The 72,089-nt window shown below is 39.6% G+C and overlaps 2 protein-coding genes across 2 annotated transcripts; one reads left to right on the top strand and one right to left on the bottom strand.

Annotated features, from left to right (window-relative positions):
• Nucleotides 1-32,270: 32,270 nt before the first annotated feature.
• traip.L (TRAF interacting protein L homeolog) lies at nt 32,271-52,766 on the top strand (the record flags this gene model as incomplete). Its single annotated transcript, NM_001091369.1, is given in 15 exon segments — nt 32,271-32,445; nt 36,343-36,400; nt 37,350-37,433; nt 39,017-39,056; nt 39,243-39,370; nt 39,495-39,589; nt 39,801-39,914; nt 41,280-41,367; nt 41,508-41,597; nt 43,280-43,368; nt 44,572-44,727; nt 46,913-46,967; nt 47,059-47,187; nt 47,826-47,876; nt 49,385-52,766. Coding segments are annotated over 15 exon segments (1,395 nt in total). The 3' UTR covers nt 49,505-52,766.
• A 4,665-nt stretch (nt 52,767-57,431) lies between these two features.
• tlr9.L (toll like receptor 9 L homeolog) lies at nt 57,432-63,411 on the bottom strand. The gene is made up of 2 exons (XM_018258952.2): nt 63,275-63,411; nt 57,432-60,561 (listed from the first exon to the last, which is right to left on the bottom strand). Exons 1-2 carry the CDS (start codon nt 63,275-63,277, stop codon nt 57,487-57,489), a joined length of 3,078 nt encoding a protein of 1,025 aa, XP_018114441.2. The 5' UTR covers nt 63,278-63,411; the 3' UTR covers nt 57,432-57,486.
• Nucleotides 63,412-72,089: the final 8,678 nt, after the last annotated feature.

Genomic DNA, 72,089 nt, shown 5'->3' with positions numbered 1-72,089 from the left:
TTAGTCTCCCGAAGAAGAGGAGATTTGTCGCGGGCGACTAATCTCCCCGAATCTGACCATGTGTCTCTGCCCTAAGGGTAAATCCACACTGGTGACCAAATCTCCCCACAACGCCCAGTGTGGACTTAAGCTGGCCATAGATGTTGAGATTTTTAAAAGATCCGATACTCATCGTAAGACCACGATTTTCTCGGTACGAATTGTCCATCAACTAAAAAGACCAATTTGCCAGGAAAACAAAGGGGAGCTGCCTGCTTGGTCCTGCAAACATAGATAGATTGCACTGGGACCGACAAAGATTTTTTAACCTGGCCGATCAATTTCCTGACAGATGTTGGCCGAAAAATCGTAAGATGTACGATCATTCGAATCCCAATAACCGCAAGAAAATTTAGAAGGATTGGACGGACTTCACTAAAATCGTTCGGCAAGAAGAATCGTCAAGTCTATGGGGAGCTTTACCCTAAAGGTGCACATATACCTTCAGGGAATTCTCTCATTTGCTTACACTAAATTTACATAACATCAAAGATAAAGCTGAAGAATTGACTCCAATGTCCTGGCATGTGTCTCATATTTCTTTGCCCACTTGAGTCGTGGGTTTGACCGGCCTGTGTCAGACATCTGTTATCACTGCAGAAACCAATACGAGCCCAGGAGGTTATCACTGCTACTTGACTCTAGTGGTGAAAGGGATCAGTGTAATCCTTTTCAGCGAGTTGACCAACACACCTATAATATCACCCACCCCCTCCTGATAATCAGTAAGATGACCCTAGGGTCTCAGACAGAAGCTGGAGATGAGAATTATCACTAGCCCTAGCACCGTTGGAGTGGTACCTGAAAAGAACCAATGTGGAAGAAAGTGGTGCGTTGGTTTTGTGAACTCAGAGGGGTGAAATGTAATCTGCAGTCAGTATTGTCCCTAAGGAATAATACAGATTCATTGAATGACAGACTAGAAGAGTCTGCCAATAACCAGTGTTTGTAACAAAGCCCTTTGGCAACCTTTGGCCTGTGGAGTCTGCCATGCTGCTGTCACATAGTGGGCCAGACAGAAGGGACATAGTCTGCAAGTCTATAGGGACACAGCAGGGTAACAAAGAGCCCCTCTGACCCAAGATGCCTGATCTCTTTGCAGCAGCCCCATTGTGCCAGACGCTCTCTCTCGGCAGAGCAACACAATAGCCATCAGCTGCTCCAGGACCACTGCATCAGTTTATTCCACAGACACCTCTCTCATTAATGGGTTAATCAGCAGCATACGTGGCCAGCTGATATTAGGATTTGTAATTCTGCATTTCCTTATCATCAAAGCTCTTGCACCCATGCTAATGGGGACCAGCTGAAAGAGGGAGGGCAGCGGGGGAGATATTAATACCAGTTAGGACATGAAAGGCTTTAGATGACAGTCAGGATACCCTAACCCCTCCTCTTGCCTTTCTTAGGCTGCTCCAATATTATGACTCCTGTCACTTCATTTGATGCTATATAATTGTCCAGGAGTGCCCGCACTCATACTTTGAGTTGCTAGAGGTGCACGATCAAGGGTTATAATATAAACAAAAGAAGGATCGTCACTCTCTGTAATATATATATATATATATATATATATATATATATATATATATATATATATATATATATATATATATATGCAGCCTGATACAGAATGATGCACTACTAATATGGTTTTAATGTAAGTGAACAAACCACTGTGAATTTTGCCTCCCTATTTGTGTCTGCATATTATCCACCAACTTAGATTGTAAGTACCATGGGGCAGGGATTCCTTGCTAATGTGTCTTTTAATACATAGCACCTAATTACTCGATATTTATTTATTTATTATAATGTAAATCAATTTATATTATACATATTATTCATTATAATGTTGTCTTCCCCGTGATCAGTTTTCTCTATTGTAAAATAGTACACACCATGTATCCTAGTAGCCCTTTCTAAAGTTATACATAGTGGAGTCAGGTATACAGTGGTAAAGACTATCGTTTGAGTGAAAGCCATTTTATATCAGATAATAAAAAAACAATGATTACACCGCAAGAAAGAAACAAAAGCTGGCAACTGTCACAGTCCCAAATTTGAACAGCCGGAAAGAGGATAATGTATTAGAGTTAATGATGTAATCAGGTCCGGACCGAGAATTAAAATAGGCCCTGGCATTTCAGCTACACAGAGGCCCAATCAGCCCACATAGAGGCCCAAACAGCCTCCACCAGCCCACAAAATAATGACTTTCTATGGGGCCTTATAGCAGCCCCTCTGGCATTTGCCAGAACCCACAGATTGCCAGTCCGGGCCTGGATATAATCACAGCAAAGCAGTTAAGAAAATGATTCTTAAACTCAGATCCACCCCCCCCCCCCCGATAAATCCCATGGTGTGCCTTAGCCCCAACACATACATCAGTGCTATGTTTGGATTGGTGTATCTCCTCTGAATAAGGTAATGTTCATTATTTAATTACACAGAACAGTGGCAAAATACTCCAACAACATTTGACTGGGTTTAAATAAAATCATTTGATACTGGTGTTCGTTCTTGAAATAAAACATGTTAAGTGGGTTGCAATTTGTTACATGGTAATTTACAAAAGCAAATAGGGGCATAACTATGGGTGGGGAATTATGGTGGATTTAAAACAATAGGAGGGACAGGAGAACTGAAAAATTTCCATGGCAAACATAAACATTGCACCTCAGTATTACACCAACATTTCCATATTATCTATCCATTTATAAGCTGAACATTTCCCATCACTTCATCTGGGGCCTAAAGGTAGCCATACACATAACAAATATGATCTTTCCCGTGACCAATCGTTTGTTTTCTCTTCTATTGTTAAAAGCTGAAAGGTCAGATATGCAGGTAGAAACATAATTCTACCTCTATCCTCAAGTCAGCATTTATGCTTTGTCAATGTTCAGGTGCCTCCAAAGGTTCACAATAAAAATTTTCCATCCTGTCCAATTGACAAGATGACGGATATCACTTTGTCTCCCACAATACACGCACTGAATACTGTTTTGTTTCCTATGATACGCTTGGTGCGTGTTTGGGCACCTTAAGGGTGTCTATTGATAGCAATATGAACCCACCGTAAGGTCCAGTTTTAGCAGACCTCAGCAACTCCAACAGATCTTTGTTGGTTTTACCACATATAAAACATTGTGCTCTCACTGGCATTTGTAAGGGACATTGGTGGACCTGGAGGCAATAGGGAGACAGAAAGGCCACATTTCTGTTAAGATCAACTGAATGAGTGGATCAGTACAATTTAGGTATCTGTTAAGTGTAGTTTTCTAGTCTTCTGTTTAACCATGACCAGCAAGGCTGTTGGAGAACCAAGTTGTTCCATCTGGTTACATAGATGATATCCTTATGTACCCACTTCGGGGTGAAAATTCATAGTTTTTTGTGCTGAAATCATCTGCCCCATGTGCACATGGACTCCACCAGAGTATACTCAAGACGGGGGTAGATGGATGTAGTTTAACCGTGCAACAAAAAAGGACAACAAACAAAAAAGGACCACAGAACATGAACCCCTTCCACATTAGAAAGGTGGTGGGCCACAGAATGCTAGTCCAATAATTTGGCTCCAAGGCCAACGGTCAGATCACTCTAGAAGAGAGACCATATTGGTAACATGCATGGCCTTTCTCTATCCTCAGACAGTAATATATCACTATGTGCATATGCATGCTGTTCTTCTTACTCTAAAAAGTAATGGCAACTTAGTTCCCTGCATAATTTATATTTATTGCACTAAAACCTTTGATGTTCTGAAGACTTCCGGTCTGAAATAAGAATCATATGATGCTAATGATAAGGATCCCTACCCATATGTGACACATTACACTACGGCTGTCCACCCCTCCTCCCTTTCTGTAGTTGCCCTGTAGGTCAGTGCCCCATTAATTACTGAGCTGCTCCTCATCTTGTCTCAGGTCTGAAACATAAATCATAGCACTGCAACATTCACGGTGAGGTTACACAGGAAAGCTGTTATCCCAAGTGCTACTCTGGGGAAGCAGGCAGCCTGCCATCCACCCCATCTGCTTCTGATCAGGTTAACCCTGCAGTGTCATGCTCAAATCCCAACACCAGCAGAAATCTGCCACTGTATTTGGTTACATAGCATTTGGTGGGGAATGGGAAATCAACACCAAAGAAAAATATAAGCATCAATGGACACTTTGTGCTGCTGTATGGATATTTGGTTTAGATTCATAGGAGGAGCTTAGCAGAAATAACGGCATATAAACATAAAGAGGAGTTACTTCACTAAGTATGTGTGGTTTTTTTAATGTGGAAGCCAGTGGCACACTTCTACCCATTTAGGTACTAACTCCTCATTACTAGGGTATGTAATGTCCTTTCTGAAAACAAACAGAATTTTGTTGATATTATGGAAAATTAACTACAGTTCCAAATGAGGCTCCACCTCACATATGCAGGTTTCTGCTGGGGAACTGGGGATTAGGCGTGCATCCTTAGTGCTTCCAAAAAATTTAGGATGGGGCAAGGCAGCATGCCACTCCTAAAATCTAGCTGCCCTAACCCGGGCCTTTGTGGCCTTCCCACAAATCTAGGCCTGGGGCTCATTCACACACATGTACAAAAATATTATACAAAATGAAATCTAAAATGGTTATTGGTACGCATATGGGGGCTTCCTGATCCCATGCAATATCCATGAACTATGAATGTTGGTTGGCTTAGGAGTTGGACAGGTTTTAAAACTTGCCAATGAAAAAAAAACATTTGCCAATGCTCTATGTTGGCCAAAGTATAATGCATTGCCACAAGAAGAAGTGAAATGTTGTAGCCCCTCTTCACTTCTTGTTGTTCCCATCATTCATGCTCTTAGCATGCACTGGATCTCAGTCCAAATCATTGTGCAAATTAAGCACTTTCTGCACCATGTTCAGTTTTGTTTCCTTCATATGACGGTACAATAATTTTCCACCGCCAGAGGCTCATTTACTAACACTGGGACAATTTTAACTTAGGCAGTAACCTATAGCAACCAGTCAGTAATAAGCTTTGTTCAGACAGCTGTAGGAACAAGCTAACATTTGATTTGGTTGCCATGGTTTACTGCACTAGGGCAAATTTGCTTCATGTTAGTAAGTGTATTACAAAGCTAGAAATATATATAGGTACCCTATTATTTACTGACTACAAAACAGGACTGCTAAATTATTGTATTATTTTAATATAAATTGCATTATACTGTTTGAAGTGGGGCTGGAAACTGAGCATTGTCTGGAGGTTAATCAGCCATGTTGAAAGAATTCACACGAGATATGTTATCAATGTCTCCTGCTTATGTGTATTTGAACTAGGGATGCACCAAATCTATACCCTAATTTCCATATTAACATAATGATTTTTTTTTATTTCCTTAAGCTGTCAATAAAAAAAATGTTCAGTTGTCCAGAGCTTTAAAGTCCCCCGATTGGTCCACTTCGGCTGATCACTTCAAATCTTGGATTCAGTGCATCCTTAATTGGAAACGTCGAAACAATGACATAATACACTTTTGATATATTTAATATAAGTCCAGAGTGCATTAAAAGTCAGCTTGCTTTTAGTATTAAACACTGAAGAAACATATATATATATATATATATATATATATATATATATATATTTTTTTTTTTTCACATTACTCATGGGAATAAAAGTTATTCATTGTGGCTGTCTGTCCAGATTTATTTTAATGTTAAATAATGGGCCCAATTGAACACTAAAAACATTTTACTTGAACATTTTTTCTATACAAATTATTATGTGGATTTGCTCTACATATTTTCTATGTTCTGATTCTATGAATTTAGTATTGCCAGAGATGTAACTGGATATCATGTTGTTGTTTCAATTAAAATCTCAGGAAGCTTAGTCTTTCAGCGGAAATCAAAAAGACTTTGCTATAAGGCTAGTGACATATTATGTGTTTTTTCTGCCTTTCTCTGTCTGGCGTGGATTTCAGTGTGCAAAACTGCATCTGGTTTGGTGCATCTGGTCATTCAAATTTCAGGTAAACAGTCAGTACATACGAAGGTTCTGATGGGCCTTTTGCCGAGGACCTCATCCAGGTCTAATGTTTTCCTCAACAAGTTTTTTTTTTCATGGCCTGATCAATATCTGAACATGCCCTTATATAATGGGATGAAAATAGACAGAAGTTTGCTGATATCCAGATATGAACAGTGTCAAAGTGGCCCACCAGGGTACCAGGAAAAAGTGTCAGTGGGCCCTCATGAGAACAAAGAATATAAATAGATGGAATAATAGATCATAGTATGTAAATAAAAGAGACTAGGGGACAAATTCACTAAGAGCCGAAGCGCCTAAAGCTATCGTGAATTCGCTAGCGTTGGGCATTTTCGTTACTCCGCCGATTCACTAATGGACGCTGGCGTAACTTTGCTAGTGTTACTTCGCACCCTTACGCCTGGCGAAGTTGCGCAACGGACGTAACTACGCAAATTCACTAACGCGCGCATTGTTCTGAACGCTACCTTTTACGCCAGACTTCCTTCACCACCTTAGACCAGGCGAAGCGCAATAGTGTAGATAGGGATTGCTTCAAAAAAAGTTAAAATTTTTTCTAAGTCCCAAAAAACGCTGGCGATTTTTCTTTATTATGGGTGATAGGCTGAAAAAGATCGAAAAAACTTTTGGGCTCCCCTCCTTCCCTCCTACATTTCCTAACTCATGGCAACTTAACTATACAGTGGGCACATGTGTAGGGCAAAATAAAAAATTGATTTGATGTTTTGAAGGTTTCCCAGGTTTGTGTAGTGCTGCTACGAATACTTCCATTGAAATTTGAATTTGGCGCCTTATGCAAATTAACCATCGCTTGCGTAACTTCGCTTTGCTTGGCAAATCAATGCTAGAGCAACTTCGCAACCTTATGCTACCCCTGAGCGCAACGTTTAGTGAATAGCGCAACTACGATTCTTAGTGAATGTCCCACATGGAGAATAGGGGTTGAGTGAGGAGAGGAGGAATAATAGCACTAAGGGTGGGCCCCTGGTCTAACATTAATTGGTGGGCCCCTGGTCAAAGGTTTTTGGGTGGGCCCGTGGTGTCCCAGTCCGACACTGGATATGAATATCCTAAATCTTCTATTCTAAAAGGTGAAGAAGAAAAGTATCAGATCCCTGAATGCAAATTCATGATTCCATTTAACCTGCAAAGCTATGAGTAGGAAATAATAAGAAGCAGTTGCATATAATCTTTCCATATAATCGTGTATGATACATGCATGCAGGCTAGGACATATCATCTGCAGCTCCACAGAAACAGAAGGCAGAACAGAACAATACAACCAAGAAATATAATAATGTATTAGAGAGCCTAAAAGCAATACTATTGTAACAGGATACCCCACTTTGCTGTATATACTGGTCCCCTCGGATCCAAACTGAGTTCGGATGTGCCCTTGTACATTTTTAATAGGAATTTCTATAAAAGGAGTGTGGAATTTTTAGCCTTGCTTAAAAATGACTCATTTAAAAACATTCTATTCTTTGAACTTGTTTCCATTCTTTTGAATACAAGGAAGTGAATTTACCCTGGCAGATGGTGAGTCCACCCTCCTTTGTCTGTGCAGGTGAGACTGGAGCTTCCAGGTAGGAAGTGGGTGGGTAAAGATTTAAAAGAAAGCAGCAGACATAAGTTATAATCAACAAATGATCTATTCCAACCCCCTCCCTTTGGCGCCAGATTCAAACAAGACAGTTACGTTATCTAAAACGCACAGCCTCACCCTGAAATGACAAGCCGAGCAAACACGGCAAATACACACACACAAATGTTACCCTATGTTTAAAAGCATGTGTGTGTGTGTGTACGTGTGAGTGAAAAGGAGAAAAAAAGCCTGAAAGGGAGGGGATGGAGGCTGCAGGATTAAGTGGGGTAACAATGAGAAGTGGAGAGAGTGACAGGACTCTGCTGTCGGTCGTCATGTTGCTGGAGAACTTGTTTTATGTCATTATGAGTGAAGCTATGTTATTTTAATTCACTCCCAAGTCTGGTGTGAGTGTCTGTGTTTGTAAAAGACTGGTCAAGGGGCTCAAAGCTGAAGTGAGTGTATGTGTGTGTGCCCGTGTGTGGTGTGTGTCTACTTGGCTTGGAGTTTATGTGACTTTGCTGAACCCACTCAGTAAATACACCTGTGCAACTGCATCTCTATCCTGCAGTTCTCTCTCTGCTGTTCCTTCACAGTACACTAAACATAATACACCAACATTAAGGGAGTTATTTACTAAAATCCAAATTTAATAAAATCTCATATTTTATTTTAAAAACCCCATGCTTGATTTGACCTTATTTATTAATAAAATAACCCAGATTAATCAGATCGCTTTTTTCCCAATTCGCTTGATTTTTTTGTGCTTTTTTTCCAGGATTGCTCAATATTTTTCGAGTTTGTGTCTGAAAACTCTGAAAAAGTTATCACAGACTACATAACTTCAAATTGAGATAGGTGCCTCTCCCATTGACTTATACAGGACCTTGATAGGTCTGAGATGGTAGATTTTCGGATTTGGGCTTTTTGCAGCATCGGGGTATAATATATCTTGAAATATTCAAGTTTTTTTTACAGGAAAAAATTTAGTTTTTGCCCCAAAAAGCCCAACCAAATAAATTTGAGGTTTAGTAAATAACCCAAATAACATTGTACAAGCTTTAAAAGCACATATCATTAAAATCATGTAAAATTGAGTATCATGCAATTCTTGGCACATGTATGTTGGCCAGAAGAAACAGAACCATATAGATGAACCTTGGATATCGGTTGGTTCAATGCTATGGGCAAATTACAATAAACAATACCATCAGTGCTATCACTGTTCTTAAGCGGGGAATGTTTTTCTATATAAAAAATCACCCTTTGGTAACCATAGGCTAGTTAGCTGCTCACCAATTACTTTAATTGGTTCGGGTGCATCAAGCCCCCAACCCTGCGTTTAGGAGATGAATCAGCCACCACTTCAATAGTGTAGTTCAACGACTCTCAAAAGACAAAACTCTTAAAAAATCGATGTTTTGACCCGGGTGCAGCCGCCCCGAGTCCGTCGCCAAGAAATTCACGGTAGTCACAGCAGTCGATCTTTTTGAGACAGCGCACTCCGGATCCCACACACAGACCGCCAAAGTCAGGCGTTATAGTTAAAAGGTATAAGCTTTATTTGAACATTAGATATATGTAAAAGCGTCCGAGGTCTGACGCGTTTCGTGTCTACGCACTTCCTCAGAGACCTCGAGGAAGTGCGTAGACACGAAATGCATCAGACCTCGGACGCTTTTACATATATCTAATGTTCAAATAAAGCTTATACCTTTTAACTATAACTCCTGACTTCGGCGGTCTGTGTGTAGGATCCGGAGTGCGCTGTCGCAAAAAGATTGACTCCAATGCTATGGGCAGGCTTGAAAATGTCATCTGTTGATTTACTTCGTCAGAATGTATGAGGATCTGCAGCTGCTCCTGAACCAATGGAGCAATATAATGGTGGCAAAACTGTGTATGATCACTTTTATGGTACCCATCCCTTTGGCCCATGTGCCAATTGGTTGCATGCCACATGGGATCAGCTCATATAAGGCCACCATATAATGTTTCGAGGGCGGACCCCTTCATCTGCCCCTGAAACACAAAATGGTTTGTAACTAAGTAAACACAAGAGAGCTTGCTGCATTGAATTGCCCTGTTGTGCCGGCTGAGAACTGGGCTGAACATTTAAGAGAGCAGGTTGAGCTGTGCTGAATAGCATTGTGGAATTTGTAATTTCTAACTAGGGAAATGGGGCAAAATATGTAGTCGCATTCTACTTTCTGTTGTTCCAAGCACAATCAAAACAAGTCAGCACAAGAACTAATGTTGAACAAGGGGGTATACTGCTACTAGGGTTGCCACCTGGCCGGTATTTTACCGGCCTGGCCAGTAAAAATGATGGCTGTTATTGTTATATTAACAGGTGAAAAAGATAAATATATAGGAAGGTCGGTATTTTTTTCCAGAAAAGGTGGCAAACCTAACTGCCACTTTAATCTTCGTTAAAATATTTTTCACGGATAGGGCTGCTTTTGTAAGTAATTGTTATTAGACATTCCTAAACCTGACTGTTTTTCCAACCCTTCTCTGGGTTCAACCACATACAGTATATATCAATCATCCCCAGCTACACCAAACCCACCTCCAAAATGTATTCAACCATTATGTATTATTCTATGGTCTGCCTTCAGACCCTCCTGCTCTGAGAAAGAAGCAGCATGCCGCCCTACCTGTCACTGTACCCACCGGTCTGTATAATTCTCAAGAATAAATATATAAGTGGCACCTTGGCAAGCCAGAAGTAGAACAATAAACTTCATAGAGATTCAAAGTGATATTTTAAGTGACAAAGAGCCAACAACAGAAACTATGAAGCAAAAAATGGTCAGTATAGGACATGATCGACTCTCTATCCCAGAGGCACTAATGTTACAACACTCATAGTGGTGATACACAAAAAAGACCAAAGTCCATCAAGTTCAACCCCTGCAAATGAAACCCAGGAGCCATACACATACTAAGACTCAAATACACTATATATATATATATATATATATATATATATATATATATATATATATATATATATATATATATATATATATACACTCACATAAATTATATATACTATTATCAATAATGTAGATTTTAGTATCACAATAGCTTTGGATATTATATTTGTCCAAGAAATCATCCTAGAAACATTAACAGAATCAGCATCACAACATCACCCGGCAGTGCATTCCACAACCTCACTGTCCTGACTGTGAAGAACCCGCTATGTTGCTTCAAATGAAAGTTCTTTTCTTCTATTCTAAAGGGGTGGCCTCTGGTACGGTGATCCACTTTATGGGTAAAAAGGTCCCCTGCTATTTGTCTATAATGTCCTCTAATGTACTTGTAAAGTGTAATCATGTCCCCTCACAAGCGCCTTTTTTCCAGAGAAAACAACCCCAACCTTGACAGTCTACCCTCATAATTTAAGTCTTCCATCCCTGTAACCAATTTAGTTGCACTTAGTCTCTGCACTCTCTCCAGCTCATTTATATCCCTCTTAAGGACTGGAGTCCAAAACTGCACTGCATACTCCAGATGAGGCCTCACCAGGGACCTATAAAGAGGCATAATTATGTTTTCATCCCTTGAGTTAATGCCCTTTTTTATGCAGGACAGAACTTTATTTGCTTTATTGGCTACATAATGGCACTGCCTGGAATTTGACAACTTGTTATCTACAAAACCCCCTAGATCCTTCTCAATTAAGGAAACCCCCAATGCACTGCCATTTAGTGCATAATTTAGATGGGACTTGTGTCATGGTTGTCTATGGAAAATGACTGCAAGCACTAAACTGAGTGTGTAAATGCAATACAATGTAGAGAAAGAAAGCTCTATCTAGCAAAAAGTTCACAAACTTCACTGTTATTTTAAAGGAAAATGAATGATAGATAAACCCAATCTACAAAACCCAGTGATAAAAATTTGAGTCTTGCCATGAAAGTCCTAAACCGTCTCCCAACATTCACTATTACATAGACCCTTCTGTTTGTAAAGTAGATCTATTGTAAAAGGAGAGTTTTTATAAAAGAGAACTAAAGCTCAACAAAGACTACAAGTCTACAAATGCAAACACCTTAAAGGTCATTTGAAAAGTAAAGGGCAGGGTGCAAAGTACAAAAAATGGGCTCAAACCACTACATTTGCCCTGCACTTTTCTAAATTACTACACTGCTATATAATGAAGTGCAAAGAACTGTGTGTGCCCCATGAATACAGCACTGCCAGCATTCTGCAGCACTGTATTTATGAGGGGCAGGCAGGTAGGCCCACCCATACATGTCTCAACAGAGCCCTGTACTAGAGATGTGCAGGTTGACCCAAAATCTGCAGTACCTGCGGGTTTACCCACAGGTCAAACGAGTTCAGGTTGAAATTTTGGTGACCATTGTGTGTTTGGGTTGGGTGCAGGTCAAACTGAGGAAGTACACACCTCCTATTATCCTGAAGATTCCCTGTTTTGGAACCAGAGGCACCTACAGAATAGCGTACAGAGAGGAAAAGGCAAATAAATGTGCATCCTGCAATGGCAGCATTTTGCTTGTTAGGGTTGAATGTGGGGTTAAGGTTTTGCAGGTTAAGATCGGGTGTGGGCTGCATACCTAAGGACAGGGCTGCCTTGCACCCTTGATCACAACAGCACTTTTCAGCAGCAGCCCCTGCCACACTGAGCATGTGCAGAGCCATTGGCACTCAAAAGATGGCCTACCAAGATCAGAAGATGGTGCTACGCTGTGAACAATTTAAAGGCATGGATCACAAGTCTCATCTGGCTGCTAAACTGCTGGTGCATTAAGTTCACTATAAAAAAAAAATGCAGCATTTCTAGCCATAATTTTTAGCCTTTGTTCTACTTTGAAAGATTATGTTTCCACAGTCACACTCTAGAGTTATAGCCAGCTGTGCTCAATTATCACCAGCTTGGCCAGTCCCGCACAGCAGGAGCCAGACATGATATGGGAGACTGTTGTGCAAGGAGACGTGACATTCCTCAATCTTATTTCATAAGCTTACTGTGCCAAGACTATCTGAGCGTCTCACTTCAAAGAACAGGGTCTTCCCTATAAGTCTCCCCATTCAACCTTATCTACTGCTCAGGAGATGGGGCATTATAAGGAAAAATATTTATGCCCTTCATAAACGCATGGCCTTTATCTGGAAAAACAACAATGCAGGGCTATTGTTGGTGCAAGTTTTTTAGAGGTTTTCACTTTTTAACCTGTTCAATGCTAGTGGTCTGCACCTCATTATTAAATGATGTAAAAGATGTGTAAGAACAACACTCTGACAGATCATTTACAAAGGCCCTGATAATCCTGAGCGCTGTTACTATTAGATATACACTATGATAAGTGTTTCATGGCAGCTGCTAATGTTGACAGGGAGTTAACTGATAATGTTGTTGAAGCTTTGAATCCTCGGACCCCCTCCCCACCCTGCCCCAGGTTCAGTACGACCCGCTCTGCAGGTGCTGTGTATTGGTTTAACTTATCAGCTAAATGAGAGTTAATGATAGGTTTATAATAAAGGCCACTCTAAGGGGAAGTAAGTGGAGGAGGGGAAGAGGAAGTTTGAAGCACCCCTCGGCCTCCCATCCACGCTTGCCTATAATACTCTATACATCCTTCATTGTTACCTAAACAATAATACCAGAGAAAAACAGATGAGAATATATTGCCTTAATCCTGTTTATTGTAAGTGCTGCTATGAAAACATTACATATTGAATTTAATCACAAGGCCTGTCAATAGGGTTGGCAACTTTTCTGGAAAATATACCATCCTTACTATATTTTTCCCCTAGTGAAGGGCACCTGTCATATCAAGATTATCAGAAGCCCACACTACGGGTGAGGGGAAACAATAGAATTTTCTCAAGAAAACCCCCATTACAAGTGGTCTGTACGACCAGGGCATGTGCATGTGGCAGTATATGCTGCAGAGCTGTACAATGTATGGGGAAACACTCAAAACAGAACAATTACAATTGAGGGAACAAGCAAATATTGCAACATGAGGTCAGAGGGCCCCAGAGGCACATTCAATGTACATATGTTCCTATAAATGTGTTAAATTGGCCATACATACAGGTGAGGTGAGCGATATCGGGCTGATACTAGGGCCCATTGAGCACTGCATCAACTAACCAATGTGGTCCTTAATCTGACGGGATTTTTAAATCTTTTGGCCAGATATTGATCAGGGAAACCTGTTGGAGGGCCCCATACAGTGCCCAATAAGATGTTTACCTAATCTGTCGGCAGTTTATATCTGCCATGTATGGGGGCATTTAAACCACATTTCATAAAACCAAAAATGGAAAAATATGCAGCATTTTGATGAATTTGTCCTAAACAAAATAAATCCCTTTCAAATGCATCATAGTAAAAGAGTGATCTCATCAACCTCCAGGTTAATCACTGAGCTCATGCATACAAACACTGACAGTCATCAGGCCAGATTGAGCTTAGACCAAGGATAGATAGAGCACTGGCTCTGCTGCTCTCAGCCTGCAAATTTTTTGGGGTAGATTTACTAAAGGACGAAGTGACTAACACCGGCAACGATTCGCCAGCGTTACCGCTTTCAGGCACTTCGCCGATTAACTAACGGGCGCAGGCGCAAGTTCGCTAGTGAAAGAGACAGACGCTAGCGATCATTCACACTCTATCGCCAGGCGAATTTTCACTCTGGCAAATGGACATTTCTCCGCAAATTCATTAGATGCGATTGTACTGAACTTTACCTCTTTCGTTAGACTTTCCTTCACCAGCTCTGACCAGGGGAAGTGCATTGGAGTGCATAGATCTTCCTCAATCTTCTGTTACTTACATCGTATTTTTAGTGGAAAAAGTTTCCAAGTCCCAAAAAACGCTGGCGTCTTTTCCTTTTTTCAAAGTGATAGCCTGCAAAAGTACTTAAAATTTTTTTTGGGTAACCGGGTTCCCCCATACATTTTCTAACATATGAAACATTAACTATACAGTGGGCATAACAACTCTATTGTCTTTATTAAGGTTCCCTGGACTTGTGTAATGTAATGTATTTGCTCCAACATATACGTCCATTCAACTTTATAATTTCCCGCAAATTAGCCATCGCTGGCGAATTTTCAGTAGTAAATTCATCTTAGTAAATTTACCCCTAAGAGAAGCTGATCCGCTCCATGCCCTATCACTACTCTGCAATGTTCCCTTAGGCCACAGGCAATGTTTCTCATGTGGAACTTGCTTATTGCTCAGGAAACCTTCTGTCACTGAATGATGAAATTTTTTGCTAAGTTTCGCTGTGAAAATGACACCCGTAGACTCCAAAGGGTGAAAAAATTGTTGTGTGTCAGAAAATTGTCGCCCATAAACTTCAATGCATTTCAGGGAATTTTCACCTTTTCATTAATTTTTGTCGAAGCAAAATGGGTCAGATTTGCCCATCACTAGCTCCCTGGCCTATGTTCAGCACTATGATTTAGTATTCACATTGCCCATAGTGAGCCTTCAGCTTACTGGCACTGACATTGTGAGGGCTTACAAGCCCCCAGCCAAGGAGACAAGCAGTGATGATGCCAAAACCTCACTGGAGCTTGCTATATCAAATAAGGTCACCCTGGTCAATCTTTGTGACTCTATACTAATAACATATTTAATGATAAAAAAGAGCTCTCTAGGGTTGATTCTCAACCCACCCCAAAATTAACACCACTTGTAGGGCCTGGATTTTGGAAAAGAATTCTGAAAGGACATGGAAAGTATAGATCAGTGGACACTGGCAACAACAGCAGGGAAACTGTTGACCAGAAATAGAAACTAGGAGAAGGGTAATGATTGACAAGCTGGTCACAGGAAGTTTACAGTCAGTCTGTCAGGGGAGGGGCAGAGGGGTTCCGCAGTATTTTTCCCAAAACAGAAAACACAGAGTAATTCATAAGTATGTGGGATCTCTTGCTTTGCCGAACACAGCTCTGATTCATACTGACATGGCACAGGATAAGAGTCATAGGGCAAAGCTTCCTTTGCCCCAGGCTTACTGTGCATAACTACCCCCATGTACAGGATGGGGATTGATGACATGATCTGTGTAAATCTACATTTAATCAAAGACTGTACAGAGTGTACATATATTCTCAACATTTCGTATGAGTGTATGTAATTATCTGCAATGTGTGTGCCTGTGTGTTATCCATGTCAGTATTTGAATGCGGGTACATAAATTGTGCTGGTGTATGGCTAATTGTGCCAGAGCCCTTGAGTTGTGCCACAACATGCAGTGAGGGTATGCTGTGGGCCATGCATTGCAATGTCTGTACTGCCTGTCCCTCTTTGTGCATGAGGTGCTCACAGGGGACTGTGTAAGAGCAGGGAAGTGCCGATTGCTGGAGTTATGTGGGACCATTCAGCCAGCAAGCAAATCTTCGCCACCTGGCTTTTATTTGACTCCCAGGAGGAGGGGGAGGGAGACACCAGGTGAGGGGCCGTTGAGAAACTTCAAAGAAACTTCCCTTTATAAAATGTTACTACCAGATTTTTTGTTTGTTTAGAATGATATTCAGCTGGCTGCACTTGCCAATTCTTCAAACTTCATGCCACATATAAGCCCTGCTGTAGTTATAGTGTACCACACCCACAGGACAAGCCATCCAGAATGGGCACAATCTTGAATTGTTAACCCCTTTTTGCTTAAAAGTGAACACAGCCAGAACAACTACATTTCTATTTTATTTGCATTCACTGGGCAATGCTACTGTTTTTCAGTTCTTCCATGATGGGCAATAAATAATAGGGCTGATTTATAAACACAAGCAGCGAGAGCAAAATAGCCATTCACAAAGGTAATTCTGTCTATACATGCTACTCACAACTTGCCCCTAGCGCAACCCCCTGTCACCCCTCTCAACTTTACCACCAAGTTGGTTCATATAAAGTATCTGCATTGCCCACAATGATGAGGCTGGTTAGCAAAACCCTCCACCTGCCCTCAAAACTAATGTACCTTCAGGAGGAGGCATCTCAGGGCTGACCTTCACTGTGTGTGCACACAGGCTGATTGAATACAAATCAATGGAGCAGGGGCTTCTCTCAGCACCTTCAGTCTGTGTGCCCATATAGCCTAAAGACACGCAGTACATGTGCTGAGATGTTGGTGCGGCAGTATCTAATCTGCTACACTGTTGTACCAAGCAACATAAACACTCTGAGCGCATGAGAGCTGCCAGGAGTTGTAGTCTATATCAGTGTAACGAATACTACACTTAAGATGTTTAAAGTAAAGTATCAAGATGGGTTGCCTTAATGTTGAACCTCTTGTGCAGTCCAATTACATGATGTCCTACAGCAAAGTAACATTAGAAGGTCAAAGAATCATTAAAATGCTGCATACTTTTAAAATATATTAATGTGGCATAAAATGTAACTAATCATTTGAGTTTTTATTGGGCTTCACAAGCAGCCTAAATAATACTAATAGGGATGCACCGAATCCTGGATTCGGTTCAGGATTCGGCCAGGATTCTGACTTTTTCAGCAGGATTCGGATTCGGCCCAATCCTTCTGCCCAGCCGAACTGAATCTGAATCCTAATTTGCATATGCAAATTAGGGGAGGGAAATCATGTGACTTTTTGTCACAAAACAAGGAAGTAAAAAAATGTTTTCCCCTTCCCACCCCTAATTTGCATATGCAAATTAGGATTCGGATTCAGTTTGGTATTCGGCCGAATCTTTCGCAAAGGATTTAGGGTTCGGCAAAATCCAAACTAGTGGATTCGGTGCATCCCTAAATACTAATGAGAGGGAACTAGGGATATTACTGGCTATGCATTATTTAGTCACTTATTGCAGGCGAGCAGGGTACAACCCATGTATTCTATCTGACTGGGGACCGGCAGGAGTGTGTGCAACTAATACATTTGTCTTGTGTGTTTTTGGCTCAGGGTACTTCTAACCTGCCTGCATTCTCTACATGTAACAGAAACAATAAGGTTAGAGAGGTGGTTCGCCTGGGAGCCATTTTCTTTGTCAATATTATTGACTGTCTTACTTAAACGCAACATTTGGCTATGCAAGGCAGTATTTCAGGACATCTGGAGTGACACCTGCCATGTAAGAATAAAAAAACCTCCATATGCTCCTTTGTATAGTACAGTTAACAATTAGGGTTTCCCTTTAAAGACAAATGTCTGTAAAACAATGAAAAGGCTGCTGGACCTACTCAATGGCTACAACACATAGGGAACTGTTTAATGGAAATTATACAATACCTGCCATGGATCAATTGAGCCACGATGCATAGGTGAGAAAGCACAGTTGTGTGTTTTTGGGCAGTGATCAGGCCAACCAACAGCTTGCTCATCAATGGGTAGCTTTCTTAGATGTGCTCAATCCTACATCTCAAACTTGCATCCAATACAGAAGAAGAAAAAACTGTGTATAAAATATCTAACTGTTCTGATCAATCGAATCAGTTGTGGTTGGTCATGGGTTCCTTCCAAACGGGATGCACGGTAACTAGGTAGGCAACAATGATAATCAACCATGAACCAATACTGTGCCATGAACCAGCAATCAAAATGCTGAATGATTTATAGTTAAATTGTGAAAATTAAAGTTTAATATAAGCTTCATCGAAATAAGAAATTTTCTAAACCAATTAAAAATTCTGTACCGTTTCTGAAATATTCAAGTTACTCTTCACTAACTCTTTGTCAACATCTGTTGGGAGTCTGATTTTGAATTATAGCAGAATCCAATATATCTTTTAGGGGGGCTTCTTTTGCCTAAAAGATTTCTCTATTAAAATCACCAGAAATCCTGTCTCTCTACATGCAGAATTTGTGCCAAAGTCAATTATTATGTTGGTTTAGTTTGTACTGGGATCAACTATATTACTAAGCTCTAATACATCTGCTAGGAAAGTAAACTACCTCCATAAAATATATTAGATCTGTCAATAAAAATATGACAACCAACTCCTTCATGAAGACAGAATGAAGAGAAACAGGGAGGGGGATAGTGGACATAAACTTTATTATTTCAGAAATGGTAAAGAATGTTTAATTGATTGTATTTAGAAAGTTCCTTATTTCAGTATGATGAAGCTTTGATTAATTTTTCATTTTCCTGATAATTCCACTTTAATATCCTGTATCTGATGAGCACTGATTAAAACAGTCTGTCCTGAATGGTTATACTACCGTAATTCTATTTTACACAGAGGCTTACATGCAGAACTAAAAAATGTCAGTTGACTTAAAAATTAAAAATGTCATCCAGCAACTATCAAAAATGTTTCCATGGCAATAACTTCTAAATTCATTCTATAACAAAAGTGCCCTTGTTTAAATCTGTTAGGAGAGTTCTATGACAAATTGGTATATTCATGCAATATTTGAGTCTGGGGACCCTGTTCTCATTGTCCCAAACACATGTGCCCCAATCACCTCTGTGTATCTATCCTTGTTTGCTGAATTGAACAATGAACCTCTACAAGCTGCAGCTCATTTTACCACCCCCTGCCTGGCGCATTGTCAGCGTGCATGTGCATGCTCGTTCCTTTGTGCACATGTGCATGCACCGGGGGTGTTGGAGATGAGGTGGACAGCTGGGGTGCCTAGGGTGCTTGGCTGTCTTGGGCCGGAACTGTCGAATTTAGCCTTTAATGTCTAAATTAAACCTACTTAAGGAAGCACTCACACGGTCCGCTTCTCTCATATAAAATGCAGGCAAAGGCAAGCAGACTGTTCGCCACATGTTACTGTGAGCTAACTGGTAGATAAAAGCTGACTTGTTTCCTCCAGACTGAGTCAGCAACTTATTGGCCAGTGTATGGCTTACCAACAGAGCTGCCTGACATATGTGTCTGAAAATTATCCAGATATTGAGGTTTGAAAATCCTTTTGGATGAGGAGCACATCAGCGTTTTTATGTGGTCCTAATCAGATGGGTCTCTGTAGTCCCCACTGGTGGCTAATGACTGACCAATGATCACCATTTTTACCAGCATATTGGCCTTCAGTGAGGCTTACAGAGACACATCGGATGAGGACCACATCAATGTGCTTCTTGCCCAACTGGTCTCCATAAGCTCCACTGGAAGCCAAGGATCATACCAAAGGCTGGATCAATAAACTTTCCCCAGCATTTGGGTGGCCAAATTGGGCACAGATCTGCTTGTTTAGTGACCTTGCCAAACAAGCACATCTGGCTGTGTATGGCCAGTTTTAGAGCAATGCCATCCAACAACCCGGTTTGAAGTAATAATCATTATGATTATCTTGGATCCTGGGAATTCATCTCAATGGAAGGCAATTTAATAATCACTAAAAGAAGAATGAATTAATATTCCAAATGCACCATAGAATGCCAAGTGATGATACTCTTTTTTTTGGGGGGGGGGGTTCTATGCAAGTTTCAGGTTGCTAACTTCTGCCTCACAAAAACAACCTGGGCCACACCTGCCACTATGCAATTGCCAGAATGCCTTTGTAACGAAAATCTATTAGATCTGGCTGCTGAACGATTAATGGTGCACCATTCTAGAGCATGTTTGGCCTTTATAACATGATGTTAATATGATGTCTTGTGTCCTTTGTTAGATGTCATCAGTGGCCTTTAGAAAAGGCTGATATTTTATGACTAAGTTTGCTGAAGGTAAAAGAGTGATACCAGCATGGGCAGCATATGTAAGCAGTGACGGTGAGGAACTCATTGCACAACGCAAGGCTTTGAAATAGCATGAAACTGAAACATCTTTGTGTAAAGACGATTGTTTCTCTTTCACGGACAGAGTCCCCTTTAACTGAAGGATTCCACTATTTCATTAGATAAAAACTTCCTAACCGAAAGCCCCCTTTCCCGTTTTTACTATTCAATACAATTTTAATTATTCACAAATGACATAACTATAGAAAACATACACATTTCAAAGTAGCCCACAAAGTTTACTGTTGAGGCATTTATTTACATTCACAAATAACTTACATTTTTAATCAATGTATACTGGGAAGTTAGAATGGCCTTTTCTTTCACTAGGCAAAATATTATACTTTAGTTTACATCTTTTAAGTTTTCTTAAAATCTGTGTGCAGTATTATTAGTTATGTCATTATATAGCTCCACTAATTAAATGCGGTACAGTAAAAGTGAAGAAACACTGGAGAACAAGGTAACAGTGTCTTGCAGTACCCACCTCACTGCACCTGACCTCAGTTTTCTGCAAGTCACAAGATAAAACGATTGATATATGGCTAAATGTATCAGTCTCTGGCTATTCTGATATCCTGGTTCTTATGGAAACATTTCTTAGGGAGCCTGCCTATCGCATAGACTTCTACACAGCCTGTCCCATTTTTTATTTTTATTCCTGTCCATTACAGAAAGTAACGGATAGTTGCCCTGTCGCCGTTTCTGAAGAGCAGAGAGTCGGTAAGTCATTTCTTAATAAAACTTTGCGAATTAAAAGTTAAAACTGCCTTGGTGGGTTTTTTTTTCCATTAAGTAGAAACACATTCCGTCCTGGTTGTTACTTTTTAAACAATGTTTCAAAAGACTTAAGGTGGCCATACATGAGCAGATTTAAGCTGCTATCAGTCCTTTAGGTTATCTGCCCATGTATGGGGCGTTCTGATGGGCCTTCCTGATAAATATATGGACAAAAACCAGCCAGATATCAATAGAGCTATTTAGATTTTACCATGTGATCAAGGACCGCATCCGCTAGTTGATGTGGTCCTCGACCCGTTTGCATCCATTGCCATCAACCTATGGCTGAACAATTGAATTAGCCAAATATTACCCTGCCTTTGGTGGGCATATTGAGGAAAGAACCACTCAGTTGGCGACCTCGCCAAATGACCAGATCTTAAGGTCCCCATAAACGCAAAGATTTCTCTTGCCGAACGACCGATTTTAGGGAAGTCCGACCAATCCTTTGAAATTATCGTGCGATTAGTGGGATTCGAACGATCGAACATCTTACAATTTTTCGGCCAACATCTGTCAGGAAATTGATCGGACAGGTTAAAAAATCTTTGTCGGTCCCAGTGCAATCTATCTATGTTTGCAGGGCCAAGCAGGCAGCTCCCCTTTGTTTTCCTGGCAAATTGTTCTTTTTAGTTGATGGACAATTCGTACGATTGTACGATCGTTCCGAGATAATCGTGGTCTCACGATGACGATCGGATCTCAACATCTATGGCCAGCTTTACAGTGTATAGCCACCATTAGTTCCCCAGCAAAGATAGGTCTGTTAATCAGTTGCCTTGTCTTACAGTGTATCATCAGTCTGAGCCATTAGGGCAGAGATAGAAAGGGACAGACAAACACTGCTTTCAATAACAATACATACACAAATAACATAAAATCCATAGAAAATTTGTAATGAATAGGCAAAAAATTATTATTTTTTGGTTGTCATTCCCTTTAAAGATGTAGATCCCACATGCTGGAGGGTCACCTATCTGACATCTCTGCATTTAACTGATCCCTAATCTGAAATTGCTGTGGATGTTTTAGTGAGACTGCGTGCATGTATAGACTAGTAGGCACTGAGTGTTTAAGCAACATGGCACAATTATTAGTTGCTATGGAGATGCACTAATTCTCCCCCCACACTGCTTACTGTGGCAATTGCCTGATAGCGAGCATGCTGGCACTTTTCATGCCATTGGTGCTTGGAAATACGGCATTCCACATTTGCCACATTACAGGGCCCTTTATAACAGACTAATGCAAGGGCCGGACCGGCCAAAATCTATCTGCTAAAATCTGCAGGCCGATTTCTGCCTCTAGCAGTATCCTCTTCTTGTTTCTTGTCTGGAAGCCTTGTGTTGGCTCTGGCCTGAACACATTTGGCGGATTTTGGTGTGGAATGCAAATTCCCAGGTTTCTTTGCTAAAATATGCCAAATGTGTTTGTGCTGGAGCCGACACAAGGCACAATGCGAGACAAGAAGAGGATACTGCAAGCAGAAAGGGACTGAAATCGGTCTGCAGATTTCAATAGACTGATTTCGGCCCCATCTGGCCCTAGCCTATGGGTGGCAACTTTGGGTGATTTGGCTCTGCAGCTCTTAAGATACTAAAAATTGTGGGTGCCTAAGCATTGAAAATCAACCTATGTGACACTACTGAGTGCAGGTCCTAGTAAACAAACAACAAATAGCCATTTAATTAGCAGCAGTTTATTTACAGAAGATATTTGCATGTAGTGCAGTTAGCAAACTGTGGCTGTGTGTGCATACTGTTACAGACAGATTTAGACCTTGTAGTTATCTATGTGTACAAGCAGACTTCATGTAGTTAAACAACTGTGTGTATTTCAGGCTGGTGGCACACATTAAGATGCGGGGGAGATTAGTCGCCCATCCACAAATCTCCTCTTCTTTGGGTGACTAATCTCTCCGAAATGCCTTCCCGCCAGAAAGAGTGTGAATCGCCAGCGGGATGACATACGGATCGATTTGGTTTTCTGAAGTCGCCCTGAAGTTTTCTTGTGAGTCAATTTTGGGCGACTTCGGAAATGTATGCCATCCCGCCGGCGATTTGTATTCAATTTGTGGAAAGGCATTTCGGGGAGATAAGTTGCCTGAAGAAGAGGAAATTCGTCTCTGGGCGACTAATCTCCCCCGAATCTTCAGGTGTGCCACCAGCCTTAAGGTCAATACTCAAGTATTGTATTCTATGAATTCTGACATTGCAGATCTTTTCCCGATATGGCCCAATAATCAGATCACAACTCTGAAAATACAGGTCAGCTCGGGAACCGATGCAGTACTTGATCCAATGGGATTTTTAAACTTGGCAGATCAACATCTGTCTGATTTTGGGAACAGATTACAATCGGGTATGCAAAGTCATACACTGCCCAATAAGCTGCCTACTTGGTCTGTTGGCAGCTTATATGGCCAGCTTTAGTCAATGATGAGCAGTAAGCACATTCTTGTCTAAACTGCTGAATGCAGACAAGATGCCACGTGCAGTGTGTGTGACCTGTGCCCTGTGAGTACATAGAAAATAATGGGCTCTATTGACTCCTGCATTACCATGGGGTGGAGTGCATTAAAAAGCCACCGCACAGGAACACATCCTGAAACACCTGTGTAAAGGGCCCTAACTTACTCATACTGCGTGATCACACTATAGCTTGTGATTGATGGCTGTGTGCAGACACTTTTGTCTGTAGCCAGAGATAAATTGATGCATGTGTGTACACACAGGGGTGAATGTATTGTAATCTGTGACAAGGAACAGGCTGTGTGTTACAATAATTTGTAGAAAGATGTGTGCCTTGCACTTGCTGACAGATAATGGCATGTGCTGGCTTGTGTATAGTAGTCAATTGCAGAAAGCTTTGTGCCTTGCAGTAACGCTGTTGTAGACAACTGCAGAGAGATGTGTGCTTGTAGATAGTGATTTATATTTGTAACTGCACAGCATGTTTTCCATTATTGTTTTGTCCAAGATGTTGCCCTGCCCCTCTCCCATCTTCAACTGATTAGCCACATGAAGGAGGTAGTTAACTGCTAGATGAAACGGAAACCTACAAATGCCCCTTTCTGTGAACTCGGTAGGGTTGAATTAGGTTCAGATGTAGCTTTTAGGGCAAGGGCACATTTTCTTCATGAACAGACTACATCTGTAATTACTAAAGAGGTCTAAATCTGGGAAATGGGCACAGAGACACCTTGTGGCCAGAAGATGTTACTGTTACACATCAGGACTGAAATTCTCCAGATAACTACAAATTGCATAGTAGTATGAAAGTAGTAAAAAGTCATTAGAGGAAATTTACTTTTAGGAAGGCAGTCTGCAAAGTGCAATCAGCCATTATTTTCACTTTGCACACTGCCCTGTGGCATCCTTGCAGCGGGACCTTGAAAACTGGCAATCTGACCAGCTAAGTGGCAAATTAGATTCAATGTTGATAAATAAAAAGTCATGCACTAGGCAAACCACATCCAAGCCACTTATACCCTTAATGGGACTGCACTAGGCAAATCCATAATGGAAAAGGACTTTGGAGTCCTTGTAGATAATAAACTTGGCTGTAGCTAGCAATGCCAGTCAGCAGCATCAAAGGCAAATAAGGTCTTGAGCTGTATTAAAAAAAGGTATAGATTCACAGGAGGAGGGGGTCATTCTTCCACTTTATAGAGAACTGGTAAGGCCATATCTAGAATATGCCGTACAGTTTTGTTCTCCAGTGTTTAAACAGGACATTACTGAATTAGAGAGGGCACAGAGAAGGGCAACTAAGCTGGGGTAAAAGGTATGGTATATCATAGTAATTATACTCCTTTACGTAATGCTTTACAACAAACCACGGACGGATGGAGGAAATTGAACTTGACATGGATGGGTAGAATTCAAGCAATAAAAATGACATTGATGCCTACAATGGCATATATTATACAGAATTTGCCAATAAAATTACATTCACTCTTTTTCACAAAAGTTAAAGCTTTGATAACTAAGTATGTTGGGTGGATAAACCCCATATATTGAAATATCAGCAAATGATCCTCCCAAGAGATAGAGGGTGACTATCATTACCTGACATTAAGGGGCCCATTTAAGGGTCAAAGTGAATTCGAAGTGAATTTCCGAATTCAAAAACTTTGAATTTCGAAGTAATTTTTGGGTACTTCGACCATCGAATAGGCCAAAATTAGATTTTGAATTGTAAAAACTTCGAATATTCAACCATTAGCCACTTCGCCACCTTAAACATGCCAAATTGCTATGTTAGCCTATGGTGACCTCCTAGAACCTATAGGCAGTATTTGGAAGTTTTTAGAAGTCAAAGTTTTTTTTTTGAAAATCGTTCGATCGATGAAACGATTTGAATTAGATAGAAAACAGCTAAATTCACTCAAAAAAAACTTTGACTATCGAACTTTTACAATTCGATGGTCCAATTTCGTAGTTTTACCACTTCGAAATTCAACCCTTAGTAAATGTGCTCCTAAGTGTTTTTATCTTTCGATCCATTTGGCACGTATTAATATATGGGCTCAACTGGGTAAAACTGGAAAACTTCAAACAGAAATACCTTTAATTCACTAATTAAGGGCTGAATCGGAGTCCTTACCAAATATATTAAAGACCCACCCATTAATAGGTTCAACATTCAAGTTCTGGTTTAAAAATAGAGAAACGAGGTTTCTAACACAAAACCCATATATTATTTAGCCACTGGTGGATAAGCCTCTTTTTAATACAGAACCAGGGATTTTTTGTAGATGGCATAAGTTAGATGGAAGACTGACTAAAATAGTAGACTTTATTAAAAATAACAAAGTGATTACACTGCCTGAAATACAAAAAAGATGGGGCTCGCACCCATGGGATATATGGAATTATAATCAATGACATTATTTTATACAAAAGATGCGGAGTGGACCAGATCCCCTACCTTTTGGGAAAGTCTAATAGTACAACCAGATAATGTGGTTAAGCCGATAACAAAATTGCATAAGCTTCTAATAGATAAAAGTAGGACCCCAAAACAAATTGCCCAGAAAGAGTTGGAAAAGGAGTTAAGTATTACAATTTCAGATGCTTTATGGGAAAAGACTTTGGCCACTATACATAAGACATCTAGAGCAGTAAGATTTAGAGAAATGAAATATAAATTGGCCATTAGATGGTACTATACTCTTAAAAAAACTAACATACTTATACAAGCTTAAAAAATTTTTACCCAAATAGTTCTGAAATTTGCTGAAGATGTGAACAAGATAAAAGAACGCATGTACATATATGGTATATGTGCTCAAAATTTAGTGATTTTTGGAGGGAAATTATAAAAGATATAGTGAAAGCAACAGCAATTACTATAAAAGATAGGGATTTGCCCATAATTTTGTTAGGCATCATAACAGAAAAGAATAGTTTAATATTAGATTCACTTACTTTACATCTACTTAATGTGGCCAAATCTTTGAAACCGAGATATTGAAAGAAGACCACACCTTCAACACATATTGAATGGAGAAGTCTGGTAGAGGAAATAAGGAAAATGGAAGAAATTACACATATGATTTATAATACAAGTGTTAGCTATTGGAAAATCTGGAATCTCTGGATTTTATTTTTAAAAACAACGTAGAGCCCAATTCCTTTATTTTTTGGAAGACAGGTATCTACAGGTACTTGAGTATTTCTGTAATATATGATAGAAAGTTTTTCAGGCCATATTACTGTTATTACTAGACTGAATTATATGGAACATGTTAATTTATTTCATTAAATGCTGAGATTTTTATGTTTATCTCACCTTATCCTATACCTTCCTCTTTTGCTTTTTGTATCCCTTTCCTTTGAAAATTTTGAAAATAAAGAATGTTTAAAAAAAAAAAAAAAAAAGTATGAAAAATCTTAGCTATGAGGAAAGACTGGTCAAATTGGGCTTGTATACGCTGGAGGTGATATGATAACTATGTATAAATATATAATGGGATCATATAATAACCTCTCTAATGATCATATCATATCATTTAATAACCTCTCTAGAGGAGGGGATTTCAATCGGTTATTATTTCAAAAGGAAACTATGTGGATTGACAGGCTGAATACCATGGCCCCTATGGGATTAAATGAGTACTTGAATTACTCATGCTTTTTTTTAGAAAAGTGATACTTTTTCTTTTAGTAACTTGGAAGTAAAGTGAAATTGGTGTGACCCCTAGTGGTGATTTTATAATTATATATATATTTTTATTTTTATCTTTTCACAGTTATAAGAAAGAAATTACTTAACACACACTGGGTGTTTATGAACATTGATACTATCGTTAATAAAGTAATAAGCACTTCTCGTCACTGCACAAGTAGTATAATTATATATACTGAGTCACAATAAGAAATATTTTAACGTTTTGTATAAAATTGTTGTAGTGATGTCACTTGTTGAAAGGGAGGAGTTTTTCCTCCAGTGCACATATATATACCTGTGTATCAATTTACTTGTTTGAGAGAACTTGAGAAAGGAGGCTGTGCCTCCGAAACGTTGTGGAGATCTCAATAAAACTACAATCTATTTAGCATGAAGCTTTTGTGTGTGCCATCTGATTTTCTATGAATATATGGACTAAGGATACCAAGGATTGCAGCAAGGATCCCAGATAGAGCACCACCCAACAAAGTGAGCAGATTCTGCAATATTATATACATTATTTAACCTCTCTAATGCTTTATTTACCAGTAGGTATTTCCAGCTGACATTAGGTCTACCATTCTGATTAGAAGAAAGGAGGTTCCGTCTAAATATTCGGAAGGGGTTTTTTACAGTGAGAGCTATGAAGATGTGGAATTCTCTCCCTGAATCAGTTGTACAGGCTGATACATTAGATAGCTTTAAGAAGGGGTTGGATGGCTTTTTAGAAAGTGAGGGAATACAGGGTTATGGAAGATAGCTCATAGTACAAGTTGATCCAGGGATACAAGTTGGTCCGATTGCCATTTTGGAGTCAGGAAGGATTTTTTTCCCTCCTCTGAGGCAAATTGGAGAGACTTCAGATTTGCTTTTTTGCCTTCCTCCTCCTTGATCAACTAGCAGTTAGACAGGTTAAAACAGAGTTAAAATGTTGAACTTGATGGACGTGTGTCTTTTTTCAATCTAACTTACTATGTTACTATGTTATGTTGCCCTCCTCTGGTCCTTTTGTGCCGAAATCTGCCAAATGTGTTTGTGGTGGACTACTCTGGTTACTTTGAACAACAGCTCTAATACATTGACTATGCAAATGTATTGAACTATTAATTAAAAATAATAACCGATGGGGGATAGTGAACAATAATTGGATTTTTTCAGAATTTTCATTTGATTTAGAAGGTTATTTATTTCCATGTCATGAAGCTCATTAAATATCACCATTGTTCCTCTTTAAATAAAATAGACCTTTGAAAGGTCACAAAGCATAAAACATTTATTTTATTTTACACATTTCTTCCTATTCAATGATGGACTGAGTAAATTTGATATGGCATGTGAATACTACTGATATTATTTTACTGGGAGACAATTATCATGTTGGTATGGCAATAAAGTATTTAAAGATGCCCGGCCTATAGCATACCTCCCAACATTTGCGAAACAGAAAGAGGGATAAAAAGATTTCCCTTGCAGCAAAAAAATTTTTGACCACACCCACACCCCCTAATTACCATGTCAATTTTACAAGATTTGGAAGGTTATGAAAGTTTGAACACATTTCTGTGGTTTTAATGTGTTATTACAGTTTTACTAATGAAGGTGATTTGATTTGTGAGTCTAAGTTCTCCCAAGAGACCTGTTTATCTTAGATTGTTACAAAAATATCTAAGTATCTATTCCAATTAAGTTAGAAACTTTGTATCTTTTTCTGGCTGTTGTGTTGAAGGAGAGTAAAGAAAAGTCGGGACATTTCAATAACAAATCCAGGACTGCGAGTTGAGCTGTCAAAATCGGGACTGTCCCGCAAAAACAGGACAGTTGGGAGGTATGCTATTGCAGATTACAAGATGCAGATCTAAGAGGCTCAAAACCAACCAAACACAAACAGAATAAACAAAAAAACAGAAAAGAATACAGAGAACATACACAAGCAAATAAAAACTGCCAACTTGGTCCCTTCAGACTGAGCTGGCAGCTTATTGATCTGTGTATGGGGCTCTACCTGATGGATGAAAAAGTTTACATTAATGGGAATGAAAGAACTTGAATGGCCCTCACTTCAATTTATGGGATGAATTGGAATGCTGACTGTAAGGCGGGCCTGATCCCCAATATCGGTGCCCAACCAACCTAATGCTCTTAAATATGAAAGGGAGCAAATGCACCAGCAATGTTGCTAACGTGAAATGGGAAGCCTTCCCAGGATAGAGGAGGTATAATAATACCCTTGTGGGACAGGCCGATGCTACATACTTATGGGTATATAGGGTACATTGAAGATCAACCAGTTGAACAGAATTTTAATAAATATATCCATTTGGATAGCCTTTACATTTCCAGTTGTATTCAGAATCTAAATTGTAATAAAAGTGTTTTTTAATATGTGTGTGTTTATATTAGGTATTTAGCATGGACTTTAATTAATGTGTGGGAATCATTGATTTCCAGAAAAGCGACTCTCTTTTTTTTGTGTTCAGGGCCCACCCCAGTCGTTAACGGATGCTGCAACGCCGCACATACCTTATGCTTCTATGCTGATGCCGTGATCTGGGAAAAGTTGGGGGAGCAACATTAGTTTTCAGTGTGGAGCAGGTTGGTGGGGTCCACCGGGTTTTATTTCTGCATGTCCCACTGGCCCAGTCCTGTGCTGAATATGTATATAAATGCAGGTGTATTTATTAACTTGAAAGTGTTGTTGTTCAGGTAATAGAGGAAACTACTCTAATTAGACAGTAGCAGATTGCTTTAAGTACAACAACAGCTGGTCCAGTATGTCCAGTATGATGAAAGAAAATGCATTTTAATTCAATCTGAGACCCTTAAATGGTATAGCAGTCTGTAATGGATCCCTTAGCATAGTATTCATAGATGTAGGTAGGGTTGTCACCCAGCTGGTATTTTACCCGCCAAGGCCAGTATTACTAATTTACCAGCAATATAGTTGCCGGTAAATTTGTAATATCCTTAAATTTGGCACCTGGCCCGCCCAACTAATGCCTGAACCTGCCCGAATTGTACCTTTTTTCCTTCCCTGATACTCCTTTGATCTGCCTCCAAGCTGCCAGTTGTGCAATGGCCCTGCCACTATGATGCGGTAGGCCCCCTTGCCACACCTATTGCATCATAACCCACCCCCTTTCGACACCACACCCAGTCAGCCGGTAAAAAAAATGTTTAAAAGGTGGCAACTGTAGATGTAGGGTGATTTTTTGTATTTGAGGAGGTTAATTAAAGACAGTAGATTCCATAGCATCCCAGGGCAACTTCCATTTACAATACCCTAGAACACATGTACAGTTTCATATATAATAGCCCAGAACATATAACAAGATAAATATAGTGACAATTTAATAAATCCCAGAACACATGACAGGATAAATACCCTCTAATTCCATATATAATAACCCCAAAACACAGCAGTACAAATATATAGGAAGGCCGGTATTTTTTTCCAGAAAAGGTGGCAACCCTAGTCCATCTACTAGGGTTGCCACCTGGCCAATATTTTACCGGCCTGACGGGTAAAAATGATGCTTGACCCCAATGTTATTAATAGGGTTGCCACCTTTTTTAAAAAAATTTACCGGCCAGTGATGGGGGCGGTAACGCTGTGATGTAAGAAGGGGCGGAGTCACAGGTAAATGGGCGGGCTGTAATGTAAAAAGGGTCAGAGCCGAGTGCGTCGTGGTGCGAAAGGAGGCGGGGCCCCTTCGCGACAGGGGCAGAAGACGAAGGAGAGGTAAGTTTCTGCGGGAGGGCCAAGGGCTTTTGTTATAGGTATTACAAATTACCGGCAGCTACATTGCCAGTAAATTTGTAATACCGGCCCCGGCCCTGGCAGGTATTTTACCGGCTAGGCCGGTAAAATACCGGCCGGGTGGCAACACTAGTAATTAATAGGGAAAACATCTAAATATATAGAAAGTAGGCTTGCCACCTGGCCGGTATTTTACTGGCTTGGCCGGTAAAATTATGCTTGATGCCAATGTTATTAATAGGAAAAAACGGCAAGAATATAGGAAGGCGAAGGCCGGTATTTTTTTCCATAAAAGGTGGCAACCCTAATGTCTACAAGCAGTTTGCCTCCTGATAACGTTTAACAGGTGTATCAGGCCTGGACTGGCAATCTGTAGATTGTGGCAAATGCCAGACAAATTTCCTGCAAGATGCTATAGTAGGGTTGCCACCTTTTCTAGAAAAAAATACCGGCCTTCCTATGTTTTTATGGTTTTTCCCTATACTTAACATTGCAATCATGCAACATTTTTACCTGCCAGGCCGGTAAAATACCGGCCAGGTGGCAACCCTATGCTATAGACAGTGACTGGGCTATTGGGCTGGTGGGGGCTGTTTGTACATGAAATGCAAGTAGGGTTGCCACCTGGCTGGTATTTTACCGGCCTGGCCAGTAAAAATTATGGTTGATCCCAATGTTATTAATAGGGGGGAAAAAATAATATATAGGAAGGCCGGTATTTTTTCCGGCAAGGGCCTCTTTTGAATCCCAATCCAGGCCTGAGGTGTATATTAAACTGATAAGGAACTTTTATTGTAGACTCCACTGGAAATGGAACAATGATTAATTAACCACAATCAAAGTAAGGTTCTGTGGAATTTATTGGCTCTATAAAAAAAAGAAATGATTTCTGGTTCTGAGGCCCCCTCAAAAGCTGCCAAACACCTTACAAAAGCCCATATAGATAAGACCATTGCTCTGTCTGGGTTGTGTGATACTGTTTTGAATGAATTAGTAATTGTTTTCACACAGCAGATAATGAAGGGCAGTAGGGCATAGGCGGATAATGGAATTTGTAGACACATTTACGTCCGTAAACGCAAAGTAACCCGTATTTCCGGGTTGGCAGCTTGACTTGGGTTAAACGTACATCATTTCCGCGGCTTTAGCGCTGGGCCAATGAGAGGAGACGTAGATCGCGCACATGACGTTGCTCTTGCAGCGTCGTTTAGCGGTAAAAACAAAAGTGGTCGTTCCGTCACGGTGTTCTCGGTTGGGGGGATGTTGATGTGACCGAGGCGGAGGCAGCCATGCCCATACGCGCCTACTGTACGATTTGCTCGGACTTCTTCGACAATGCGCGGGATGTGGCCGCGATTACCTGTGGGCACACGTTCCATCAGGAGTGGTGAGACAATCGTTCTGTTGTTGTGTAACACCAAGGAATTGCCATGATAACAGGGAACACGTGTGTTGGTGCCGCAGAGATGTTATACGTGCCCTCACGTCACACTGAGAAGCATATAGAATGACTGAGCTGACAGGTGTAATGAAAAGGGATTGTTTACCTTTGAGTCTACTTTTAATATGATCAGAGAGTGATATTCAGAGACATCTTGCAATTGGTCTTCATGTTTTATTATTTGTGGGTTTTGAGTTATTTCGCTTTTTATTCAGCAGCTCTTCAGTATGGCATTTCAGCAATCTGGTTGCTGGGGTCCATATTCTCCTAGCAACCATGCATTGATTTTCATAAGAGACTGGAATATGAATAGGGGAGGGTCTAAATAAAAAGATGAGTAATCAAAAGGAGCAATATCAACAAATGTGCAGCCTTACAGGGCATTTGTTTTTTTTTTAGATGGGGTCTGTGACCCCCATTTGAAAGCAGGGAAGTTTCATAAGGAGAAGGCAAAATAAAAACGATAACAGAAAAAAATAAAAGCCAATTTATTTAAAAAGTTGACTTAAAGGGGTGGTTCACCTTTAAGGTAAATTATTATGTTATAGAACGGCCAATTCTCAGCAACTTTTAAATTGGTTTTCATTATTTTTGTATAGTTTTATAGTTATTTGCCTTTTTCTTCTGACTCTTTGCAGCTTTCAAATGGGCTACCACTGACCCCTTCTAAAAAAACGAATGCTCTGTAAGGCTGCAATGGTATTGTGATTGCTACCTTTCTATTATTCATCTTCATTCAGCCCCTCTCCTGTTCATATGCTCTTATTTAATTAAGTGCATGGTTGCTAGGGGCTTTTGCACCCTAGCAAACAGATTGCCTAAAATTCAAATTAAAGAGCCGCTGAAAAAGCTAAATAACTCAATAACCTTAAATAATAAAACATGAAAACCAATTGCAAATTGTCTCAGAATATCACTCTCTACGTCATACTAAACGTTATCTCAAAGGTGAACAAACTTTGCCACGGGTAGGGATCTGCATTGTCTGAGCTAAAGATAAACAAGTACATTTTGCTGTAACTGTCGTCTGCAGTGCTTTCCATAGACACCGCAGGATCATGGATCAGCCTTCTATAAGGCATCTCCAACTTGAATCATATCCTAAAATAGTGAGTTGGGGTGACTCTGCTATTGAGAGTTTATGGTGATATGACATAAAGCCTTTACACTCTCCAGAGCAGTCTCACCCTTCTTGCCCTTTGTTTTAAAGGGGTTGTTCACCTTTTGGACAATAAAGCGAATTTAACAGTCCGTGTCATAAATTTTTTTTTTTTGTTATTTATCTTTATTACGTAAAATGTTTGCTTTCAGAGATACATAACCACATAAGCCAGTGTCCGACTAGCCCACAGGGATACCAGGAAAACTCCCAGTGGGCCCTCATGCTGTTAGACAAATACAAGAGTCCTCTGCACTCAACCCATTATCAATATAATTAAGTCGAAGAGATTTTGTGCATACAGCTACTGAAAAATGCCTTACTCTTTAAACAAAACAGGGATTGTTTAGCTTTTTGTTAAGCTGGCCAACTATGTCAAAGTCATCCCATATCTGGCCAGTCCTGCACTCAATTTTCATCTGATTCATTAAGAATTCTATTGCTTCATTATACATTTTACAAAGGGACTAAGTTTTGCCTGCAACTTACTCGCTGCTTTCAAAGTAAAACTCCCAAACTTGGCTGCCCTTTTATTAGACACCAGTGGGATCACCTGACTATAGCTGGGAAGGGTGGGAGCTACAACATGGAGCTGGTCACTAAACATGCTGCTAAACATTTGGCTTATCTCTTTGACATTCCCTACAAAGAGATGAAATAGATTAAATAATAGCTTATAATATGTAAAGAAAAGACACTAGGAGAATAGAGGTTGAGTGAGGAGAGGAAGAATAATAGTACTGAGAGCATCCCTCTGGTCTAAGGTTTCTGGGTGGCCCCTGGTGTCCCAGTCCGACACTGACATAAGCTATGGATCATCTCTGCAAACACTCTCTGTACTCTTCTGTTATGTGTTCGCCGACACACTCGAGTCAGAGATCAGTTAACTTTTAGTATGTTATAGAATGACCAGTTCTAAGCAACTTTTTAGTTGGTATTCATTATTTTTTATGGTTATTGAATTATTTGCTTTCTTCTTCTGATTCTCTCCAGCTTTCAAATGGGGGGTCACAGACCCCATCTAAATAGAAATGCTCTGTAAGGCTACAAATGTATCGTTATTTATACTTTTTATTACTTAACTTTCTATTCAGCCCCTCTCCTATTCATGTTCTGGCTTGTTATTCAAATCAATGCATGGTTGCTATGATAATTTGGACCTTAGCAACCAAATTGCTGAAATTGCATACCAGAGAGCTGAATAAAAAGCTAAATAACTCAAAAACTACAAATAATAAAAAATGAAAAACAATCCCAAATTGTCTCCGAATATCACTCTACATTATACTAAATACTAAAGATGAACAACCCCTTTAACAGAGAAGAGAACTGCATAGAAGTGGATCATCGGTTTTTGTACAGATGATCCACTTCTATGCTTTGTATCTCTGAAAGCAAAGATTTTAAGTAATAAAGATAAATTACAAAAACACGTGCTGTTAAATTAGCTTTATTGTCCAAAAGATTAAAAACCCCTTTAACTTTCACGCTGTTCACTCTGACCTGAACGTGTAGTAGAATGTCTTGTTCCTAGCAACTTTTCAGTTAGTCTTCATTTATTTACTTTTTGAATTATTGACCTGCCTCTTTACAGCTTCCAAATGGGGGTCACTGACACAGACAGCCAAAAAAACTACTGCAATGTGAGGCTACAATTGTATTGTTATTGTTCCTTTTTTTCCATTACTTACCTTTCTATTCTGGTCCTCTCCTATTCATATTTCAGTCTCTCATTCACACCACTGACTGGTTACTATGGTTATTGTAACCCTAGCAACAAGACATCTGTTGAAATTGCCTACTAGAAAAGCTACATATTTCTTTCTCATACTAAAATTCAATGGTAAAATGCCCTACTAATAACATATACTATTAGGGCATGTACTGTATTTGCCCCATTCTTAGTAGATTTTAATCAGAAGTTCAGAAGCTTTTTCTGGAAGATTTGTCCCATTTATTTACTGACTTCTAGCTTGTAATCACATCAGAGCCTGGCCGTTCCTACTATTTTTAAAGGAGAACTAAAGCCTGTTGAATATACTTCCACTTTTTAAGGATAAGAGATCTTTCCATAATTTGGATCTGAGTAGATCTTAGGGCCATAAACATTAGAAGCTCTACACTGGACATTATTCAGTTACCACCATAAAAAGCTGCCCAGCTCACTCTATAATAGGGGTCCCAAATGCTTCAAGCTCTAGTTATGTAATTATTTTTACTGCAGAAAGCAATATCTTATGTATCCCAGCATAAAGGGGCAATGGTATCAAACTGAGGTAAAATGGCAGTAACCAAATACAGGTATGGGCCTGTTATCCAGAATGCTCAGGACCTGGGGTTTTCCAGATAACGGATCTTTCTGTAATTTGTATCTTCATACCTTGTATACTAAAAAGTAATTTAACCATTAAATAAATCCAATAGGCTGGTTTTGCTTCCATTCAGGATTAATTATATCTTAGTTGGGATCAAGTACAAGGTAATGTTTAATTATTACAGAGAAAAAGAAAAAAAATTGAATAAAATGGACTCCATAGGAGATGTCCTTTCCGTAATTCAGCGCTCTCTGGATAACGGGTTTCCGGATAATGGATCCCCCACCTGTATAAGTTAGTCAATAAAATGATATGTAATGACCTCTGATGTTGTTTTGGGATAACAAATCTATTTTTTCCACCGCTTAGTTTGTTACAGTGGTTTCACTCGGCTCCACATCGTACCTGCCCACAGTGTCGAATCCAGGTAATGTAACATTCCATTTTTTTTATTCATTTTTATTATTAGGGAGAAATTTGTAAGTACTGTATTAAGATACCTATGGGAAATATAGGTTTAGGGTGCAGTTTCTAAGCTATGCCGGGGACTAGGCAAATCTTGGACCACAAGAGCCCAATAACAGAAAATACACATTATATATTGACATAATTACATTCGAAATGAAGTAACTGTTGAGAGACAAGTGGAAGATTACTGTCCTACAATGTTTACAATCTATTACATTAACAAGTGTTAAATTGGCTGTCTCTTCCAAGGGTTCCAATGCCAAATCTGCATGGTATTGAAACTCTCAGCAGTACACAACTGAGTTTTCAAAGCACCACTCCAGCAATCTGCATACTTTTGACTGCAATGACAAAAAGATTGACCCCAGGAAATACCCGATTTGGATTTGCCCAAATGTGTACTTCCTAAAATATAAATATATCTTTTTACTTCGAACTACCAATTAGTGTTTTTTCACATAAGAATTTCTGAAAAATCACTTTCAATTTAAAGCATTGTATTCCCAAATGGCATTCGGTGCCAAGATAAATATGAATTCTAGGCTTCGTATCTTCTGAACACTGTGAAGCCTGATATTCATCAGTATGTGGCTAGTAGAGAACCCAGTCATGGTGGTCACTTCAGCTCCTATAAAATCAGCACATTTATGTTTGAAATAAAATAAAATCCAATAAAACCAAAGCAATACAATTTCTTAGTGAATTGTGGTGGTATAAAGTCCCGTTTTATTCGTTCACGAAGCCCGTTGATTGAAGAGGCAATCAAATATAACAAGAAAAACTTTTTAAAGCATATGATAAAAATTCTGGTTCCAGGTAATTGTAATTTACTTGCTTCAGTCATTCAACCATGGATTACATTGCTGCTGTGTTTTAACCCCAGTGGTTACATTTTCTGCCATTTCCAGGTTAGCTCCAGGCAAATCATCAACAAACTCTTCTTTGATATTGGCGGAGAGGAGGAGACGGTACTTGATGCAGAGTCCTTGAAGGTCTGTAATGGTGTGTCTATAAACAAGTGAGCTGCAAGTTAGGGTGGCTGTACCACAGGAAATAATTGGATATCCCCATCTTATAGGTGTCGACATCCCTTTAAAATTTAACAGTGTTTATTCTCCCAGAACTTTTCCTGAAAAGGCTTTCAGGGTTAAAGTTTCCTCTTTAAAGGAGAAGTAAAGCTTAACTAAAGAATTAGGCTAGAAATGTTGTACATTATATTTTGGGCTTCTGCGACCAGCCCAAGGCAACCACAGCCCTTAAAGGGGTGGTTCACCTTCAAACAACTAGTTGGTTTCAGATAGATCACCAGAAATAACGACTTTTTCCAATGACTTTCTATTTTCTATGTGTGACAGTTTTTCTAATATTGAAGTGTAAAGTGTCATTTCTCTCCTTCTGTAGAGGGGGGGGTCGCCGATCCTGTAAACTGCTCTAAATTGATACATTTAGTTGATACATTTCTTATCTTTGTCCCTGCTGAGCAGAATCTCTGGGTTTTATTACAGGCAGCTGTTAGACTTGATACAATAGTTGCTAATACTCCAGAGATGCTGCTGAGAAATGTATCAACTAAATGTTGCAAAATTGTAACAGTTTAGACTCTGCACCTGAATTACTGAGCTGCCAGACCAGAGACACAAACATTTACCTTTAAACTTAGATTTTGGAAAAAATGTAAAAAATAAATAAAGGAAAGTAATTGAAAAAAGTCTTTATTTCTGGAGAACAATCTAAAAACAACTGGATTGAAAAAAGTGTTTGGAAGGTGAACAACCCCTTTAAGCAGTAAAGATCTGTGTCTCCAAAGATGCCCCAGTAGCCCCTCCTCATCTTTTCTGCTAATTCACTGCACATGCTCTGTGCTGCTGTCACTTACTGAGCTTAGGGACCAACTCACAATATACAGTACTCATAAATATAAATGTCAAAATATAAGGCTGATTAGTAATTAATACAGATAATTCCTATATGGCAGCACAAATACCAGTGTAATTAGCATCCAAATTTAATAATCAGCCCTGTAGCATCTGCTTATATTACACACAAACCTCATTTTCTGCTTGATAATTTGCGACGACCCCTAAGCTTAGCTTCTCAACAGCTGCTCAGAGCCCACTGAGCATGTGAGTGTCACAGACACTTTCCAAGATGGTGACCCCCTGTGACAAGTTTGATGTCCTGGATCATTGCTGCTATTGAGAAGCTGAAACTTTAGGTTGGTGCAATAAATTCAGTATATAAATTGACATTTTAAGCCAAATTCAGTTTAAGGGTTTAGTTCTCCTTTAAGCTATTTTATTAAAGTGGTCTTTTTAAAAGAAACTTTTGGCATGACATAGTGTAGTTTTGAGACCATTTACCATTGGATGTATTTGTCACAGGTTTGAATAATTTGCCTGACTAATGCCACACTGCTGCTGAAAAATTTTTAAATCCTGTTTGATTGCTGTGGTAATTGGCTGTGGCGGGTTATGTATTTCTTGCTATAATTTATCTCTGTGTAACCTGTTTTCTGTTCATGTCTGTCACTTGGATCACTGCCTGCATTCTAACTCCTTTCTGTTAAAACTTTCAGAATGAAGTTGACAGAATAAAAGCCAGTCTCCTCGTGAAAGGTTGGTGCTACTTGCTGTTCTTGTGTGATTTTTTTTTTCTTTGTGCCTTGTGTGAATTTCAAAGTTACTCACTGTGGCCCTCCTTGGGTAATTGTGGGGGGGTTTGTAGTAAATTTTGTTTCAAATCTGGGCGTGGTCCTGTGTGTGTTGCTGTGATAATGAATTCTGCATTATCTGTATTTACAGAGAAGGAGAAAAGAGAATGCCAGGGTCTTGTGGACTCTTTACGAGAGATGCTAGATGTCAGAAATGTCACTATACAATCCCAACAGAAGGAGTTGGGTGATATGGAAATGCTGTGTTCAACACTGAAGGTAATGGCTTTCTTTTCAATCTCTATGTCTTGCAAATCTGTATGTTTAACAAAACAGTAGACTTTAGTTTAATTTTAACTATGTAGCTGTGTGTTCTAATTTTGTAGTATTTATTCCCTCCTAGAAACAAATAAAGTTCTTGGATAAACAGCAGTCAGAGACCAAAGCTGCCAAGGATGAAGCTAGAAAACTGAGAAACAAGCTGAAAACTATGGAAAGGTCTGTTTTACTTTCTCTTTTTCTATATTACGCCATTTTATCAACATATTTTGTGGCAAGATGAATATCTGGCAGTTGATTTATACTTTAATAACTATAATCACGTTGTTGATCTATACTCGCAGATTGAAATCACTTAAAGACTTTTTTTTTTTTTTTTCTGGTGACCATGTAATAATTTCTTGATGTTGCCTTTCCTTCCCCTTTGCAGCATTGAAGTCTTGTTGCAGTCTCAGCGATCAGAAGTGGAGGAGATGATCAGAGATATGGGATCAGGACAGGCTGCTGTAGAACAACTTGCAATATACTGTGTATCATTAAAAAAGTAAGTACTTTTTTATACGGTACATGATATAGGTAACGTGTTTATGAATTTTCAGCCTATGTCTGAGGAGACCCTAAATAAAGGTTGCTGAAATCTGCATAGTCTGATTCAGAGGCAGACCAATAGGTACATTTATTAAATAGATTCTGTCATGATTTTAATGGTGTAGTTTTTAATTCTAATTTACACTGCAAATAATTCACTCTACCATGTAAAATGTAATTTGTAACCCAACATGTGTATTCTTTTAGTATTAATATTGGTGTGTAGGCAGCCATTTCTGATCATGTGCTTTCAGAAAGAGCCAGCACTTTAGGATGGAACTGCTTTCTGGCAGGCTGTTTCTTCTACTCAATGTAATTGAATGTGTCGCAGTGGGACCTGGATTTTACTATTGAGTGCTGTTCTTTTATCTACCAGGGAGCTGTTATCTGGTTACCTTCCTATAGTTCTACTGAGGGGGGAGGCTGATATCAATCCAACTTGCAGTGCAGCAGTAAAGAGTGTCTGAAGTTTGAGAGCACAAGTCAAATGACTGGGGTCACCTGAGAAACTGACAATATGTCTAGCCCCATGTCAGATTTCAAAATTAAAAATAAAAAATTCATTTGCTCTTTTGAGAAACGAACTTCAGTGTAGAAGTCTGCTGGAGCAGCACTATTAACTGATGCATTTTTTTTATAAAAATAAAAACATGTTTTCCATTGATGGTATCCCTTTAAAACTCACACAGAGATCTGAGCTCACAAGATGAAACTTCTAATCATGTCAGTTTTGTATTATAAATCTTGAAAATCACCAACAGGCAATAACATCTCTGACTCTGAGCATAGTTCACTGTTTTCTTTTTATTTTGGTGCACTATAACCCCGTATAAAAAAAAAAATAGATGTATGTAGATATCATTAAACTAATGCTTGCTTACAATATAACAAAATATTTTCGGCATGAATGTCTCCCTTTTAATGTTGGTTAGTACAAAATATCCACTCTGTAGGTGGCCCAAATGGTCTGACTCGTCCGCCAAGGCCGTTTTCTGTAAATCCACAAAAAAATGTCTGGGGCTCTGTTTTATAAGTAGGATTTATATAAACAGTTTATGTTTCCTTTTCATTGACCTCTGGAAACCTACTCGTGCCTGACACTTTGGAGGTCACACAAGGGCACCAGAGACTTGTTTAAACAAATAATATATTAGAGCTCTAAATGCATATTCTTTACAAATACCATATTATTTGTATGTATGTGACTTGAGAGTGAAAGCACCCTGAGCCATGGAAGGAAGATTCAGTTGCAAACTGCAGTTATGAGGTACTGCTACAGTCATACATTGCATTTTACTTTCTAACACCTTTTCTCTTACAGAGAATATGAGAATTTAAAAGAAGTCCGAAAATCTTCTGCAGAGATGACCGAGAAGCTAAGAAAGGAATTATTTTCTTCTAACCACAAGGTTGGGATTACTTAAATACTTAAAGAATTTGAAAATGTTCCATATATTACATATTTTTTTTATATTGTGTATTATATTTACATATGATGTGAAATATATATATATATTCATAACTGAGAAGCTAACGTTGGTATTTGTAGGCACAAAAGGCTGAGCTGGAGTTAACTAAAGTACGGGAAGAGCTCAGTGCCAGTCAGAAGGAGCTTCACAGTGCAGATAAGGAAATCATGGTGAGAAGATCTTCAGCCCTGCGCGCGTGCGTGTGTGTTGGGGTGACACAACCGTAACATGCATGCATTCCTTTGTTTATTCATGTGTGTGGGCAGCTATGTGTGTTCTATTAAGTGTACGTCACCAGTTAACACTGTTCGCTACCAATGCCAGAAATGTACCCATGTTTTTTAAAACATTGTCTTTGCATGCTATTAATAATTTTGCCATAAAATTATTTGATAGATACAAATTACTTGATCCCACATGTTCCTCTCTAAGTAGGCTGCCCTATTTGTGCAGCTAGCATTAGACACTCTGACATGTGGAAAAGGGTTGGCAAAACAGTCAGGTTTAGCAACTTCAAGTAACACTTACAAAAGCAGTCCTATCTGTGAAAAACAATAAACATGACCTATAGGTAACTTTTAAAGGGCACCTGTTCGGTAAAAATGTTATCCCCAGCCAAAAGTGCGGACTAATAGAGCCCGCATTCCGGTTGGGGATAACAGTAGTTTTTTTTTTTTTTGTTTTTAAATGCCCCTTGCCAGTGCTAGGCTGCCTGCACCAGAAAGGGAGCTCCCGGTGCCAGCAGCCATGTCCGTTCACTCGCATGAGCATAATGAGCAATTTGGGGCAGCTTTTCATTACTCCCGGTGCAGGTAGTCTAGCGCTGGCAGGGGGCATTTTTTTTTTTTTTTAAACTACTGTTATCCCCAACCGGAATGCTGGCTCGATTAGCCCGCACTTTTGGTTGGGGATAACATTTTTACCCAACAGGTGTCCTTTAATGTACATCAAGTAGTTTCATCAGAGTAGTTTCTTGGTGTCTGTATCACTGGTAGAATGTTTGCTTGCCTTTTATTACACAAAATGTTAACAGATGTGGGAGTAGAGCAAATATATCCATACTAAATTATTTTATAAATCCAAAAGTGGGGAATATTATGTCTCTTAAAGCTGGTCACATGTGGGACATTAAAGGGATACTGTCATGGGAAAAAAAACAATTTTTCAAAATGAATTCGTTAATAGTGCTGCTCCAGCAGAATTCTGCACTGAAATCCATTTCTCAAAAGAGCAAACAGATTTTTTTATATTCAATTTTGAAATCCGACTTGGGGCTAGACATATTGTCAATTTCCCAGCTGCCCCAAGTCAGTTGACTTGTGCTCTGATAAACTTCAATCACTCTTTACTGCTTTACTGCAAGTTGGAGTGATATCACCCCCTCCCTTTCCCCCCCCCCCCCCCAGCAGCCAAACAAAAGAACAATGGGAAGGTAACCAGATAGCAGCTCCCTAACACAAGATAACAGCTGCCTGGTAGATCTAAGAACAACACTCAATAGTAAAACCCATGTACCACTGAGACACATTCAGTTACATTGAGAAGGAAAAACAGCAGCCTGCCAGAAAGCATTTCTCTCCGAAAGTGCAGGCACAAGTCACATGACTGGCGGCAGCTGGGAAACTGACAATATGTCTAGCCCCATGTCAGATTTCAAAATTGAATATAAAAAAATCTGTTTGCTCTTTTGAGAAATGGATTTCAGTGCAGAATTCTGCTGGAGTAGCACTATTAACTGATGCGTTTTGAAAAAAACATGTTTTCCGATGACAATATCCCTTTAATGATTATTGTTAATTTCTTGACCATTGCACCAAGTGTGGCCTGCTTAAATTTATTTCCTTTTTTGCAGAGTTTAAAGAAAAAGGTTGAGTTTTTGCAGAAGACCCTTACCACACCAACGGCATCTAATGAAGCAATTAGTCGTTTGATCTTTGAGAGGTTTGTGCTACTTCAGCACTTAATAAATGTTTTCTCTGTTGTCGGGTTGGGGCACACAGGAACAGTGGGGTATAACAGGTAGCACTAGGTTGCAGGACACAACAATATGTAGGTTCATACGGGGGTAGATTTTGCTATCTTTCTTCCAACTATTCAGTTTACCTATAAAGATGTATTCAGAAGATATTTTATTATCTTGTGTTTTGGTCTATATTTGGCAGTGACTCAAGTCCGATATCTGTTCGAAAGAGAAGCATGCATGTATTCTTAGTCTCCTGTAGGCAAAAATAGTCTTACTCAAAAAATGCCTTCTCTTTACATCCAATGTAAGCACACCTCAGTCACTCAGATGTGATCAAATATTTTGTCTGATGGGATTATATTTATATTGATAGTTGTTTAAGGTACGTACTATAACATACTAATTTGTCCTAAATTTTCCCCGGGGGAGTAGTTAGCCTGGGGGGAGGAGGAAGGGGGGGGGGTCTATGGGGTTTTTTTGCAAAAGGGTTTCCTTCTCCTTTAAACTCTAACAGTATGCTGCTGGTAATTATGATTCTACAGTGTATGGCCCATTTAGCAGACAGGGGTCTTCCAGCATAGCACCTTGCACCACAAAAAGTTTGTTTAAAGCTCTCCACTCTTCAGTTTTTACAACCCTTTAGCTTAAAGCTGGGCCTTCAAGTAACGGTTCAGTGTAAAAATACCAACTTGTTAAATAGATTGACTGTGCAAAATCAAAATTCTTCCAATATAGTTAGCCAAAATTCTGTTCGGTTCAAATTACCCTAGCAAACATGCACTGATTTGAATAAGAGACTGGAATATGAATAGGAGAGGCCTGAATAGAAAGATGAGTAATAAAAAAATACATAATATATAAAAAATAATATGATGTACAACATTTCTAGCCTGCTTCTTTAGTTAAGCTTTAGTTCTCCTTTAAGCATTAACTAAACCCTAGGCTTGTTTTGCCACGGTTATGTATTCAAGCAGCATAGTTAGGATATGTTTTATTATTACAGTGAAAAATGGATCAACTTTAAAAATTCAAAATTGTTATAATGAAATTGAGGCTATGGGAAATGTCCTTCCTGTGATTTGGAGCTTTCTGTATAACACTGGTTTCTGACAAGGGATCACATACCTGTTATGTAGAACAGCTGCTTATTAATGACTTTTTAATTTTTCTTCTGCTTTTAGTCCTGCACCCATTGGTTTGGAAAGACCGAAGCTCCGACCACCAATGATGGGGAATGATATCAACCTTGATGTCACCTTCGACATTGATACACCTGAACACAACACACAAAAATCTGTTGTTGCTCCATTCAAGAAGATGAAATTTGATAATAAAGAGTAAGATTCGGTGGAGTAATGTAATAAAAGATGTAAAGTTTGCTGCGAGCTTAGTTTTCCATAGCAACCAATTAGTAGGTCTTTCATTTGCTTATACACCTGTTTAATAGCAAACGGCTAGTGTTATTGGTTACTTCACCTGGGTAAACTGTGCCTTTTATTACATATGGGGGTATTTCTGTACTGCTCAACAGTTTTGGAATACCTTTGTAAGCCTGTCAAACCTTAACTGGCACACATTCATTATTACTGTAAGATATGTGCCATAAACATTTGAGAAATCTGTTTCGCTAATATCCAGTGTACCAAATGTAATACATCATGGTAATATTTCTAAATTACTACAGGTATGGGACCTATTATCCAGAATGCTCGGGGTTTGCAGGATAACTGATTTTTCTGTAATTTGGATGTTCATACCTTGTCTACTAGAAAAGTATGTAAACATTAAATAAACCCAATAGGCTTTTTGCGCTTCCAATAAGGATTAATTATATCTTAGTTGGGATGAAGTACAAGGTATTGTTTTATTATTACAGAGAAATAGGAAATCATTTTTTAAAAATATGGCTTATTTGGATAAAATGGAGTCAATGGGAGACGGCCTTTCCGTTATTCTGAGCTTTTTGGATAACAGGTTTCAAGATAATGAACCCCATGCCTGTACTATAATTGATTTACAGCCTGTATAACAAATGTGCATGAGCACTTTCATTACATTTACTGTATTCTTCACATGGTATGGAACATGGCCAGTTTCTTTAACCTGGGTTCTTAACCTATGGGCTGGAATCTAAAAATGTTCCATAAATGCTGTGGAGTGATCACTTTTAATACATAATAGAAAAGCATTTGTAAATATATCCTGCAAAAATACAGTTAAATTTGTACCCAGTTGTAATTAAAAAAAAAAACAAAAAAAACAAGAGAGAAATCTGTAATTGTAAACCAAAAGCTGAAACCTGTCCAAAGAGTTTGCAAAAACCCTTGATTAGGTCCGAGGGTTCCTAGTACATGATTACAGCTAGATCCTGTGCCTTTGGCAGGCAATGGTGTAGGCAGGTGGTGACTGCTAAAGCGAATGTTGCCAAGAAATCTCCACCTGTCCCAGAGCATTTTCTAGTCTTTTAAATAAGAAGCAGACAGTGAAGTGACATTAGGAATTTAATGGTGGGAGTGAGTATTTTATATTGTACTGTTGTAGTAGAACTTGAATCCCAGGGGTGCAGTCCATGCAGAGTGCTCAAATCTCAGTTTTCTGTAAATGATTAAAGGAAAACTATACCCCTCAAACAATGTAGGTATCTATAAAATTATTCCTATACAACTCACGTGTCCGTTCTCCCTCTTCCTCACTTAAGGCGCACCACCCGCTGATATTCGTTCCTTTACATGCTGGTCTCCCTTCCAGCCAATTAGCAGTCATGTATTCAGGAAAAGAAGTTCAGGAATAGTTTTAAACAGCGGTTCCTTAAAATCAAAAAGCTTTATTCCAGGTTACATTTAAAAATAGTGGACAGGACTTCACAATAGACATACTTCCTGTTCTATGACAGTGACAAAAGGAAGTATGTCACTTGTGAAGTCCTGTCCACTGTTTTTGTGTAACCTGTAATAAAGCTTTTTGATTTTAAGGAACCACTGTTTAAACTATTCCTGAACTTCTTTTCCTGAATACGTGACTCTATAAAAATATATTGCATGAAACAGCTCATATGTAAAACCCTGCTTCATGTAAATAAACCATTTTCATAATAATATACTTTTTTAGTAGCATGTGCCATTAGGTAATCCTAAATAGAAAATTGCCATTTTAAAAAATAAGGGCCGCCCCCTGGGATCATAGGATTCCCTGTGCACACAAACATACCAACAAACCATACATGTTAGGTCACATGAGCCAATTAACAGACAGCTGTGTCTTTTGCTTCCACACTTCTTCCTGTTACAGTTAGAGTTGTAGTATTTCTGGTCAGGTGATCTATGAGACAGCACACAGACCATGACAAAATGGTGGTTCAAGGCAAGAGATGTAAAAGGGCAATATTTACTTAAATATATAGACCAGTTTGATAAGATTCTTTTAATATGCCACTTAATATGATATAAACTATCTGTTGCTTAAGTATTTTGGGGGTATAGTTTTCCTTTAATTTGACCATTTTTAATGCTTTGCTTTTTATAGGCATCCTTTATCCAGCCCAACGAAAAACCCTCTGCAGGAGAGCAAAGGTTTAATGGTAAGGAAGTGATCCTGTTGTAAGCCTTCGCAGCTTTTGCTTTCTGATAACCGTGCTGAGTTCTTGCACAACTTCCTTATTTCCTTCACAGAGTTGGGCAGGAGGTAGGACAGGAGCTGATGAAGATGATGACCTTACCTTGCCATCTTTCATTAAGAACTCGCTGCTTCACAAGAAACCTGTAGGGAGTCTACTTGGCCTTCGGCAAAACACAGGAGCTGTAAGCAGCATGAGTGCAAATATGCCAATCCACAGTTGGAGGCACATTTATCAAGGGTCGAATTTCGAAATAATGGGAGTGGTTTTTTTTTTTGGTTTTTTTGTTATTTAAACTCCCATGAATTCAACTTGTGGAGATTTATTTAAAAAATCGATTTGTAACAGTCGGATAATTTTAAACGACCCGAAAACGCAAATTGAATTTGATTCTAATTCATTTAAACTCGATTCAAGTTTTTTCTCCGAAAAAAAAAAAAACCCTCAAGTATCAGGAAGGCTGCAAACATCTCCAAATTGATCCCTGAACCTCTCCCGTTAACTTAAACAATAATTTGGCAGACATTAGGTGGCGAATAGTCAGTATGATAAATTTAGAAAATTGATTTAATATTTTTAAAAAAACTCTTAAGTTTGGATCATTCCCTAGTCAAATTTTACAGTTTTGACCATATAAAGATTCAACCCTTAATAAATCTGCCCGTAGTGTGCTATAAGCATGTTCAATACAGGTAATGCATTTGTACCTGCTGTGTTCCTGATTTTTTTTCCCCCTGCCCTTTGCTCAACTATGTTTTCAGCAGTATTTTGTATTTCTTGGGACTTCTCACTTATGTTGCTGTTTTATTGTGTTTCTTTTAGGTACGGACTGGATTTGATGGATTGGGTGGAAGAACAAAATTCATCCAGCCTGTATCCTTTTTATCCTATTTTTTTGTGTAGACAATTGAGCAATTTTAAGACAGATCTTCCCTCTCGAAATTGACTCTTGATGGTTTCCTAGTGTTAAAAGGTTGCAGTAATTTGCTAAAGGCTTAGAAAAGCTTTTTAGCCCTTGATGGGCAATCTGTGCCCTCCCCGACTGCCAGGCCACGGGCCACTACCGGGCCGCGGACATACTTGAACTGGGCCGAGAGTCCAAATTTGACGCTGGCGCATCCGTATGTGGCTCGGCACGCACAAAAGTTAAGTGCCGCACTCAGTTCACGCCCCCCTCCCCAGGCCTTGGGAAAGAAATAGGGCTTTCCACTGGTCCATGGGGCAAAAAAGGTTGGGGACCTAATGAATAGCAGCTTGTACTTGCTTAACAATAAACTTGTTCAGAATGTATAGTACATTTAATAATGTTTCCGTTATCTGGAAACCCGTTATCCAGAAAGCTCTGAATTATGAAAAGGCTGTCCATTATATTCAAATAATCCAAATTTCTCAAAATAATTTCCTTTTTCTCTGTAATAATAAAACCGTACATTCTACGTGATCCCGACCAAGATATAATTAATCCTTATTGGAAGCAAAACCAGCCTATTGGGTTTATTTCATGTTTACAGGATTTTTTTGGTAGACTTGAGGTATGAAGATCCAAATTACAGAAAGATCCCTTATCTGGAAACCCCCAGGTCCCAAGAATTCAAGATAACAGGTCTCATACCTGTATAAGTCACCAAGGAGTACGTGACCGTATACTAGAATAAGGCTGAGCCAAGTAATTTTTATACAGGTTGTGTAACTCCCAGGTGACTTCTAATACCGGTATCCAGAATGCTCGGGACCTCGGGTTTTCCGGATAACGCATATTTCTGTAATTTGGATCTTCATAACTTAAGTCTACAAGAAAATCATGTAAATGTTAAATAAACCTAATAGGCTGGGTTTGCTTCCAATAAGGATTAATTATATCTTAGTTTGGATCAAGTACAATGTACTGTTCTATTATTATTATTACAGAGAAAAAGGAATAATTTTTCAAAATTTGGATAAAATTGGAGTCTAGGGGAGACAGCCTTTCCTTAATTCCAAGCTTTCTGCATAAGTGGTTTCCGGATAATAGATCCTGTACCAGTATCCTATTTAAAAAAAAGAAAAGAGGGGGTACATTATTTTTTATAATACACAAGTTTGTCAGTTATATGACTTATTTCAGTGAGCATCAATGGTAACTGATGGCATCACCAAGCGCCATTTATATAGTGATAAAGTACCCCCTCTTGTAAATTATAAGGATATTATAGGTTACCGAGGAGTTTCATGACCATATAAAAGGCCGAGGTCATGGAACTCTGAGGTAACTTCTAATATCCTCATATTTTGCTAATGGGGGTACTTTATTTATTATAATACACAAATTTCAGTGAGTCATGTGACAGAAATGACATCAGAACTCACCGTTATAGGATGTTATCCTTAGCCTTCGTTCTCAGAGTAACCTAACAGAAATCCGACCTTTGCATCAAAAGATGAAAAGGAAAAAAGTTTCCAGGCCCACAGCTTGTACTTCCTCACTTGCCAACCAGCCCAGGCTCGAAGACTTCTTGAAATAAATGTGTAAATCTTGCAGCTTGTCAGCTGTTTGGGGAACTGCTGCAGAAAAAAAGGGCAGTCTTCTTAATCAATATGCCCACAGTAAACAAAGACTTTTGTGGAGCAATTAAGCAGCGAACTTGATTGAATTTGGATGGAATATCCATTTAGAGCTTTACACCCTTGGTTTTTTGACAAGTGCTGGACACATTGCTGTAATGCAGCTGCAAAAGCTGAAACCCAACCACTGCATGTATATATTTACTAAACATACTGACTGCAAGCAGAATCGTATCCAAAGAACCTGGCATAGAAAAAACAGCACTGCAGAACTACAACAGCAGTCAGTGTATGGACTATACCTTCTTGTTTCTATCAAACTAAAATTGTCTGAAAGCATTTAAGGGCAGAAAAGTGAAACCTTAACAGCAAAGCATTACTTTAATTTTTAATCTTAGTTTTCCAATGAGTATTTTATTACAATAAATTGTTTCTTAGGAAAATAGTAAATGCCTAGGAATTTTTAAATGCGCAGTCCTTTAGTATCAACAAACGGACCAGCAATTCCCAGTCTTTATTTACAATGACACAATTGCTGTTGCTTCCTATTTTTTTTGTTTTTCAGCAAAACATCCTCATCTGTGTTTTTTCTATATCAAAGTCTGTTCTTTAGTATAATATACACACAGACTCCTCACCATAGAGCCATTATTTCATGCAGTCATAACGTAGGCCCAAGTCGTTTTAAAGGAACAGTAACAACAAAAGCATCTGCATTTCATTTTCACGTATACTTTTTGAAACTTCTGCAGCTTTGTAGGAGTCACCATATTTCTGTATGAATATATGAGTGTTTGCGTATTATATATAGTGAATAAAGTACCCCTCTTGTAAATTATAAGGATTTTTATAAGTAAGGATGCACCAAATCTAGGATTCAGTTCGGGATTTGGCCTTTTTCAGCAGGATTCGGATTCGGATTCGGCCGAATCCTTCTGTCTGGCAAAACCGAATTCAAGCCCTAATTTGCATATGCAAATTAGGGGTGGGGAGGGGAATTGCATAACTTTTTGTCACAAAACAAGGAAGTAAAAAGTTTTCCCCTTCCCACCCTAATTTGCATATGCAAATTAGGGTTTGGTATTCGGCCAAATCTTTTGCAAAGGATTCGGCGGTTCGGCTGAATCCAAAATAGTGGATTCGGTGCATCCCTAATTATAAGTTACCGAGGAGTTCCATGACCATATAAAAGCATGAGGCCTAAGGCTGAGTGTTTTTATACAGGTCATGGAACTCCAAGGTAACTTCTAATATCCTCATATTTTGCAACTGGTGGTACTTTATTTATTATAATACACAAGTTTCAGTGAGTCATGTGACAGAAATGACATCAGAACTCACCGTTTATAACTGATGACATCACTACTCACCATTTATAAGAATATAATTTACAAGATATTCATGGCTTTTGTGTATTTTAAGGTTTTTTTTGAAGCAACAGACCAAATGGGGATTTGTTTAGGCAACTGAACACGGCAAAACTATAAGTAAGCACTGCAATGAAGATATGGTTCTGCATTAAATGAATGATCCATCTAGTTTATTTAATCTTGGTGTTAATAGCCAGTTAAATAGAGATCATGCTTTCTAATGATACATTTTTTTTTAGTAAATGTGAACTATGTTTACATCTTTGGTAGAAATGCAGGAGAGGTGTTACACTTGACAAAGGGCGTAGCCCGAAACATGTTGTGTAACTCCGTTCCCCAATAAAGAAAACCGCAGTCAAGCTTGTTGCCTTGGATTTGTTCCACAACAACACAAAATTATCCAGGAGAGGTGTTAATAGCTATAAGCAATGTTGCCTGTTGAAGTTACTGCAGCTAACTTAAAGGGCAAGTCAACCAAATTAAAACGTTGCGTAATAAAAGAAAACTTAATTCTAAGCAGCTTTGCAATATATGTTCATTACAGGTTTTCCTATGGTTTTTAAGTTATTTGTATATGTATTGCTATTGAAAACAGTATTTGTCCCTTTCTATTCAGACTCCATGTACAATGTAAGACAAGGCAGCTGATTAACAGACTTGTCTTTGTTGGGGAACTAAAACTTTTTTGCAACAACCAGGCATTAAGCAAATGCTCTCAATAGCAAATGTTTTTACAAATAACTTTTAAAAACACTGAACTTTTTTAATGAATGTGTATTGGAAAGTTGCTTAGAAGGATGTTTTTCTTTTATTAGGCAAATTTTTATTTCGGGGGTTGCCCTTTAAAGTAGTATTTTCCTCCTGCATCCAGCCTACAGTCTTACTCTCACCTTGTACAAAGGAGCCATTATGTATACAATTTCCACCAGATGTTTAATATAGGGTCTCCCCCCCAACCTATACACGGAGTATTCAGGTACATTGCTCAGAGGAACCACCTGGTAACTGCCATACCAAATACGCATGGGACAATACTGCTGCAGTTTCTCATGCGACAGACTCTACTTTGTTCAGGTAGATTAGCTTTCCCCCCCTATTGTAAAATGGAAGGTACCCGCCACTTTCATGAAAAGGTTAAACACAGCAACATATTGGCACTTTTGTATATGAGAACTGACCAGTCTGAACAGAAAGATCTTTGGATAATTGTTTTTTTTAATTAAGGCAGACTGGTTGGTGTTCCATTACAAGCATCCCCGGAACCTTTATTAAAGGGCTAAATAAATGTCCAATTTTTTTTTACAGCCTTTTATATGATTTGAATTTCAGGGTTGGTTCGGTGCAGCTAGTGTGGTATGTTTGAGGTCACTGTTGTAATTTCGGAGCCTTTTTTTCTTTGTACGGTATTGTTATTTTATTTATGGCCCTTTCTTTGTGTCAGATGATTTCCAGTCTTACCTCTGTACGAATGCAATGACAATAAATTGTGTTTTTTTGGTTTTTTTTTTAAAGCTTCCGTCCAACATAATGTTTATATAATCACTGCCACCCACCAAATGTTCTTTTCCTAACCTGTTATTGTTACATAGTAACAACAGTAAGTTAGCTGAAAAAAAAAAAACTAGCATACATTTGGTTCAACGTTTAAGTCTATATATAACCCGCCTAACTGCTAGTTTTAGTTGGACTCAACGTTATTTTAGATTTAAATACATAAAATATTTATCCTGTTGAGAAACATCTGTTGGCTAAAACCTACTTAAAAGTCATAGCTGCCTCATGATTCACTAGTAATTATTAGTCCGGATGCAGCGAATCCAGGATTCGGAATCCTTGTGCCTGGCTGAACCGATCCTAATTTGCATATGCAAATTGTGGGGAGGGTGGGATTTTCACGATTTTTGTTACAAAACAAGGGAGTAAACCAATTTTTTTCCACTTTTTCCTTTCCTGCCCCTAATTTGCATATGCAAATTAGGATTTGGTTCGGTATTCGGCCAAATCTTCCAAGATGGATTCGGCCGAATCCAAAATAGTGGATTTGGTGCATCCCTAATTATTAGCACTGTTCATAAAAGGGGAACTATGGCGAAAATGAAAATGTAATATAAGCTTCCTCATACTGAAGTAAGAAACGTTCTAAATACAATCAATTAAATATTCTGTATTTTTGAAATAATCAAGTTTATGTTCACTATTCCTCTTATCAGCATCTGTTTCTCTTCATTCTGTCATCTTGCAGCAGTTGGGTGTCAGATGAATCATCCAATATATCTTATATGGTTTAAAATATTTTATTTGATTTTCATATTAAAGGGATACTGTCATGGTAAAAAAAATGTTTAAAAAATGAATCAGTTAATAGTGCTGCTCCAGCAGAATTCTGCACTGAAATCCATTTCTCAAAAGAGCAAACAGATTTTTTTATATTTAATTTTGAAATCTGACATGGGGCTAGACATATTGTCAATTTCCCAGCTGCCCCAAGTCATGTGACTTGTGCTCTGATAAACTTCAATCACTCTTTACTGCTGTACTGCAAGTTGGAGTGATATCACTCCACTCCCTTCCCCCCCCCCAGCAGCCAAACAAAAGAACAATGGGAAGGTAACCAGATAACAGCTCCCTAACACAAGATAACAGCTGCCTGGTAGATCTAAGAACAACACTCAATAGTAAAAACCCATGTCCCACTGAGACACATTCAGTTACATTGAGAAGGAAAAACAGCAGCCTGACAGAAAGCATTTCTCTCCTAAAGTGCAGGCACAAGTCACATGACCAGGGGCAGCTGGGAAATTGACAAAATGTCTAGCCCCATGTCAGATTTCAAAATTGAATATAAAAAAATCTGTTTGCTCTTTTGAGAAATGGATTTCAGTGCAGAATTCTGCTGGAACAGCACTATTAACTGATTCATTTTGAAAAAAAAATTTTTTCCCATGACAGTATCCCTTTAAACAAATGAAATCAAAATGACAACAAATGTTATGCAGATGAACAAAATATGTTGCATACGAGACAATGGCATGATATTATCATAACTATATCATTCATGAAAAATAACAAAAACTAACTACAAATTAACTAAGCCAGTGGATGCACATGTAATAAAAGAAAGAAAAAGCCCATTTATCATCTGGAATGTCAGATAGGTCATCTAACTATTGAAGAAAGTGCATTATTTGATCGCCAGTATTGGAGTTACAGATTTCAAAATAAGGAGACCAAACCAGCCTAAAAGAATCTTTGGAAATACTTCCTTTAGTTTTAGTTATTAAGGCTTCTTGCCAACTAAGCTGATTCATATAAGAGATGATGTCCGATAATGAGGGGGGTTCCTTTTGTAACCAGAAATTAAATAAAGCTTTCCTAGAAGCAGCTAGAAAAAAGGAAGTCAATAATTTACTCACATTGGAGATAATATTTGACTTAGGAATTGCAGAAAGCATTTTAATATCTAGATGCAGTAAAGCAAAACACAGAGATAGTTTAATTTTTATCTTCAGTCTACAATATATCTTTTGGGGGGCTTCCTTTCCTAGCAGATGAATTAGAGCTCACTCAAATAACCGATTCCAGTACAAACAAAATCTAACAAAATAACTGTTTTTGCACAAATTCTGCATGTAGAGAGACAGGATTTCTGGTGATTTTAAAAGTGAGCTCTAATACATCTTCTAGGCATAAGGAGTCCCCTATAAGATATATTGGATAATTCATCTGACACCCAACTCCTGAATGAAGAGAGAATGAAGAGAAACAGATGCTGAGAGAGGAATAGTGAACATAAACTTGATTATTTCAGAAACAGTACAGCATTGTTAATTGATTGTATTTAGAAAGTTGCTTATTTCAGAATGCTGAAGCTTATATTAAATATTCATTTTAACAGTTAGCTGCATGACCAATAGAATTAGTCACTGTCATCTCATCATTTCCGCTGTTTTAAGTTTCGATTAAGTTGGCCAAACAGCCAACCTCTGCTTGGTTCCTTGCTTAAAAGTGGGGCCACAGTAAGTGCCTGTTGGAATTGTATCAAAGCCTAATGCCCCAGTAGCTCCCCATCTTCTTATATGCTGATTCACTGCACATGCTCTGTGCTGCTGTCACTTACTGAGCTTAGGGACCCACTCACAATATACAGTACATATAGAATAGAAATGTCACAATATAAGGCTGATTAGTAATTAATACTGATAATTACTACATGGCAGCACAGAAACCAGTGCAATTAGCATCAGAATTGAATAATCAGCTCTGTAGCATCAGCTTATATTACAGGCCAACCTCATTTTCTGCTTGATAATTTGTGACGATCCCTAAGCTTAGCTTCTCAACAGCTGCTCAGAGCCCACTGAGCATGTGAATGTCATAGACACTTTCCAAGATGGTGACCCCCTGTGACAAGTTTGAAGTCCTGGATCATTGCTGCTATTGACAAGCTGAATCTTTAGGCTGGTGCAATAAGTTCAGTATATAAAATATGGCATTTTTAGCCACACAAGATATCCCAGGTTTATAGAAGGTGGCTTATCTGCGCATATGTCGCAAGTCACAGTACCTTTCCAGTATTAGTCAAGTATTGCCACCTTCCTGGGATTGGTGAGCATTGGTAATGGTACAGTCATATTAACTGTGCCAAATGTTCTGCTAAAATCTAAAAGCTATATAATAAGAGTTAATAGGCCATTACTGCCGCTAGTAGCTTCAGATGATCAACAAACTAGTCTTCTCCCAACTGATCTAGGCTGACCCCACTCCAGTTACCTAGTGGCCGATCTGTATAAAAAGCGGCTTCGGGAAGGAGAGACAGCTCATGAGACACTGAGAAAATTAAAAAGTGTCCCACTCAGCTGGCACTAGTGTTAATGTATACCTTACAGCAATATGAACAGATGCAGAAAATGATTATGCTCAACTGCACTGCATGCTCAGATTAATAACTTGCAAAATTCAGAACTTGTTTACTAACCCAAGTGCAAATCACCATGTTTTTACCCACAATGCAGCATTATTTCCCATGGCTGTTGCATGTCCATGCTAAGGGGCATGTTTACTAACATTGGAGATAAATATCTGGAGAGATTTCTGGAGATGTTGCCCATGGCAACCAATCAGCAATTAGATTTAAACAGCCACAGCCAAGTTAGAAAACAAAAGCAAAGATCTGATTGGTTGCTATGGGCAACATCTCCAGAAATCTCTCCAGATATTTATCTCCAATGTTAGTAAACATGCCCCTTAGTGGTGTGTTTCACAACATGTGCATGCTTTAATTAAAAAACAAACTGTTGATGTTCTGGGCTACAGGCCAATGGCATTTATTTTTCCATTATTGTTTTTTAATCTTTGTGCACTGTAGGCAGTTCCCAGGGTCCTCCATAATGTATGTACCCCACAGATTATCAGGTACAATAACCTACTCACTTATCCACATTTGGTTACATCTCTTTTGCCTTCCTTATTGCATTGTCTTGGACCACCCCTCTCTCACCACTTGCATTTGAAACCACATGTATTGTGCAGTCCAGGGGTAACTAATTTGCAGTTAGCCTTCTTTTTTCCTTTTAATATTTAGATTTTTTTATTCTACAATACAGACTTGGAATTGCCACTGCTGGTTGCTAAGGCTTAGTTACCCCTGCAACTAAATTGTAGTTTTGAAGTGACAATAGCAGATCTAAGGACAGTTAATAGCAGTTAAAATTATGAATAACACTATGGGGCAGATTTATCAAAGTGTGAAATTAATCACATGGAAACATCACCCACGTTCTATTAATTCCTATGGGATTTTTAGAAGCATATTTATTAAATGGTGACATTTAACTCATTGATAAATACACTTCTAAACATCCCATAGGAATGAATTGAATTTGGGTGAGTTTTTCTGCTCTAGTGATGTACGGGCTGACCCAATATACGCAGGACTTGCGGGTTTGCCCGCTGGTTCCGGCTGACCCGCACCCCTATTCGCGGGTGGCGGGCGGGTCAAGGTTAAGCTCTTCTTCTTGCTCTCCTGGCCCTTCACCTTACACTGCCGGCTTCCGGGTTCTTCTTTTATAGAAGGGCGCCTGCTCCCCCCGCCCCTTTTGTGACATTGGCGGGGCGTGTCGCTGCGGGTCTATAAAAGGAAGGCGGGTGCAGGGGCATGCACAGTTGGAGGGAGGGCGGTTTCGGACATCACTAATCTGCTCCTAAATCTGAGCCTCATTTTATTACATTTCTAGTCTTTCTTTTCCAATTATTTTTATTGGTATTGCAAAATAAACAGTAAGAGCAAATTATTGACTTACAATAAAGCCCAACAGTTTACAAAATAAAAATATTATTACATATCAATCCATTGAGAATAAAGCAACAAATGTTGACTTTAAACAAAGATTCATCAAGAAACATAAAATAATATAAAATAGAAATAAAAATAAATCCTCCTCTCTACCAACCGGACAAATAAAGCATTTGCTAAATTGATGAAAAAAAAACTTACATACCATCAATCTATCTTGGAACAGAAATGGGTATATTACTAGTCTTTAACTGGCTCATGAATATAAAAGATCCCTAGTTTATTTGTCTACATATTTTCTAAGTTGGGAGCCACAACAATGGCGGCTGTCCTGCCTTAGAAATTTACGCAGCATATGCCAGAAGTGAGAGTGTGCTTTGGGGTTACGTGGCCAGTTCAAGAAGCTCTTGGGACAAAGTCTCTTCCTTGTTACAAAATACTGAGACATTTTCATTTTGTGATCCAGAATTACTAAGACCACCACATCTTTCTTTTCATCAAGCAGTCTTTGATTGGACATGAAAAAGGCATGGCGCAGAAGACCACAGTTGAACCATTCACGTGTAATAATGAAAACAGTCTTTTTGCTCCTGTAAATTGCATCATAAAGGTTCTCAATACTTGACCTCCCAGCTAACCAATCTCTTTCTTCTAAGCACAAAGTAAATGCTCCCCCCTCAGAACTTTCCAACTGCACCAGCAGCTCATGATAAACCCAGTCTTTCACAGCACTGTTCTTTGTGTTGAAGGCGATAAAAGCATCAAAATCTTCTGTGGGTTTGTCACGAAGCTTTGTGTAACTTCTGAGGGTTGCCATGATTAGGTGACCAGTATACCAGAGGTTCCAAGAAAAAAGCTTCCATATGGTGGTAATGACCATAAATGATATCACTAAAATGCTTGACCAGATAAAATATAAATGACCGTATAATTCTTGACATGACTGTGGGTCCATTGAGAGGAGAGACCTCCCTCTGAGACTATCAGGCGAGTCGCATTTCATCCCTGTGGAAAGATGTTCAACCGTTACTGTGGTCTCCATCAAGAATTTAATGAACCAATAAGCTTCACAAGTGCACTGGAAAGGGTTACCATTCACATTAAGACTATGAAGTTTTTGTAGGAAATGTTGGGGAAAGCTGGTTACATGTATAGCTTGAATGAGATTGTTACTAAGTGTAAGCTGTTTCAGCTCACTGAAGGAATCAAAGAAATCTTTGTCCAAAAAACTAATTTTATTGTTTGTCAGATTCAGATAAATAATCTTGCTTTCTGTTAGATAAGCACATAATTTTGTCAGAGCATTGAAGCCGAGGTCCAAGTTTGTAAGATTGCGCAGGTGTGCAATTTCATTCCAGTGAAAGGAATAAAGTTGATTATGGGAAAGGTTGAGTTTTTGTAGTGACTCTGGTAGGTTTTCCAAGACTTCATTTGGAATGACTGGAAGCTGATTATAACTTATATCCAATATTTTTAGACTCAGAAGATTTGTGAAGATGTTTAAGTAATTGTCTTTGCCGTACTGCCATGAGCTTCCGAGTTCATTATTCCGGAAGAGGAGTTTCTCCAAGGAATCACTCTTCAACTCCCTTGTTATCCGTAGACCGATAAGGTTATGGTTGAGGTTTAGTTCAACCAAAGATTTTAGGTTTCCAAGGAAGTTAAACCTGTGGTTTACTCCTTTCATCATAAACTGGTACTCGTTGTGTTCCATATTTAGTATCCTAAGTTTGGGAAGTTCACTTAAAGCTTTATAGTAGTATATGTCAAACCTGTTGTATGAGAGGTCCAAGTGGCGTAATGACTTTAAGTGACCAAACTGAGTTCCATTTAAGCGCTGGTTAATGTAGTTGTAGCTCATGTTAAGGCATTCAATTTCATCCATGCCCAAAAATTCATCAGGGAATATACTCCCTATGTTATTAAAAGACAAGTCAACAGAGTGATTATATTGCCAGCACTGTTGGTACTCAATCTCCTCTGCCTCCACTTGGTTAGGGCCTTCAAAACAATGAGAGTACATCCATCCTCCCTCTACTTGGTTTCCTCTATCTAAGAGAGGTGGATGTATTACCTGCCTTTGCCCATGTTCATGTTCTTGAAAAGAGATCAGGTTTTCTGACAAGTTTATTAAGCGCAGAGGTTTATATCTGAATAACATACTTAAGTTAGCCTTGAGAATAAAGTTAGTCCTAAGGCTAATGTCTCTGAGGTTGGGCAAGCTAAGCAAAGGCCTGATGCCTTCTTCATCCAGGACATTGAAGAAGTATCCAACAATTGTAATTCTCTCTAGCGCCTTCATCTTGGCCACATTAGAATTTAGGACTAGACGATCATACATTGAATAGGGCTTAAAATTAAAATCCAAATTCAGCACTTTGACTTTGGTTAGAGCTGAGAAGAATGTTTCACTTTCAAGGTTCAAGAAGTTGTCAGAGAGAACCAAACGACTGAGATTAGTCAAACTACCGAATAAAGAACTATGTAATGTGTGCAGTGAGTTCCCCCTGAGGTTTAGATAGGAAAGGTTATGAAGGCAGTCAAAAACCCCTGGGACTAGTTGCAAGGCACTGTTATTTTTGCATGGGTAGCAAGCCTGAAGAGCGTGATCACAGCGCTGGCAGTTCCACTGCAGATCAAGACTATGGAGGTTAGTCAAGTTGCACAAATCTTCACGTTCTATTTTTGAGATCTTGTTTTCTGACAAGTCAAGGGTACGAATGGAAGATGGAAGATTTTGTGGAAATGAACTAATATTGTTAAAAGATAACATCAATTCTTCTAAGGACACCGTGTTTATAAACGCAATGTCCGACAGACTAAATGTTTCACATTGCTTGCTGTAGAAACAGTTGTATCCAAGATGTATGATTTTCACATTGTTAAGCCTGGAAAATTCCCATCCTGAAATCACATGAATTTTATTTAAATTGAGATTCAAGTACTTAATATTTTCAGGAAGGGGAGGTACAGTGGTCAGGCTGTTACCACTAAGGTCTAGATTGGATAAGTTCTTCAGACTGACCAAGGCGTGCGGCTCAATGATCAACCTACAGATTTCTTTGTAAGGTCTCAGGTTGCTTGGTTGGCAATTATCACTTAGGTTAAGAGTAACAAGATTTGGTACCCCGGAGAAAGTGGAGTTAGCCAGCAACCGTATTTCATTTATTGCCAGATCAAAGACTTTGACACTCTGTGAAACGATGTGAGGGACGCATTTTAGTTGACGCTCCCTACATATAACAGTGGAAGCGTTGTTGAAATCATCACAGGGGAGAAAATGTGGAATCTTGCAGAAGGTCAGGCATGCTGCTAAAATCAAGTCCAGAGTGAGCGGCAGGAGCAATTTCCGTGTCTGTTGAGCATGGAGGGAAACAATGTTATATAAATTCAAGTATAACACTGAGTAGCTCTACATATTCCACAATTAAAGCTCCCCTTTTTATGGTTCAAAACTTGTTCACCCCCACTATGCTGATATCACTGGTGTAACTCATAACAGTCCATCTGGGCCTGTTTATTGATTTAGTTACTTTATACCAAGAACCTCTAGACAATACTGTTCATTAAAAGTAACCTAAGGCAACCTCACCTCTAATAGCTAACACTCTCTAAGTGCTAGTGCCAATAGTACAGCAAAATCACATAAGTTGCCAAGGACCTGATATGGGTATTAAACTAACCCAGGGCACTCATGAATAATGGGACTGTGGTATAAATATTGAGTGTTTATTCCCAAATTATATAAGGTATTCATGTTTTGTGTATAGTTCAATGAGTTTCTGTTCCTGAACACCTCCTTCTTGTATACAGGCTTAGGGGCAGATTCAATAAAGGACGAACTGTCGCCAGCGACCGCATTGCACCACTTCGCCAGGCGCAAATTCTTTACTACTATGCTAATTCACTAATATGCGTAGTTGCGCCCTGGGTGCCGAATGCTGGCGACTTTTCGCTAGCATTACCTCGGCAGTGCGAGCATTTCATAGCGAAGATACAATATCGTTAGTTTGTGCCTAGCGAAATTTCGCTAGTGGTCTTGTGTTTATGTCAATTTGCATATGGCGGGTAATTTAAAGTTGTATGGTGGTCTTTATTATAAATGTTGGTGCAAATGCTTGAAGTTGCCACTCATTATTACAAATGTCCAGGGAACCTTAATAAAGACAAGAGAGTTAATATAATGCCCTACACATGAGCCCACTGTAAAATGAATGTTCTGAAATGTCTGGAGACAACCCGTTTCCCAAAAAAAAGTTTGTTAGGATTTTTGCAGGCAATCCTGCTTCAAAAAAGGAAAAGTCACCAGGGTTTTGGGAACCTAAATGCATGCATGTAAGTGACATAAGACTGAGGAAGATCTAGCTGCTTCTTTTTAGCACTTCGCCTGGTCTGAGGTGGTGAAGTCAACTCTGGTGAAAGTAAAATCCGCACTTTATTGAATTTGCAGAGTAACGACCTTTCGCCAGAGCGAAAAGTTGCCTGACAGTCTCTTTCACTAGCGAATTCTCGTCTGCGCCTGTTAGCGAATTGGCGATGTCCGTGCGGATGGCAACGTTGGTGAGTTGTCGCTAGCGTTAGCCACTTTGTCCTTTAGTGAATCTGCCCCTAGTCTTTGAATACAGGTAATTTTTGGTTGATGAGTTTGCCTCTTGCCTCTAAAATATCATATGGATGCAATGGTACTAGGTCGCTGGGGTTCTCAGTTTTTTTCTGCTTTTGATGTTTTGTCTGGTTGCAATGTGGCTCCCTGGGTGGTTTCACTCTGAGTATATATGTAAATAGGAGCTTCTAGTTATGAACCCTGGCACATACCAGTCTGGTTTCACATACTCTGCACAGATCCACTTGCACTGCCACTGCATACAATGCCTGGATCTATTCCATATACTAGCTCTGATCTAATCTGATCTAGCTCTGATTTAATATACTATTAAAAACCAAGAATAATATTTATTCTTGGTTTTTAATACTGCTACAACATTGGTATAGGTGTGAAAAGCGTTAAGTGTAGGTATTGATTTTTATTTTATTGGTCAATTACTGGTCCTAACCTAGTGGCTCACCCAGGATCCCCCTGCTAAATATGTTTGCTTTTCCACTCTGTATTGCACATAGTACTTAATAATGCGAAAGTAAAACAGTATACAATGCTTTGAACAGAGAGTATGTTGGGCACTATTGGTTCTTTAAGCCGTACTGACATGTTCCAGTGTTTTACAGGAATGCTTCAGTATCAGTTTCAAGACATAATTGGTTCTATTCTTATTCTTACTAACAGTAAGTTCCCCATTTTATCCCATGTTACTATTCAGTGTGCCTTCTCCTTAGTGCTGACCTTAGAAGGGATGGGCGAATGTTTTCGCCTCGTTTTGCTGAAAAAATTACGCCCCAATGTTCCGCTTTTTATCCCATGTTGCTATTCAGTGTGCCTTCTCCTTAGTGCTGACCTTAGGGGATGGGAAGGGGGCAGAGACCCAATAGACTGTTCACATCAGTCCTCCAACACATTAAATGTAATGGTATTATTGTAAATCTAATAACTAAAGTATACGCTTATTTACTTTTTATATTATGGATATCAATCCTGGTGTCCTAGGACCCACAGGTGACTTGGTTTCCACGGATGAACCAAATCCACTTTTTTGGATTCAGCCGAATCCCAAATCTTTCATGAAGGAATTTGTCCTAATCCCGAACAGAATCTGAACCCTAATTTGTATATGCAAATATTCACATGCAAATCAAGGCAAGGAAGGGTAAAAAGAACCGCACGCACAGTGTGAGACAAGGAAAATCAATTACCAAGCCCTTGTGGCAAAACCTCAAGTCATTCAGTTCCGTCAGACAATTGGATTAGTCCTTTTTCAGCAGGATTCAGATTTGGCTGAATCATGGATTCAGTGCATCCCTAGTTTCCACCTTTTCTGCATTGCCTGGGGCCCCATGTGCTCTATCTCTGATTGTGTGCAGTGTTTTACACACATGCCCATTTATATCTTTCATCATCAGTTTCTGGGTAGAAAACAAGGGATGGTAAAGGCCTGATGAAGATTCAGAAAACTCACCATTGCCAGGGAGAGATGCCTGTGTAATCCTGGGTGTGTTCTCCTTCATGTGTAGTTAATGATTGTGCCTGTCGTGCTTCACTTTGCTGTGAGCTAATGATTTTCAGTTCTGCAAAATATTTAAAGCTATTGTAGCGGTTTCATTGGTTCCTGTTTTATATATATACAAACACAGTGGAATTTATTGTAGATTATAGCCCTAAAATCTGACCTTATTACAGTCACCTGACCAGTTGGTTCACAGGCAGACAATTGGGTTACCACTGGCAGCCCATTGACACAATGCAGCACTGCGGCTTTTGAACCTCTCACAAAGATATAACCAAGGTACCAATAACTGTAAATATTTAGAACTGTGTGTGTGCTTAGTAGTGATGTGCTGGTCAGGAAAAATTAAACCCCAACCCCGACCCTAACCTACAAAACTTTTATCCGCACCTGACCCTAACCTTCAAAATGTTGCCATTGTAGGACCAGTATATCAGAACTGCCTTAAAGGGGATGTAAATACAATTATAAATGGAACAGAAACTTCTAATGCACAAGAAATATATATTTGCACCATCCTTTCCTTGACATTAAAAACATAAAGGGATGTAAAGTGCACTAACAATTTCTCTCTTGAGGCAGGTAATCCAGCAGCTCCTGTACTGTAGGGAATAAGCTGTGGAGTTGCAGGTATAGTATAATACAGGTATGGGACCTGTTATCCAGAATGCTCGGGACCTGGGGTTTTCCGGATAACGGATCTTTCTGTAATTTGGGTCTTCATGCCTTAAGTCTACTAGAAATTAATTTATACATTAAATAAACCCAATTGTCTGGTTTTGCTTCCAATAAGGATTACTTATATCTTAGTTGGGATCAAGTACAAGCTACTGTTTTATTATTACAGAGAAAAAGGAAATCATTTTTAAAAATTTGGATTATTTGGATAAAATGGAGTCTTTGGGAGACAGCCATTCCTTAATTCGGAGCTTTCTGGATATCGGGTTTCCAGATAAGGGATCCTATACCTGTACTTTATATTTAAAGTAGGGCACACACAATACAACACGTTTTGTGCTATAGTGAACGTAATAATACAACCAACCTATGATTAAGTGAGCTGTAGCATGAAACACATAAGGCTGTGTGTGTACCTTACTTTAATTGTGAATAGAATATGCTTGCTCATACTGTGACTGTTTATTGTGGGATTTCATAAACGATTATTAATTTTTGTTCTTAGTTTATCACCTCTTGCAAAAGGGCTGGGGCATGAGTTCCTGGCAGTTACTTGGTGATCACGGATTACTTATAGACCAGCATAATATCGTTAGTTTTTACAACCATTGTTACACCGTTATTGCGCACACTGCAGTTTAAGGCTTACAGAAGAGTGCGGTGGGTAGGGAAAAATTGAGCCAGCAGGAGAAAAAGAAATATGTGCCTCCCCCAATTCTTCTGCCATATTTTTACATTTGAATGTAACTCACAGGTAATAAAGGTTGGAGACCCTTGCTTTAGAAGCAAGCAGTTCTCAAAATAAAACCATAATTAGTACCAAAAATAAGATTACTTTTCTGCCTTTAAAGTTTTTATTAATTAGCAGGTTAACATAACACTTGCCATATCATGATATAAAGTAGAACTAAACCCTTAAAATGAATATGATTCAAAATGCCATATTTTATATACTGAACTTATTGCACCAGCCTAAAGTTTCAGCTTGTCAATAACAGCAATGATCCAGGACTTCAAACTTGTCACAGGGGGGTCACCATCTTGGAAAGTGTCTGTGACACTCACATGCTCAGTAGGGATGTAGCGAACGTCGGAAAAAAAGTTCGCGAACATATTCGCGAACTTGCGCAAAAATGCGAGCGGTTCGCGAACGGTTCGCGAACCCCATAGACTTCAATGGGAAGGCGAACTTTAACATCTAGAAAAGACATTTCTGGCCAGAAAAATTATTTTAAAGTTGTTTAAAGGGTGTAACGACCTGGACAGTGGCATGCCAGAGGGGGATCAAGGGCAAAAATGTATCTGAAAAATCTGCCTGTGTGTGCTTGGAAGAGATAGTGTAGGGGGAGAGCTGTTAGTGATTTCAGGGACAGATGATAGTAAGTTTGCTGGCTAGTAATCTGCTTGATACTGCTCTGTATTGGAGGGACAGAAGTCTGCAGGGATTTGAGGGACATTTTAGCTTAGGTAGCTTTGCTGGCTAGTAATCTACTGTTCTCTTTAAACAACTGCCATACGTTGACCTTGTAGGCATTGTTTGCCCAATTTTTTTGGACGCAGCCACTGAAGCACAGTTGCCATAAAAAATATGCCATATAAATGCTGAAAATAGTAATTTTTCGCCATACGTTGACCTTGTAGACATTGTTTGCCCAGTTTTTTTGGTTGCAGCCACTGAAGCACAGTTGCCAGAAAAAATATGCCATATAAATGCTGAAAATAGTCATTTTTTGCCATACGTTGACCTTGTAGGCATTGTTTGCCCAGTTTTTTTGGTCGCAGCCACTGAAGCACAGTTGCCAGAAAAAATATGCCATATAAATGCTGAAAATAGTAATTTTTTGCCATATACGTTGAGTCAACGTATGGCAAAAAATGACTATTTTCAGCATTTATATGGCATATTTTTTCTGGCCTCTGTGCTTCAGTGGCTGCGGCCAAAAAAACTGGGCAAACAATGCCTACAAGGTCAACGTCGTTGACCTTGTAGGCATTGTTTGCCCAGTTTTTTTGGCCGCAGCCACTGAAGCACAGAGGCCAGAAAAAATATGCCATATAAATGCTGAAAATAGTCATTTTTTTGGTCGCAGCCACTGAAGCACAGTTGCCAGAAAAATTATGCCATATAAATGCTGAAAATATGCATTTTTTTGGTTGCAGCCACTGAAGCACAGAGGCCAGAAAAATTATGCCATATAAATGCTGAAAATATAAATTTTTTTGGTTGCAGCCACTGAAGCACAGAGGCCAGAAAAATTATGCCATATAAATGCAGAAAATATGCATTTTTTTGGTCGCAGCCACTGAAGCACAGTTGCCAGAAAAATTATGCCATATAAATGCTGAAAATATAAATTTTTTTGGTTGCAGCCACTGAAGCACAGAGGCCAGAAAAATTATGCCATATAAATGCTGAAAATATGCATTTTTTTGGTCGCAGCCACTGAAGCACAGTTGCCAGAAAAATTATGCCATATAAATGCTGAAAATATAAATTTTTTTGGTTGCAGCCACTGAAGCACAGAGGCCAGAAAAATTATGCCATATAAATGCTGAAAATATGCATTTTTTTGGTTGCAGCCACTGAAGCACAGAGGCCAGAAAAATTATGCCATATAAATGCAGAAAATATGCATTTTTTTGGACGCAGCCACTGAAGCACAGTTGCCAGAAAAAATATGCCATATAAATGCTGAAAATAGTCATTTTTTGCCATACGTTGACCTTGTAGACATTGTTTGCCCAGTTTTTTTGGTTGCAGCCACTGAAGCACAGAGGCCAGAAAAAATTAAACCAGTAGGGTTTGCACCCTAGTTTGTAACGGTGGCGGAGGGAGGAGGAGGACGCTAAAGGACAGCTGTGTGTGGAGTCATGAGGCTTGAAGAGAAGGACAGCTGCATAGAAGTCAGAACAAGTCTTCCGGCGTGCAGTAACCCTCCGAGATCCACCCCTCATTCATTTTAATAAAGGTCAGGTAATCGACACTTTTGTGACCTAGGCGAGTTCTCTTCTCAGTTACAATCCCTCCTGCTGCACTGAAGGTCCTTTCTGAGAGCACACTTGAGGCTGGGCAAGACAAGAGGTTCATGGCAAATTGTGACAGCTCTGGCCACAGATCAAGCCTGCGCACCCAGTAGTCCAGGGGTTCATCGCTCCTCAGAGTGTCGATATCTGCAGTTAATGCCAGGTAGTCCGCTACCTGCCGGTCGAGGCGTTCTTTGAGGGTGGATCCAGAAGGGTTGTGGCGCTGCCTTGGACAGAAAAACATTTGCATGTCTGACGTTACAGACTGGCCAAAGGGCTTTGTCCTTGCAGGTGTGCTCGTGGCAGGATTACTGGCACCTCTGCCCCTGGAATGTTGATGAGTTCCTGAAGTGACATCACCCTTAAAAGCATTGTACAACATGTTTTGCAGGCTGGTTTGTAAATGCCGCATCTTTTCGGACTTGTGGTATGTTGGTAACATTTCTGACACTTTATGCTTGTACCGAGGGTCTAGTAGCGTTGCGACCCAGTACAGGTCCTTCTCCTTAAGCCTCTTGATACGGGGGTCCTTCAACAGGCATGACAGCATGAAAGACCCCATTCTCACAAGGTTGGATGCAGAGCTATCCATCTCCGCTTCCTCATTATCAAGGACTGCATCATCCACGGTCTCCTCCCCCCAGCCACGTACAAGACCAGGGGTCCCCAAAAGGTCACCACTAGCCCCCTGGGAAGCCTGCTCCTGTTGGTCCTCCTCCTCCTCCTCCACAAAGCCACCTTCCTCCTCTGACTCCACTTCTGGCACCTCTCCCTGCGTTGCAGCAGGTGCCTGGGTTCGTACTGGTGATTCCGACCAGAAATCGTGCGCTTCCAGCTCCTCGTCACGCTGGTCTACAGCCTCATCTGTCACTCGTCGCACGGCACGCTCCAGGAATAAAGCGAAGGGTATTAGGTCGCTGATGGTGCCTTCGGTGCGACTGACCATATTTGTCACCTCTTCAAAAGGTCGCATGAGCCTGCAGGCATCGCGCATAAGCACCCAGTAACGGGGGAAAAAAATCCCCAGCTGTGCAGATCCAGTCCTACCACCCAGTTCAAAAAGGTACTCGTTGACGGCCCTTTGTTGTTGCAGCAGACGTTCCAACATAAGGAGCGTTGAATTCCAGCGAGTCTGGCTGTCAGAAATCAAACGCCTGACTGGCATGTTGTAGCGCTGCTGAATGTCAGCAAGGCGTGCCATGGCTGTGTAGGAACGTCTGAAATGGGCCGACACCTTTCTGGACTGGGTGAGAACGTCCTGGAATCCTGGGTACTTGGAGACAAAACGTTGGACTATTAAATTTAACACATGTGCCATGCAGGGCACATGTGTTAAATTGCCTAGTCTCAACGCTGCCAACAGATTGCTTCCATTGTCACACACCACTTTTCCGATCTGCAGTTGGTGTGGGGTCAGCCACCGATCGGCCTGTGACTGCAGAGATGACAGGAGTACAGATCCGGTATGGTTTTTGCTTTCCAGGCACGTCATCCCCAAGACAGCGTGACAACGGCGTACCTGGCACGTCGAATAGCCTAGGGGGAGCTGGGGGTGCACAGGTGTGGAGGAGGAGAAGGAGGACCCAGCAGCAGAGTAAGAAGAAGAAGAAGACGAGGTAGAGAGCGATGGAGGAGTAGAGGTGGTGGCAGAACCGCGTGCAATCCGTGGCGGTGACACCAACTCCACTGTTGTTGTTGAGCTACCCATTCCCTGCTTCCCAGCCATTACCAAGTTCACCCAGTGGGCAGTGTAGGTGACATACCTGCCCTGACCATGCTTGGAGGACCATGCGTCAGTAGTCATATGGACCTTTGGCCCAACACTAAGTGACAGAGATGCGGTAACTTGGCTCTGCACATGTTGGTACAGGTGTGGTATTCCCTTTTTAGAAAAAAAATTGCGGCTGGGTACCTTCCACTGCGGTGTCCCAATTGCTACAAATTTGCGGAAGGCCTCAGAGTCCACCAGCTGGTATGGTAAAAGCTGGCGGGCTAAGAGTGCAGACAAGCCAGCTGTCAGACGCCGGGCAAGGGGGTGACAGTCAGACATTGGCTTCTTACGCTCAAACATGGCCTTCACAGAAACTTGGCTGGTGGCAGATGACTGGGAATGGGAACAGGTGGTCAAGGTGGAAGGCGGAGTGGAGGGTGGTTCAGACGGGTCAAGGAGAGCAGAGGTAGAGCAGTAAGATGCTGGACCAGAAGGAGTGTGGCTTTTAGTTTGCCTGTTGCCTTTGAGGTGTTGCTCCCAAAGTGCTTTGTGCTTGCCGCTCATGTGCCTTCGCATAGAAGTTGTACCTATGTGGCTGTTGGGCTTACCAAGGCTCAGTTTCTGACTGCACTCATTGCAAATTACAATGCTTTTGTCAGAGGCACACACATTAAAAAATCCCACACTGCTGACTTTTTGGAAGTGTGCGATCTGGCGGTAACAGTAGAAGTTGGCGGCATTGGCGGCAATGGCGGGTGCGTTGGCCGGCTGAACACAGGTGCCGATACATGTTGTTGCCCTACTGATCCCTGCGGGCTGTCCTCCCTGCTTCTTCTAAGTCTTATTCTCCTACTGCCTCTCTGACTCTCCGTCTCTCCATCTGAACTACCCTCCTCTTGCTCTCTTCTACTAGGCACCCACAAAACATCAATCTCCTCATCATCATTCTCCTCAGATGCATCAATTTCTTCTGACACATCACAGAAGGAAGCAGCAGCGGGGACCTCCTCCTCATCACTCATTATGTCCATCTCTATCGTGTTCTCTGCCAGAATTAAATCTGGTGTAAGGTCCTCATCTCCTTCATCTTCTTCTGGCAATAATGGTTGCGCATTAATCAGTTCAAGAAACTCATGGGAAAATAACTCCTCTGACCCCAGTGAAGAAGGGGCACCGGTGGTGGAGGAAGTGTTACGTGGGGTGGCCATAGCAGTGGAGGATGAGGAGGATGTTGTGGTAAAGTTAGAAACGGTAGAGGATGGGGTGTGCTGTGTAAGCCAGTCAACTACCTCTTCAGCATTTTGGGAGTTCAGGGTCATTGGCTTTTTAAAACTGGGCAATTTGCTAGGGCCACAGGATTGCATAGCAGCACGGCCCCTAGCACGGCCTCTGCGTGGCGGCCTGCCTTTGCCTGGCATTATTTTTAAAAAAACAACAACAACAACAAAAACTCAGTTGGTTTTTCTGGAAACGATAATACACACAGCTAGATGGCGGGTTGAAGAAAACAGTGTGCAAATAATGCCTACAAGGTCAACGTATACACTACTACAGCGGTGGATACGGATTACGTAAAATATATGAATGCTGCTTGAAAAAAAGTAACTCAAGTGGTTTTTCTAGAGACGATAATATTATCAATATTTAGACAAAATGTGAACAAGCTCACACAGCTAGATGGCGGGTTGAAGAAAACAGTGTGCAAATAATGCCTACAAGGTCAACGTATACACTACTACAGCGGTGGATACGGATTACGTAAAATATATTATGGCTGCTTGAAAAAAGTCACTCCGGTGTTTTTTCTGGAGACAGTAATATTATGGATATTTAGACAGAATGTGAACAAGGTCACACAGCTAGATGGCGGGTTGAAGAAAACAGTGTGCAAATAATGCCTACAAGGTCAACGTATACACTACTACAGCGGTGGATACGGATTACGTAAAATATATGAATGCTGCTTGAAAAAAAGTAACTCAAGTGGTTTTTCTAGAGACGATAATATTATCAATATTTAGACAAAATGTGAACAAGCTCACACAGCTAGATGGCGGGTTGAAGAAAACACTGTGCAAATAATGCCTACAAGGTCAACGTATACACTACTACAGCGGTGGATACGGATTACGTAAAATATATGAATGCTGCTTGAAAAAAAGTAACTCAAGTGGTTTTTCTAGAGACGATAATATTATCAATATTTAGACAAAATGTGAACAAGCTCACACAGCTAGATGGCGGGTTGAAGAAAACAGTGTGCAAATAATGCCTACAAGGTCAACGTATACACTACTACAGCGGTGGATACGGATTACGTAAAATATATTATGGCTGCTTGAAAAAAGTCACTCCGGTGTTTTTTCTGGAGACGGTAATATTATGGATATTTAGACAGAATGTGAACAAGGTCACACAGCTAGATGGCGGGTTGAAGAAAACAGTGTGCAAATAATGCCTACAAGGTCAACGTATACACTACTACAGCGGTGGATACGGATTACGTAAAATATATTATGGCTGCTTGAAAAAAGTCACTCCGGTGTTTTTTCTGGAGACGGTAATATTATGGATATTTAGACAGAATGTGAACAAGGTCACACAGCTAGATGGCGGGTTGAAGAAAACAGTGTGCAAATAATGCCTACAAGGTCAACGTACACACTACTACAGCGGTGGATACGGATTACGTAAAATATATTATGGCTGCTTGAAAAAGTCACTCCGGTGTTTTTTCTGGAGACGGTAATATTATGGATATTTAGACAGAATGTGAACAAGGTCACACAGCTAGATGGCGGGTTGAAGAAAACAGTGTGCAAATAATGCCTACAAGGTCAACGTATACACTACTACAGCGGTGGATACGGATTACGTAAAATATATTATGGCTGCTTGAAAAAAGTCACTCCGGTGTTTTTTCTGGAGACGGTAATATTATGGATATTTAGACAGAATGTGAACAAGGTCACACAGCTAGATGGCGGGTTGAAGAAAACAGTGTGCAAATAATGCCTACAAGGTCAACGTATACACTACTACAGCGGTGGATACGGATTACGTAAAATATATTATGGCTGCTTGAAAAAAGTCACTCCGGTGTTTTTTCTGGAGACGGTAATATTATGGATATTTAGACAGAATGTGAACAAGGTCACACAGCTAGATGGCGGGTTGAAGAAAACAGTGTGCAAATAATGCCTACAAGGTCAACGTATACACTACTACAGCGGTGGATACGGATTACGTAAAATATATTATGGCTGCTTGAAAAAAGTCACTCCGGTGTTTTTTCTGGAGACGGTAATATTATGGATATTTAGACAGAATGTGAACAAGGTCACACAGCTAGAT

The sequence above is a fragment of the Xenopus laevis genome, chromosome 4L (genome assembly GCF_017654675.1).
Source record: "Xenopus laevis strain J_2021 chromosome 4L, Xenopus_laevis_v10.1, whole genome shotgun sequence".
Taxonomy (NCBI): Eukaryota; Metazoa; Chordata; class Amphibia; order Anura; family Pipidae; genus Xenopus; species Xenopus laevis.
Note: the sequence above shows the minus strand (reverse complement) of the source record. Positions and strands in the feature narration are given on the sequence as shown.